A 72,089-nucleotide genomic window follows, 5' to 3' on the forward strand; every position below is an offset into this window, starting at 1 on the left:
TTTGGGTATTGGCGTGTGGCTCTTTGCCAAATTCCCAATTCCCAATATTTACAAAAACTTTTTCAAAATTCACAATTTTAATTTTTTGTCATTGCTTTGTACCTACACTTATTATATTATATAATGACATTATCGCGAGCCTAATTTTTCCTCCGTGATGGTTGGTGCAAGAAGATATGATTGTTGTTGTTTTAAATCCGCCCATTGCAAAAGTCGCCAAATAACATTTTTCTCCATTTGATATTGACACGAGCACTTTTCAAATACAATTTTATTGGTGGAGATAACAAGCAAAGAGTTATGGAGCTCCAAATATGTAGGTCTTGCCACCAAAATTGAGGATTTTGAGAGAGAAAAATGCAATTAAATTTCACTATACAAGTGGAGCGCTCTAAAAGATCTACATAAGGTAGATACAAGGATTTTTAATACATGGAAAAAAATTCCTGAACTCATATTCGAGTCCACATAATAAATGTATGTGACCAATCATTTTCAAACATGAACAATATAAATAGCATTTAGAGAAGCCAAATAAATAACCGATGAGAATTTGGAGTCGCGCCTGAAATTAAAAACAAGTTGCATACCAAACATACAGAAACTCTCCAAAGAAATGCAAGGAAGGTCATTGTTCACATTACAGTTTTAAGGAATGCGTGAAAATTGTATGTAATTCATATTCTGTAAAAATTATATTTATAATTTCAACAATAAAAACATATATTTACGTTAGTTTTATTTGGGAAATCATCTTAACTTAATAAATAAACAATTATAAAATGTAATTAATTCATTTAAATAAATCATATTTATATATATACGTATGGCTCTCGAATTTTTTTTTGACCGTTGTACCACTCATATTTGGCTCCTTTGGTCCAAGAGTTTGCCAACCCCTGCACTACGGGGAATTATATCAATTAGGTACCTACCTCTGTGGATTCTGTAATTTTTTCGATTATATGGATCGTCAGAAAAATTATATTTTCTACACCATTTTATAAGTTCTGATTCGAATCATAAAAAAATGCCAGCTATGTTCAGTGTGTGTTAATATGTCATCAAAAAGTTTTAAAACGCACAGGATGAACGAGCTATAACGTGTCCGCCAAACAATGCTCCGCAACTTTTTCTCATTACCGACACACCAAAGTCATTCCCAGAGTTCCGCGGCACTCGTTAAAAATAAAAACATGTGTAAGTATAAAAACATATACATAGGTACATAACATAAGAACTATACCAATATATTTACTTTTATGTAGGTATTAATAATTATTATAAAATAATTAATATGACACGTGAGCCTGTTTCAATGAACACAAAATTGTTATATTCGACTCGACATTTTAAAATTGTGAAATGGCACACCAAGCATCGGCTCACGGCACACGGATGTTCCATGACACATCGGTTGCAGAGTACCGCGTGAATGAAGTCGTACATCTTAGTTTGACTCCCGGTCTGACATATTCACATGTTGTTTTTCAACATGTTTTCTGACCCAGTTCGAACCTAATTGGCTAAGCAAGTCGTCAAAGAACCTCTTTGTAGGGCGGCCAAGATCCACATTGTATCGTAGACATGGCCCCCACATCCTGAAACGGGCCCCCAGGCTTGGATTTTTGGCGGCCTCCCTACCTATCGCTAAGGGTAAAGGCAGTGTGACGCGCTGCAGTAGCGTTTTCTAAATGGCGTACGCGGTAAAATTAAGGTGTATTTTTAACGATTATTTGTATTATTAATAATATGCGCATCGATTTGAATTATGGAGTTGTCGAGTATCAGTACACAGTTAAAATTGCATAATACAACCAAACGCTTTGAATTATTAATATCATTGAAGTAAAATAGCACCGCAGGCGACTTTTTTATTATTAGAGCAAATTTGTGAGCTGTGTTTATCTCACTTATCTGGTCGACTCGTCACGCCCTGTCAGCCCCAATATGATTATTCAATTCAATTAATGTTTTAAAATACCATTACAGTGAATCTAGTAAAACAAGTTTTACTGATTTTATGATTTAATCGTTTTATTTATTCATTAAACAATATTATGATGTTGTGAAAATGTTCACTTATTACAGAATCAACGACATTAGAGTAGTCATAATGAGTAACCGACTATATTGAAAAACAAAAGCTAGTAACTCTAATATAAATGATAGTAATTAATTACTGTCTAACCAAGGAGGCTGTTAAACAAGTGCGTCAAGGTCGCAGAACATTTCAGCCGTTCAGCTTATTTCAGCGATAACGCTGGAAAACAATCAGTCGGGTAGCGAAGTCTCATCGGGTAACACGTCTTATAATATAAGTGCTGCCATAACAAATCAAACACCCCTACATAAGATTAAGTGTGCAATACTTATTAATAATTAATTTTTGTTAAGATGGCAAGGAAAACATTGTCGTGTTTCGTATTGGCGGCTACGTTGATATGTGCAACGAATGCGAGGAATATACAAGGGATTCCCGGTTTCGGTAAAAATTTGATCATCAGGTCTTTGGCTCCCGTGCCCGATCTCCAGAGCAGTCTGTTCGAAGTTTATATGGAGCCGTATTTTTATGTGAGTTTTTTTTTTTGTATAAGTAGGTATTATTTTTTTAATAATTGTCAAATAATATGAACGATTGAAACTGAAAATTTTTAATCTCTTGTCAACTATAATATGATCGATTTCTGAGCCTTAATAAACTGATTGCCTATATAAGAGTCATGCATGAGTAATTAAATTTTATATTATATCTATGTACCTACTACCGATCTTAAATTTTATAAAAATTGTGTAGAAGTCATTATATGACCTTTTGCATAATGTGCTGTTTTAAAAAACGGCTTTTAATTTAGTTATTTCTTCCGGAAAATGTAGGGGAAAATAATTATTTAAATTTGTTATAGTATTAGGTACCTATAGTATGCAAATGTAACATAGTGACTATTGCAGAATTCTATGAAATTAAAGATAGGTAGTATGATATTATATACTTACCTACAATTAATTTTAAATGAATCTGCATTACATTACAAGTTTGTTCAGCCATAAGACCGTTAGCGGCATTTTGGCGAAAATTAGTTATTTAGTTATTTATGAGGTTAAATTGTTTAGAATATTATCTTTACCGTCGCAAAAGCGTCTCAGCAAGCATTATTCCGTGACAAAGTTACAACCACTTTTTTGTAGGGTGGTTCGTGAAAAATATATGATGAAACCAAATTTAGCGTGAAAGTTCTTGGTATATTTTATTGAAACTAGCTAATAGTTCCCTCCAAATCAAATCGCTCGCACCACACTCGGTCTTAATTGAGCATATTATCACGAGGCCCTACGTTTGGATGTGAAGCATCACCAGTTGTTTACACGTGGGAATGTCTTATAAGCAGATGCCCAAGACTGAGGCGAAACTACGAGTGTTAAACGTGACTTATTTTAATCCTTTTGGGGTAGTTTTATAGAGAAATAAAACATATTTAATATCGTAACGTAAATTGTAGTAATTTTAGATAATGGTTAATTTATTGAAGATGTATTGATAATTTTATTGAATGGGAAAGTTGACTCATGAGTCATGATCAAATAAATGTCTAGTTATCAATTATTACTGTTGGTGTAAGGAAGGCTTCTTAAATAATAATTTTGACTATTTTTATACCCAGTTATTTTTGCTTCTCACAAGATTCGAATCCGCATCCACTGGCGCTCTATCAACCATGCAACTGTAGATTAGATGTCTAACAATCATTTCTCATATTATGCTATGAATGACAACGTCTGACGGGATTCATTTATTAAAATTTTGCCCAATATTTATAGTGTTATTGAATTGGTAGCCATATACAAAATAATATTCAATACCTTCGCAGTACATATTTAAACATGTCGGCACAAACAATATGGCGGCTTGTTTTAACGTTTTATACAATGTACGAATTATATCGGTTATTTATGGATGTTTATTTAAATATTAAAACAATATTAGGTATCGCCTATTAAAAATACTCTTTTTTTCTCTTGGGTTTTTATATCTTAGTATAGTCTTAGAAATGATTATAGTCTTTGGTAATTAGTAATCTTATTTTCAGCATCACTCTCATATTATATTTAATGTCCGTTACTAGAAAATGGTTCATTGAAACCTCAGAACAGATTAATAAGATAGAAATGTGAAAGCCAAGCACAATGGGCAGCCAGATTCGGATTGTTACTTTATGACGGTCAGGAAAATAAAACGCAAGAGTGTCCTCAAATATTATCACCAATTTTTAATGCGCGTTTCGTTTACGTGACAAGCTATTAGGAACAAATTAGGTACATACGTAACTATTGAAAATAAAATAACACGTGTTTAAGTCTATCCCATATGTCTCCACACTCGATAATTATATATTAATATGTGTTCCCTGTTTTTGTAACTGATATTTTTATAACTTATTTTTTTTTACCTGTAAACTAATATGAGTTGCCTTTCCATTGATTCACTCGACGTGTTACTATTATTAGTCTGACCGGGTTACTATATTTTGCAAACTTCACAATGATTTATGTGCTACAAATAAAATGAATACTACCATCCCAATCATAAATAAAAAGTAAGTCTTAGTATTATTATGACGAACTCATAAATCGTGGGCAGAAGAGAATCAATTTTGAGAAATCAATTATAAAAGTCTAAACGATCCATTGTTCAAAAATTTTGCCCATTAGTTTTTTTTTGATCTCCATTAAATTTTGGGATCAGATGATATTCTGCCGAGGCGTACTTTTTGTGATGTCTAATTACTTAGCAGTCTTGAATCTTGATTATATAAAAAAAATCTATGTAATGCATACATTTGCATAATCGTTAATAATTAATATTATATATTATGATGTAATTGTTTTAGTCTTTAGAATAACATACATCTAATAATCGCTATAACAATACTAATATTTATACAACACACAAATATACAAACACTTAATTTAACGTTAGATTGAAATATAATTCAAGCATACATTGCAGTAGCAAAGAGTGGAGGTAGGCTGTTAAGATCCGCCATAAATAGTGCATATTAAACATTGTTAGTCATACGTGTTTGTTTTTATTGAACTAAGACTACAATTTAACAATCAACCCCTGCCTAAACCAAACCATAATAGTTTTGGTATGTTATGGGCGATAACACAAAATTGTGCCCACTTTTTAATTCATACTTTTTGTTTTCGTTGGTTTAATAAGAAGAACACATATTTTTGGTTCATTTTTTTTAAATTCATTAAACCCTGTCTAAGCCAAACTATAATATAAGTATACAAATATTATTCTATCTATATAATATACAAATTTTTGTATGATTTAATTACATAATTTTAGATATTTTGTAGATAGACGAGTATTTTTTGACTATTATCAAATATGACCTGGTTTTCGCAGGGCTTATAGGCCATCCATGGACTGAAACCGTATGCGGTTTAGAACCGTGTGCCATACTAAGCTTATCTTTTCTGTTTATGGAAATATATTTTCACAAACTATATTATAAGCATCTGATCGTATTCGTACACTTACACTTACAAATTTAGTGAAAATATAATTGAATACGTGTATTAAATAAGGCTCTAAGTACCAAAAAGTAGTATTGCCTGTAGTTACAAAATACCGAGTCATTGCAGTAAAATTTCATGAAGCAGACCCTTTGAAAAATGAAGTTTTACAGTGTGAAGCAATCACGGCAGCTTCTATAATTTTAGGTATTAAGAACTCGCAAGTGTCAATACACCATCGTCAGCTATTTTATATTGAATGCCGTTGACCACTGCAGTGCTACTTACACCATTATAAATAAAACACGCCAACGGACTTACAACGTCGACAGGTTTAATTATTTTGCTGTATTTTTTTGACTTGCTTGAGGCACTTAGACTATAGTTGAAGTTATTGGCATTGGTATGTAGAACATTTTTCTATAAAAATGTCAGTTTTTATTTTTTTGGTACTTAGCGCCTTAATTAATACACGTATTCATATTTTCATGAACAAAAATCATAAGTTTAGTATGGCACACGGATCTAAACCGCATACGGTATCAGTCCATGGATGACCTCTTCATTGAATTTTAAAAACTAACCAATACCGTCTGCAAATTGTATTTTTTTTTCAATGAAAACAAATATATATGACTGACAAAGTTTTTTTTCAAGATACAAATGTTACCGTTCTTTTGTTCAAACTATTTAATCTAAAACATTTAGGTTGTAAAAAAAATACCATATAAGAACTATATTTATTTACGTGTAATGTGTAATCACTATTTTCACTCCACGAAGTAGATGCTACCAGAGTTATCTCAACCGCTATCAGGATAAAATTTCTCCTGGACAAAAACCTCCCTTATAAAAATAAAGTACTTATTTGAAAATAAAAAAATTCCTTGACATAGCGAACAATGGATACAATAATATTTAACACAATAAAATATGGATACAAATTAAAAACTAAATGCACATTTTAGTGCTAGAGAGAGGGAGCAAAATTAATTACTTATTATTGTTATAAATAAATGAATGTACGGGAGGTTTTTTTTTCACCGGATGTTATTGTCCGTGAGAGGTAAAAGAGGTAAACGTTTGCGGGGGTTTTGTCCACTGGGTAATTGTCTTAGAACCATCTTAACAGTCTTTGAAATAGAGGGTTGTTAACCCAATTGAATTATTCGCCAAAAGAACACAATTATTATTCAAACTCTGAAGCAGGATTTATATATGGTGCTTAAAAAATATATATTTAACAATATACGAGGAGCTTCTACTGCCATTTATTTAGAATAATTTAGATCAATATACCTATACCTAAGTCCAGATGAATAGAAGTAGGTATATAAGACGTATACACATTATTATATAATATAGTATGTAAATATTTGCCGGTATACAACATTAATGCACATACACAATAATACATTTGGAACTGAACGCAAATCCACACCTTCAAACATTACTAAGTGTTGTTTGGACAGTCCACATCGTAGAAATTTGCACGCTATAATCAATATTCAATAGTATACAAAACTACGCATTGCTACTTCCGACGAAATAGTAAAACTGTACCAAATATGGCAACACTTGTTTGTACACTTGTACGTAATGTATTTCATCCACGGCAGAATGAAAAAAACATAGTAGTCATTTGTATAAAGATATTTCATATGAATTGTAAACATGTTTTATACAATGTTTATTTGTTTATGGACCAATGTATATTCGTCTTGACTAGGCATTTATTAGACAAATTTGTACTCTATAATCGTATGTCCAATACTCCAACCACAGAACAGTTACTTCAAAATACTCTATTGAAAGATTGTTTTAAATTTATGAGTAAAAAACAATGCATGCATAATATATGTACCTACATGGTATAACACTATAACACAACACATAAAGTTATTTTTTGTGTATTTAACTCGACATGAATATTGACAGGTTAACTTTGTGAATGTTACTAATTTTTCATGTACACAACATTCAATATTAAAATACCGTTTTAAATAAATACTGTGTCAATAGCTAACTAAAAGTATGCAATAAGTACCAACATAACAATATTAATGTTATTAGGATGACACAGGGTCAAATAAAAAAAAATGATCCCGCCTTTATTTATTTTTTGCAATGAATTTTTGAAATATGTAAGACTAATATTATAAAATATAACTGCATCGTGAACATAATAATATTGTTGTCGATTATAACCGGTACTTCTTAAACTTTTTAACGTACAGCACACATTATTTGGGGTCATATAAGTAAAACATTATCTCATTTTATAGTAAAATACATAATACATAAAACACTTGCTCTGCACAAATATTTATATTCAGTATAACCCCGATTTAACGTTTTTGAAAGGACTGACAAAAATGTAAATAGAGGGGAAATGTAAATTATTCTTGAAAAAGTTAAATATTTTTACAAACAAATTAGTTTGATGCATAGTTTCAGCTTGTTTATATAAAACTATTTCAATATTATAAGTTGATTTGAAGGTTTTGTCTTGTGCGTTATAGATAGTAAATAGCTTTGCTCTTATCTCATTGAAGTTGGAATTGGTTTTGAGTTTATCTCTTTTTCGCCGGAGAGTTCGTCTTCGGACAAGTATTCTTGGATATGATTGTTTACTATGTCATGAAGTTCGGCAATGCCCACTTCTAATTGACTAAAATACAAGATCGTCAATCAATCACGCTGTAGAACCTCGGCCTTGAACACTGCAGACGTGTCTATAAATAGAAATGTGTCTACATTAATAATATTGTCAATAGTTGCCATGACGTGTTAATATAAATATATTTTAAATTTTAATTGCATTTTGAATATTTCATACGAAAATTTTTGGGAAATATAAACACAAAATGGGATATTAAAGGTATCATAACGGTAAAACGTAAATTCCGGGCACGTAAAATCGGGTTCAAAAACAATGATTAAAAAAAATTATACTATAGATAATAATTGAGCAGGTACGTCATAACAACGTAAGCATATTTTAAAATTATTAGTATATTAGGTATATTAAACAAAATTGCGCCGCATGCGATGGTTTTTACAGTGCATTGATCAATTTTGACAGAAAGGTATAGAAAAGATTAGATTTTTATATAATTTATTAAAAATAATATTGACACGTAGGTAGGTACCTACCCGTAACTTAGGTTACTCTTTTACATTTTTAATTTTTATACTACACAAAAATGAAGAAAGAGTATGTTGTTATTTGAAATGTACAGCTATAAACTTGGTTAGCAAGAATCATAATATGTTATTGAATTGTGCGATTTTTAAAAATACTGAAATATTTCACGGATCCCTGGAAAGAGCTCTACCCCCCCCCCATTTGAGAAGCTTTGAAATAAACAACTTTAAAAAATAATATTATGTAGGTACTCGTACCAAGGATTTTTTTGGGAAGGTGGGTATAATTTTGTATAGGTACATACTCATAACATAATTAATATTTTATTACGAAGAGATACACTCTGGTATAACGCGAATTTGGCTGTCAATTAAAAAATACCAAAGAACATGAAAATTTAGGTCGTTGGTTAACGTTAAAATACATTTTTGACTCTATGGAATTTTTGGACTAACTTTCATAATGATTGTGTCAAAGTATGTTTTCAAGTAGGTATTGTTAAAAAATAGCTGAATTAACTTCTCAATGAATGCCGCTCAATCAAAATGACTAACGTCTATCAATAATGTCAATTTTTAAAGAAAATTTAACCTACTTATATTGGCACAACAGCAGTTTTCTACCTACCTAATGAAAAAAAAACAATATTATAATAGTGCTAAAAGATTATTATTGTGACGACTGACGACTCTCTTGACGATTGTATTCTCGTTTTTGCTGATTCGTCTCCAACCACTGAAGGTTTGAAGTATTTTTTTTTCTTCTTACGGTCCATAGTCATTCACAATCTACACCCAAATTCTTTCTCAGAATTTACTGTGGTATATGATACTTTTCATGGCACAAGAAATAAATACATTGAAATTATTAGATACTTACACTCAATAGCGGCCTTAAGCCTGGCAACGGGGTAGGTCAATTTGAATATATTATTTTAATTTGCCTTTTCGTTGTATACTTAAAAGACGTATTGCAAATTAGCTTTTTATACATTATAGAAGAAGTACTATAAATTTTTATATGTAGGTTACTTACCCTTAAAAAAATTCCATTTTTCACGTTGTCAACTCATCGTTAACCGAAATTGCACCCAACACGTTATAATTTTTTGTAAATTAGGTCAAAAAATAAACTTTGTGTGTCTATTTATACACCTAATAACTGTTGTACTTAATACTATTTAAGAACATAAGATTAAAACAATCAAACACATTTAATAAAAACTCCGTTATAATATCTAGTGTTATGGAATGGCGGGATCATTTATATATAAACACTTTTTATATTTCCACTGATCTCATAAGAAGGTAACTTTATGATTAATATAGCAGATTACATTTTAATCGGTAACTTGTACACAATGGTTTAATACAGAAAATGCAGTCGATGGGTTTTACTCAAAGGTTGGATTTAAACTGAACTACAAATTAATAACATAATAATATGAAACTTTCAGAGAACAATGGTCAGTTTGAAATAATAAGCGACAACAAATAAGAATAAAAAGGTTTGCCGCACAAATGAGACCTTGAAACCACAGAACAAAACTCTTGAAACATTTAAGGAAAAATTTATATCATTCTGTTTCATTTTACATATTGAAAATAGTATAGCTGTCTCGTTTTCGGCAATGACCAAAATTTAGTGTATGCAAGCGATAAAACAATATGAAAAAAAGGCGTGTTTTGTGCTTTCTTTCCGTCTCACATATGGGAAATGAGAGAGAAAGAAATATTATTAAGAAATATGAATCTTGGCGTTCATGAAATTGACCGAGAAACGCTTGTGAGAGTTGAGATACGTATGTGTGTATGGTGGTTAGATACACGTACATACAAATTAGCGTGCGTCACGTTACAATCGCTCGCCAAAACGGAAAAAGGCGTAGGATAATAATATATAGGAGATAATTGACATTGTATAATGTATATAGATTATAAGATATTTATTTTTGGGAGGTCATTGACTATTTGACCCTAGGAGCCAGCCGCCCATGCTTACACTGTTTTCTCTAATTATAAACCAGTTTGATTCTAATTTATTCTATCTATCAAATTTATTTACTTTATTTTACAAACACCTCAGAAACACCGTTATTATTTGGTATTATTCGCAAGACAAACACTTGTTTCGATATATTAATTGGCCAAGAGCACTCGCCCTGCAAAGGTCGGTTATGACCCTAATAATGTATAATAATAAAACATATATAACAATATAATAATAAAACCCTAATATGCCGGTTTAAATTCCACTTTCTTGATTTTATATATATTTTTTTAAATTCTGTGTTTTCCTGAAAACTATATATTTGAAGCTAAACTATTTGTTTTAACAATTCGGTTGTACATATCGCGAAGTCTGTCGGTTGAAAAATAATGGGTACAAGTTAACTGGAAACCAGGCGGGAAAAGAGGCAATTTTCATAGCCCATTTCGGTAAAATTCATGAATTATTCAAGAATGATAACCTAACCTAACCTAACATCGGGTATTTTCACAATTTGTTTGCCGCTGCCTTCCACTAAATAGACAAGAACCATAATGCAGTAGACCATAGACACCGAAATAGATATTCTCACCTGCTTTTTTATGTAAATATCATTAATCAATAAATTTAATATAGTTATGTACCCACTATTTATAATTAAGTATTAATTAATATGCATTAGCTAAAAATGAAACGTAGTAGGTATCTAACGATTGTATGACTCTGCTGACAGCGTATTAAAAAAAACACGCAAATAACATTTTTGCTAGTTATCTATATTTTTTTTGTTTTTGCCAAGACGCTATTTAGATTTTTAATTTTATTGTTCCAACCACGCGCACTCGGTAGGGTACCATTCCTGCAAAAAATACACATACTGATTATATTATATTTTTTTACAAATTAATAATAACAATGCGTCTCATACGTGTCCAGTCCCCGCTCTTCCGCGTGGAGAAAAAGGTTACATATTATTACAAAAATAATATCGGTGAAAAAAATAAACACACAATAATCATCGGGGTCGAGGTTAATCCACGAAAACTGACCCTCTTGTATGATACATAAAATTAGGATGATTACAAAAATGACGTAAACGAATTTTGAAAATCACGACATAAGTAAAATAACTACCAACTCTACTGTGTCTGTTAAAAGTGAAGATGTATGAAAATCTTACAATGGCGTACCGACTCAAATTATATTATTATTATAACATTAATTATTTTGTAGGACGTGGGATTGAGTCCTGAAGCGAAAAATAGTAAACCATTATGAAAAAAGGGTTAATTGGTTTTATTGAAATTAACACTATTTCGCACATATTCTTCACAGACACAGCAAATACTCAGTAACTAGGGTACTTATACGTTTTCTAACATTGCACTTTGTTGCACTTTTTGCTACATCGATACTCCTCTTTGCCTGATTACCTCGCATAAAATTAGATCAAATGATATTCACTTGTATTAATATATGTAGTAATAAAATATAAACAAATAGATAATATACGAAAAAAAACATTTTTCGAACATATTACACCATTTTCATCCTAGAACCGGAGTGCAAAGCTATGAAGCATATTATACTCTACAGATGTATGAATATTTTTTTCTGTATAAAAATCACTTGTGTACCTACCTATGTGGGAATTGATTTTTGTTACGAAATTGAGAAGTAATTTACTTACTAGAATTCCATTTTTACTAGATATCGTGTAATATTAATAGTATTAAATTCATAACTTTGAAATACCTCAGATAATATACATATTACGAAAAAAAAGATTGACCAAGTGTGATTCGTACTTTAGATCTTTTCACTGTCTTAGTTATTTCTAGGTTTTTTTGTAGTTTTTAAAAATTAAATACATTTTTTCAATAAGAAGAATTTAACTTTCTTAAATTTTATGTACCTACTTATATTCGGTATTAAAGATTTTTTAAACTGTTTTAGTAGATAATATAGCTATTTTGGTTATAATACTACCATAAAGAATAGTTTTGATAATGGTGTTACAACCGAAATAGCCACCAACTAAATTAATGGAATTTTATAAATTTTTGCTAGATTTGATATTCTTCATACTCATACTATTGTGATTTTGAAAATAAACAAATCTGCTGACAGGTAATAATATATTGTATTTTTTGTTGTTTGTTAATGTGTTTTAGTATTAGGTACAGTGTTTTTGTGTATGTAAGTTTCTACACGCAATAATAGAATTAAAACTCAAGGAGGTTAGAACACAATAGAATAAATCTATTAATATTGTCGATCTAACTGCAACAAGATAAATGCATTAAAAATAGTAAAAAAGTGTGTGATTATCCGAAGAAGCATCTAGCTCAATGTTTAAATGCCTTAATAGCCATTGTTCTCTCAATCAATAATATTTATTATTCCATACAACAACTGCCACACATTCGAAAGTATTAGTAGATATTAATAGAAAGCGTAGAATTCATTGCCCACGGTTTTCTGGTATTATAGGCAATTAAAAATATACAATATAATAAATGCTATTTTTTACCTGATTTAAAATAAAACAATGCATATTTTTGAGTCATCACTGAAAACGTTCCACGCCACTGAAATATTTTCTAAAAAATACCCATCATCAACAAATTGTTTGACTGTCTGTCACAGGGTTGATGGCCGATGAGTTAACCCCTTACACATCCTGAACACTGATTCAGTTGACTGATGACTCAGTTTTTCCATGAGCTCTCAATATAATAAATTTAATAAAGTATCTATGTAGTTTACAAAGAACATACAAACATACTGTTGATTTGCACCGTATAAATACTGCTATTGTAACTTTTATAAACGACGAGTGATTTCTAAAAGCAAATTAATAATATAATACTTAAATCATTTTTTTTTCTTTAAAACTAAAAGTATAACGAAATATATATCGAAGAATTTGGAGAAAGATAGAGAAAGTTTTCTTCAACGGATTTAGTCTAGATGCAAAATAAAAAAATATAGAAGAGCATAAAATTGTTTTCGTTTCTCAATCTTTTATTTCAAATACTTCTCGTTATATCAAATCTTTCAATCAAACTGAGTGTAATAATTTGTGAAATTATTAAACCTAGGTATCTGCTAGTTTGTAGCTATCAAAAGACAATATACGTTTATAAGATTTTGAAGTAGATATCTATAAATATTATGGAATATATTATTAACTAATGTCATATTCAACTATGCATATATCGTGGGGGTAGGTGATAAATAAAAAAAATGCTACCCTAACACATCATTTTAAAATAGGTTTCGTTTTCGCCAGTGGATATAAGATTTTTATTGAACGTATTCTTTTAAACGCATTTAAGTATTGCATTGACATAAAAATAACATAACTTGCGGAATTTATATCTTATATATATATCATTGGCTTATAGGTACTCATTTTAAATAATAAAGCAATGTTTGCTGATGGTGCGTGTACCTACGTATTATAATTATATTATCGACATTTTTATAGGGCCACCGTAAATTTTAAATGACTAATAATCTGACCTGTCAGCCTTCGGTTTAATACCACTGGCGATAGGTCATCATAATTTTAATTTATAATAATAATATTAATTTGACTTGTTAACACCTTTGAACCTGAAAAACACGCGTGAATCAGGGTTACGCGAAGCACGTTGTTATTACCTATTACAGCATCAATAATAATTATATTTGCATATTATCAATATTACAAAAAAACAGTAAACTACATCGGTGATGTACGGATATTATAATTGAATGTAATATCAATATTAAATTGATAACAGAGGCGGATTCAAAATTGTTAATTTGTTGCGATTAAAATTACAATTTCATAATAAATTCTTCGATTTGCACGTCTATCACTCTTGACTCTTGAGGATCATGACTTATTTCAAATGTTTCAGTCATAACTATCCAATGATCCCCGCATTCTACTAAACGCAAAGTTTTATGTATTGAGATACCCATTCCATTGTTCACTTGGTTAGGCCATCATATAGAGGTGACCTTTCTCTTCCTCGTCTTGCCGACGGTCTTCTCAAAGTATTGTTTTCATTTTCACAACATTTTCGTTGCAGCTTATGATATCAATGTCGTCTATCAATTAGATACTCTTACTAGATAGGTACTGCCCTTTAGCTAAAATAAATCTAGTTAATCTTACAAGCTTTGAAGGGAATCTAAACTCTTCCATTACAGTCCACAGTGCTCATCTATGTTCGATATCATATTACGCTGTCTAAATATCTATGAATAGGTGGTGGATACCAATGTCAAATGCATGTATTACTCTAGGATCTGTCGTATGTGACATAATTATTATATAGATATTCTCTTATAAGCAGATACCCATTGATGTTTGTATATTATTCTCAGAATTATCGAATACTATTTTGGTATGCTATGTTTGGCTGCGTGAATTGAATTCTTTATACCAGGAGTGGCTAAACTGACGACCTATTCCTAGTCGTCCGCCTGTCTGATATCTACACATCTCTGATGGCCATCCCACACAGCGTGCGAGACAACGCGCTTACAATCTGGTAGTTAGCGGATTATCGACGACAGTCTCTCTCTAAAACCCGACGGGTAAAACAAGAGTTGACTTGTAGGTAACTCACATGGCGACCGTAGCGCATTAAGGCTATACCTCAGTTGAGGCATAGTCTAAAAAGATCGTGGCTAGGCGATGCGCGGATTGCGGGTCGCGGGTGCAAATGACGCATGCCGAACTAAATATAATTTGTCATATAAATCCAACATGCGTCCATTTAATGTTCTGTTTATTGTTCTATTAGTAACAATAATAATATATTCATTGACATGTTTTCTTTTTCAAGTAAATGGGTGATGTTTTTAGTCATCTATACACGATTTAAGAATTAATACCCCCGTCGCCATCACGAAACAAATTGATGTCTTCCCAGCTCGACGTTCTCTCTCGAATGCCAGCGAGTCCAAAATTTCGTCGCGCCTATAGTTGAAAATTATTTGCCGTTTCACTGATGTATCGTCTTAACACAATCACTGCGTACCATTTAAATAATTTTTAATTACCACATTTAAATAACATGCTAATTGCATCTAATGGTCGTTTAACGGGGACACGGCAGCCGTGTCGTCCGCGTCGAACGAGCTTTGCTATATTTTGGCTTTAAATTACTACTTAACATGTTAGTAGACATCAGCCAAAAATTTCAAAACCAGGTCGCCCGTACTAGTGAAAAGTTTGGTCACCCTGCTTTATAGTATGATTTTAAAATCTATTTACCAATTTAACGACCGATAAACTGCCTGGTAGCATGCATATTCTTGAATGCAATGGTCGTTTTGCGATTGGCTAGACTGTGCAGTTTGATTGGCCCCAAGTGGACACATTGACGCCAGTAGATGTGTTCATAGCAAAAGTTGGGAAATGCCAAACTGCCAGCAAGTCCCATCTGCTGGCCTCCCCGTGGCGACCTCCGGGCAATGCAGCGTATGCTGTAGCTAACAGCAGGGGGCGAAGGGCGAGTGACCGGCGCCATAAAACTGGCCTTCTGGCTAAGGGAAGGAAATCCCCGACAGAAAAACCTGGTCGAGCCGACCTTCAGGGCCCTCGTGGCTCAGGCCTCGGGAGCGCTGGGCTAATCACCTTGCCTCCTTAAACGAAACAGATTAACATAACACCTACACAGCAGCCTCGGACGACAACCGGCTCTGTAAAACGACGACCTTGCATGGAAATGGACAATGAAACAGGTAGAGTAATCCTCTCTAACAACTCGAGTATGCGCATTGGGACATATAATGTTCGCACCCTGCGTACCCCCGGAAAGGACCTGCACGCCACACGCATCATGCACACCTATGGTGTGGACATCCTAGGGCTGAGCGAAGTGCGCTGGAAAGGAGCCGGGAGAAAGTTGATTGAGGGTTACTCTATTGTCTACTCAGGTCAGGAGCAATACCATCGCCAGGGAGTGGCAGTGTTGATGTCAAAGAGAGCGGCCCGTTGCCTCGTGAAATGGGAACCAATCTCGGAGAGACTGATACGTGCCTCCTTCAAGACGCCTGGTAGCTCCTTGACCGTCTTTCAGTGCTACGCCCCCACTGAGGATGCCGACGCGCAGACAAAGGATGCTTTTTACGATTCTCTCCACGCGGCAGTCTCCGCCATCCCCCGAAGAGACCGCGTGATTGTAATGGGGGATTATAATGCGAGAGTAGGAGCAGACCCGGTGCTTGGCCCCACGGTGATGGGACGACACGGCCTCGGTGACCCCAACGATAATGGTGAGCGGGTCGTAGAATTCGCCACTCTGAACGAGCTTGCAATCGGAGGCACTGTTTTTCCCCACAAAGACATTCACAAATATACGTGGACGTCTCCTGATGGACGCACGAGGACGCAGATTGACCACTTCTTATACAGCTTGAAGCACCGAAAGGAACTTCTCGACGTGCGTACTTACAGAGGCGCCGATATCCATAGCGATCATGAGTTACTTATTGGAAACATCCGAGTAAAACTCAGTCGCCAGGCGAGGCCTCCAAAGTGCGAACGAATTGACGTTGAGAAGCTCCGACGCCGAAGAATTCGGACCGACTTCGAAACTGCTGTACGAGATAGTGTAGATCGTATCTACGAGCGGCACAAATCTGAATCCGACCTCATTGAGGCGGACTGGAGCCTCATAAAGAGTGCGATTGTGTCGTCGGCTCGTACCGTCCTTGGTACCAGAAGGAGTGAGCAGCCAAAGTGGATGTCTGACGAAACGTGGGTTGAAATTGGTGAACGAGCCAGGCTGAAAGCCCTGAGAGACGAGGAGAGAGACCCCGACCGAACCGAGGACCGCCGGACTGACTACCAGACCCAAGACAGGGTAGTCAAACGATCCGTGCGGTTGGACAAGCGCAATTTTATGAACCGGCAAATTGAAGCGGCAGAGGAGGCAGCAAGCAGAAATGACACCAGGAAACTCTTCCGAATCACCCGTGAAGTCTGCGGCAGGCGACCACCGACTCCCGGAGCCATTCGTGGTCCCAGTGGAGCAATAGAGTCTGACGCAGAATGCGTCAAGAAGATTTGGAAGAATCATTTCTGCGGAGTGCTGAACCGCCCACCCCCCTTGGATCCCTTTGACATATCTGCGGAAGCTTTACTTTTGGACATACCCCGAGCGACCGACATTTCCGATTGCCCGCCCACGCACACCGAGATAAAATCGGCTGTGAAAAGGCTCAAGAACGGAAAGGCACCGGGGGGAGACGGGATTCATCCTGAATTCCTCAAGTACAGCTTGAGCGCAATCCTGCACCCTATGTTTCATCTGATGACAAAGGTGTGGGAAGAAGAGCGCTGCCCAAGGGACTGGGTGAACGGTGAAATCATCACACTTCTTAAAAAAGGTGACCCTCTAAGCTGCGACAATTACCGAGGCATTACGCTACTCAGTGTTCCGGGAAAGATTTTGGCAAACATCATTTTGATGAGAATAAGGGACCCAATAATGCACGTCCTCAGGAAAAACCAAGCCGGGTTTCTACCTGGTCGAGCGTGTGCAGACCAAATCCACAACCTTCGATGTCTTCTCCAGCAGAGCCATGAGTTGAACAGTCCGATGGCCTGCTGTTTTGTGGATTATGAGAAGGCTTTCGACAGTCCGCACCGCCCCTCCCTCTGGATGATACTGGGAGCATACGGGATCCCTCCCAAGATCATTGCCATAATCAAAAGCCTGCACGAGAATAGCGAATGCTGTGTCAGAATTGGAGACACTGTCACGGAATGGTTCGGGGTCACGACCGGAGTCAGACAGGGTTGTGTCCTTGCACCGTTTCTCTTTATCATTCTCTTTGACTTCATACTACGGAAGTCAATACCACCCGACCGAGGCATACCTGTTACCCCCACGGTGAAGCTATGCGACCTGGAATACGCCGATGATGCTGTCCTATTCGACAACTCAATCGAGGGCATTCAAGAGACAATCGACAGGTTGCATAACAACTCCTCTCGCGTTGGTTTGAAAATCAACGCGAAGAAAACCAACGTCTTGTGCAATAGCACCTGTCCTGATCCAGATTTCCCTCTGATTAGCGATGGACAGAGCATCGAGAGCGTCGACAGCTTCAAGTACCTGGGGGTACACATCACGGGAGATGGCATTTTGCAGAAAGAGCTCGCTATCCGAATGGGAATGGCTGGAGCAACATTCAACTCGATGCGAAATGTCTGGGACTCACGATTGTACTCGGTCAAAACCAAATGCCGCCTATTCGACGCTTGCATTCTGACGGTGCTGCTTTACGGTAGCGAATCATGGCACCTTACGAAGGCTCAGAGCAACCGTATACTGAGCTTCGAAAATAGATGTTTGCGACGAATACTGGGTGTGCGGTGGTATGACTTTAGGAGCAACGAGGAGATAAGAGAACGTACCAAGCAGCCTCTCATCACGCTGAAAGTGAAGAGGCGACGTTGGACCTGGCTCGGCCACGTGCTGCAGATGCCAGAAGAGAACTTTAACCTGGCTTGCCTGTTCTTCAAGCCGACCGGATTCCGGCGTCCTGGAAGGCCGCTAAATACAATCTACAGAGTGTATACGGCGGAGCTACGGGATGCTGGTTTGACCTGGAACGAAGCAAGAAGACTGGCGAGCGACAGGGATTCTTGGAGGCGCCGCGTGGTGTCCATATGCTCCAGTTAAGGGGCGGATATGGGCAAAGAAGAAGAAGATCACGATGGCAGAATAAAAATCTTGAAAACTCGAGATATTTCATCAAGCTCAAGTCGAAGAGGATAAGAAAGAGCCATATGCACAGGTCAAATGAAATTGCCACGCGGGTTGTCCTGAGGGGTAGTCTGCTGCCCAACGGCCAAATAATCCTCAGTCATGCTCAGTCATGAGATCTTGACAGAAAAGAAAAATACTGATGTTATCGAACAATAATTAGTACCTATTTAACACATAACAGAAGTCAACGTACGTACCTATATCAAATAGTAATTGTACGAGAGCGAATGTGCGCATACTGTACCCTTCAAATACCACGTAAGAAGGGCGAGGAGTGGAAACCAAAACCACTTCCGAGGTTGGCACCATGACTTGTCGTGTGTATTATCGCTTCAGGTAGACGGATCACAAAAGAAACTGCGTCCCTCATATGATGTACACCCAAGTCTTCTCTCCACCTGGAAAAGTACAATTTTAGTCAATTATTACTTGCTAATTAAAATGTCGTAATTATATCCAAATCCGATCCTGCAATAAATACCTACCTCTCGAAGTCGTGAAAGATAATTATTACCAATGACTCACATAACCCAATAAACTGACTGAAAAGGAAATAATAATTTATCCTAGTATCGTTGATGTCATTAATAAGAAAATCTGAGATAATCATAATAAAAACATTACCAGTATTAGGCTTGGCATAGAAAATCGAAAGATATACAATTTCCTGCAGTAAGCATTGCTACTTAACGATCAATAAAATTAGATTATTGCAAATATATTATGTCAATGTTGCAATTATAATGTAGACTACTTTAATAGTTACAATATGTAGACTAGCAATAATAAATTATTAAAGGTAGATTAAATGAACTTTTAACTGGCACATCCTGTGCGGATAGGCAGGTTATGCACTTATTAGGGCGGCATACTGAACACTCTTAAGAGGCGGAAAATTAAGGAATATATATATAAATATAACCTAGGAAGTTTGAGAGAAAGCTCTAATCACAAATCATAATATATAAGAGAATCAATGGATTAGCCGGCTTGTTAGTCGTTAGCAGTGTTCGAAATGGATAATTTTACGAACCGGAACGTTCGATAATATTGCTTAAATATTATATTGTGTATATTATTCAAAAATAAATTAATAGTACTCGTATATAAAAGTCAGTGAATTTATTTGCTTTATAATAGCTTCCGAACCGGAACGCGATATTTAATTTTCCACTAGACGGAGCGATAGTCGCGAGGAATTCGGACCCTGCCAATAAGTAATGGCAGTTTTAGGTACGTGGTGGTATTGGCAACCCCCCTGCGAAATGATACCAGAAATGGTGATATTTTTCACTCAGATTCTGAAAAAATATGCATATTGACGAAGTTTTCATAGTCATCCCTAGAGTTGGGTTTCGGGAATTTCCCGACGGGAATTCTCGAGAAATTCTCGAGATTTTCCATCCCGAATCTCGAGAATTGAAATTTTTAACATTTCGGGAAATCCCAGATCTTGAGAATCTTTTCTTCAGGATTCAGGATTCGGGATTTCTTTATTATCAAATATTAACTGAAAAAACGATTTTCTATAATATGAAAAAAGTGGACAGAAAATACAAAACGTTCAAAGACTGATCGGGGCATTTAACACAATTAAGTCAACGTCCACTCAAAATGAGCGCAATTTTTGCAAACGCAGCGATTGACAGTCTGTGTTTTTTGAAATCCCATTTTAATAGGTAATGTATTTAATTATTTTTGTTTTCCTACTTCTATTTTGTTTGTCTTCTTACATAAATAAAAAATAATATCATATTTTTTTGGAATTTGTCTGTTTTTACACTGATTATAGGATTTTACAGTTTTTTTTTTAAATTTCCCGATATCTCCAGAATTCCCGAAAATTCTTTTCTGGAAATCCCGAATCTCGACAACTCAAAATTTCATCTTTTCGGGAAATCGAGATAGAATCTTGAGATTGAGATTTTCTCGGGAAATACCCAACTCTAGTCAACCCTGTTTCAAAAGCAGTGAATATTATCGCAGGAACATTTTCCATATACACGTTAGCTAATATTGGTGGGGTCACTGATTGGGCTACCGCTTTATCGACCTTATAGACTTCAAGACAAGAAAAACTGCCACTGTCAACCAAAAATAATAAACTGCAGTGTGTAGAGAATTTACGTAATATTTGATACTATAAATTATAGGGGACTGTATTTTATGTCTGTTAATTCCATAGAAACGTCACGGATGCTGGACTTTTTAAGTAGTTAAGAATAACTATTGTCAATTAACTTATGTTTAAATAAGTATATTATACACAATATCTAAAAGTACTCCTACAACATTATATTACGCGAATAACATAAATATATATTACTACTTTCAGGACCATGTACGACCTCCACTCCAAGCCCTCGTAATGCTGTCAGGAGACAACGAAGGCGTAGGCGGAGACCTGATCCTCAGTCAGTGGTCTCCAGGTGGACCAGTCATGCTGCAAGGCAACATCACTGGACTGTCTCCCGGTCTTCATGGACTTCACGTCACCCAGCGTGGTGATCTTCGTCAGGGGTGCACATCTACTGGAAGACATTTCAATCCGTATCTGGTAATAGCAATTAATATATACGAATTAGAAAATATTCATCGATACTGAAATGTCAGCTGAAATAATAATACATTGTTCAAAAAGTTCAGTATTCAATTAGCATCCATTCAGTTTCTACTTATTATTTTTTTTATGATGGTAGTACCTACATATAAAATGTCTATTTAATAATAAATAATTTATGAATTTCTTAGTTAAAAAGTTTTGACGAATATAGTAAATACCTAATAAATCTATTTAACCATGTGTGTTTTATAATATAAGTAGAGCTTGTGATTTTTCAACTTTTTCATTTCTCTGGAATTTGTTTTTTTTTTTGATTTCTTGGAATTCAAAAACATCTGTTCACAATAGTTAAAGCCGAAACATTTTTTTTAGATCATTCGGCCATTATTTTAACCCAGGAATGGAAAAAAATTCTGTTCAGATTCCAAGTGTTTTTTCTCTAGTGACAGGGTGGAAAATTACTTTTTCGAGATTTGAGACTTGTCGATCACAACCCCTACTTATAGTAATTCAAGAACATTTCGTCAGCTGAATGCAGAACTAACTATTCTAACTCACATTTGAAATATTTTGCAGAAGAGTTTTTTGAAACAGCCTATTTCAGTTATTTATTACTTATATGGACAAGTATATGCACCATTTTTTTCATCAATAATCCTACTAAAATAAGATGCATCCATTTATCCATAAAGATAATAAATAATTTCAGTAAGTTGTTTCAAAAAACTCTCTCCTCAAAAATTTCAAATGTAAGTTAGAATAGTTCTGCATTCAGCTGACGATTTTAGAAATAATGTAGAATTAGTAACTATTGATTAGTGATGTAATCTAAACGGAGCTACCCGAGTACTTATCCTGTCAGTTATCGTTATTTTTATTTACTATATTACCCACAATAGTATTGAATCACGTGAATACAAAAAATATGTATACCTTACGCTATTTTGAACATGGAAAACAAATTGAGAAAGGACTTAAAATAGAATTAAGTATTCAAATTTCTCATTCAGTGATTCGGGCGTCAAAATGCGAATAGTCAGACAAATTCCGAATTGATAATAAATAGTAACAGATTGATTTTTGTCAGCTGATAATCGTTGTTATTTTAGCACTAAAGATCTACTATCGTAAGTTGGCAGCCGGTCGAATTTGAAACTAAAATTGTCTATCGAGGATAAATTTGTTACAAATGCCATTTAATTTTACAACATGTTTCTCGAATTATGGAATGCATAATATTTGTACAGAAATCTACTACCAATAAAAAATTATAAATTACCATTTTTTTGTTAGTTATGGTAATATTCTCAATGTCATACTAGCGCCCTCGCTGAAATGCCAATTTATGATGGTAGATCTATAGGAGTAAATGTTTTTTTGTGTCGTCAGCCCCTACATTATTTGTAAATAAAATGCAAACGACAACCTGCTCTTGATGGTCATGCATTGTTTACTTGCATCAGTAGGTACCTACGATTAAAGTCGAAATAATTATGGTTAATTGTATTTAAAAAAAATTATATGCGTGTCACACTAATGCCAGGCGTTTATATCTTAGTGCAACCTTGATAAATAAATCTCAGAGCAGAAATGTAAAATTTGCTATGAATTAATCTCCAATGCAGGTAACTCAATCATCAACCTTAGTAACCTAAATATCGGTTATATTTTCACAATAAAGGTTCTATGACGTCTATCCTACATATGAAAATGGTTATTTACTTTAGTGTACTATCTCAATATAAGAAAGATTTTCCTATATCATTATTTTTAGCATTGGTGTCGAAGTTTATACATGTAATATTTATCATATATCAAGAATGTATGTTTTTCTTTTTAAAACGCACGGTATAATGAACAACCTTCCTTTTAAGCACATGTGCGTGTGCACACTTATAAAAAGTTTTCCGCACAAATGTTTCTAACCTCTACATACTGATAACGGTATATGATTGGCTATTGTTTCTTTCGCGGCATAATAATTTGACGGGTTCTTTTATCTACGCAAAAAATGTTGAATATTTGCGTAAGTACATAATATTATGTTTGCACAACAGATACGTTCAGTAGAGTTTATGATCCGCAAAACTAAATGAAACGCAATTTCATTATCTGCTCTAAGCATGATTTGAGTTATCCCATCTCCACCCGTCACGTATAGGCAGCCGTGATTTGTGCACATCCGCCTTCCATGATGCTATAATCGTGTCAGAATGAAAATATTTTAGTGCCATACGTCCTTGCCCCGAAACGAAGTTGCACAGGACTGATGTAGCAACCATGCACCTCGGGGCTTAAAGACAGAGTTTAGAAAATAAAACGAGAATCTTGACTTGCTTTGCCGACGTTTTTCTCTTTAGTGTCCCTCTGTATTTTGTGTTCTGAAACTCTACCGAAACAGAGGAGTCAGGACTCAGGAGTTGAATGTAATGAATCCAACGAAAGATCGGAATTATTCCGTCTTCCATATGACGCAGCAAACTTTTCAAATGCCTCAAAGTAGGCTTTGGTTGATATCAAGACGGCGTCGCCAATAATTGGGCCCATTTGTGGACGGACCCTGGCAAACAGCTCCTCTCGGTCGGATCCCATCAGCGGGCAGTCCCAGAGGACGACGTGTTCAGAGTCTTGATGGTCGTGCTCGCATGTGTATTAACTATAAACAGGCAAAAGATTTATACGTATTGAAAGTAAACTCCGGCTTTGATATACCAATCACTTTAGTTTGAAGTGAGTTTTTATAGAACATAAGTCATAGTTAAAGCAGCGCCGAGCGAAAGAAAGCAATGCAATAAGCTTGATGTAAACATATTCATAAAATTCGCTTTGTAATTCGCGCGCACTAGGAAAAAAATCATCTGCGCATGTTGGAGGTTAAGTTATTCTACTATAAATTCAAATAAAATTTTAGTGTCAAGTACGATTAATATGTGCGTAAAATCAATAACAAAGGTATTGATGAAATCACTTATATTTTACGAAGCTCGTGCTTCATGCTTTAAGGAAGTTTAAAATTTTGAATAAACAAAGTAGCTTTTAGAATAATTCGATCACGAATAATGCGTACATATGTTTTTATAATTATGCTAATTCCGTGTCAGAAAATTATTCAAGTCAATAATTATTAAGTATTTTGAATGTAGCCATCACAAATCGTCGCAAAAACATAACTCAGTCACGATGCCATACATTAAATTCGATAACTACACGAATATAATATTATTACAAAATAGTAAACATTGGTATTGTAATTAATTACTAAATACATCACGATAAATTGCTCTTGTCGCGAAATTGGCAAAAACTGCGATTTACTAGGGGCGGCAGGATATATGAAAGTATGGTGAAGCAGGCTGGTATGGTGAAAAAGTATGGTGAGGCGGGCTGGTAATCAAGTTGCGGCAAAATTTCCACGTTAACATTATATTATATGCAGCGCTCGAAATGAAAATTTTTACGAACCGGAGCGCTCAATAATTTATCGAAAATATTGACGTAGTTATCTAAGTTTATGTCTACATATTTTATAAAAATAAATGCGTTAGATTTCTTGTTATATGGCTCAGATATCTAGCTATCTAGCTCAGATGGTCAAATTGATTTTTCCACGAAACGTAGCGATAATTTTGGGGATTTCGTGAACCGGAACGGCGCTCCGGTGCGCTCCAGTCCATTTCGAGCCCTGATTATACGGGTACGTTATAATGACCAAAGTAAATCCTCCGTGATGCCCTCATTTTTTTTTTATCAAGTCGCTATTTATCGTAAGTTGTCGGCTATTGTTGGCCTGCTTCATTCAGTTGTATGAGAAAGCTGATTCCTTGCCCCTCTTTTTATTTAATAACTCTATGGCGATTTACTATTAGTTCCACCCCCGCTCGCCTATCGACCATTACGCCGTAAGAAATGTAGAAACAAGTCGGTGCGGTATGCCTTCGTGGGGCGTATGGGGTATCATCATTCATGGCATTACAGCCGTTGGCGGGTATTGACCTCTTTCAAAAACTTCCTCAATCCTGGACGATCTACTGCCGACACTCTTCAGTTGCTTTTACAGATTACTCTTACATCTCCTCTGGCACAGTCCAGTCATATCAATATCGGTCGTCCAGATCTTCTCTTGCTCTTGGGGGTTGCGTACATAGCCCGTTTTGCTGGAATATCCTCCAGCATTCTATGCACGCGGCTGATCCTCTCTTTTGTCACGTGATCTTTACGCTCCTATAAAGTGTGTACAGCTCCTCATTATACCTTGACCTCCAAATGCGACTTTCATGAACATCCCCAAAGATTTTTCTCAAAACTCTCCTCTCAAAGACATATTTCTCTCATACTGTTTGCTGAGTGTCCAGCATTCTGATCGATACGTTAATACTGGGCGCAGGAGAGTTTTATATACACTGAACTCCCTTTTACACGGTTTTTTACACGATTTCGAAATAACACGGTGCAAGGCCATCAACTCTTAATGCATGTTGGAGACCAATTTGGCCAGAATGTGTTAAAACATAGTGAATAATTTTTGTTACCTTTGATTTTGTAAAGTATTTTAGTGTATACTTTTTTACACGTTTTTTTAACACGGTATCGCGTGGAACGTATCTATCGTGTAAATGAGGAGTTCAGTGTAATGTTGTTTTGGTTTTCCTTGAGAGTGCTTTGTTATTTATTTTATATTATGGGTTATACATACATAAAAACTCAACAACGAGGTGGCGTTATTGGACGCTGAAGCTTACTTAGAATCACGTCTATATTTTATTTATTTTAAACAGTGATTTTTGGCGGGAATCGGATATAATTATACATGATATCATAGAGGTTTAAGAAAAATTTCTTATATATTGATGGAGCCTAAACGAACGATACAAATTCTGAATAGAGATGAAGAAACTCATTGTTTTTTACATATAAAAAACAAACTGTAACTTGATTCGGCGATTTTCGTTGGGAAACTACAGAACGGTATATTTACATGCTATTTAAAATTCATTCAGCTAGCAAGTACCTGCTGAGAGCTGCTAACAATAATTAACCATCTCCTGCCGATTGACATACCACGCCACGTTCTTTCCGCAGCAGGGCCCCACATCCATTCCTCGAATCTAAACATTTCTTACACTGAACACCTACCTGCGACCTGTCGTGTGCGCCTAGTTGTGTTTGTTGTTTTTTTCTCAATTGCAACATTGAAAGTAATAATTTTTAAATTATTGTATAGCGAATTTATTTTAATCACATAAAAAATTATTACTGTTAACAGTAGGTGCAGAGTTCGTATTTGCTTCAATTAATAATATTATCAGTAGTTACACTATACATAAATTGCAGATTATTATATCTATGAATTAAACAGGTTTGAAATTAAATGATAACCATCCAACGTGACTTTGTAGTACATATATATTAATATGAAAGGAAATAACTCGTCACGAATGACTAACTTCTCGAAGAGTATGCAATTAATTTATAGATTTGTATAATAAACTATGATTTTCTCACGATTATTGCACGCGAAGTGTCATTTTATTAATTGTATTGTGGTACAAACAGTAAAGGAGTTACAACACATTGAATGGTTAATAATATTATTTAAGGTTACTAAATGAATAAAATAATAATTAATAGTATAATGCACTGATTAACAAAAGAATAACCGTTACAATTAAATGCAAAGGTAAATATTAATTTTCTAACCGATCATATAAATTAACAGTGACACCTGTGAATTAAAACTATAACTATTTTGTCGGCACAATTAGTTCACTGCAGAGAACTGTATGTTTGAAAATAAAATGTCATTTACACAAAAAAAAATGAAAAGCAACATCATGAAATTAAGAGTTTAAAAGGTAATATAACCACAGACATCTGGATATACCTGGAGTGTGGGAGGAAAATCATTTTGTATTGCAGATTTGAATAACGGGAAATATCCTATATTATTTTTGTCGTACAATCTCCTATCGGAGGTCGGTCACCATTGGGACGAATTTTGATCTATCGTCTGAAAACGGGTCAGGTGAACTGCAGTCCTACCAACCACGGAGGTTGTCTTTCTCTTCAAAATTTTTAGTGCTTAGATTTCTTGAGAATCCTGTACTGTAGGTACATTTGTCATCACATAATGTGGCCGAGGTTGAAATAGTTTTCGGGTTTCGATACTATGCAGAATTTTTCAGTCCTTTCCCATTTATTTGTGAACGTCGTGATTGGTTACCCTGTCAGTCTGAATTTTGAGACTAGGGCTATAAAACCACATTTAGAGAGCCTCAACCCTCCGTAAAATCTCCTGACATCAATAACCCATAATTAAATTAAACATATGGTTTATTTTTTCAGCACCGTCACGGCGGACCAAGAGATGCGCTCCGCCATCTCGGAGACTTGGGTAACGTGAAAGCAGGAGAGGATGGCGTCGCGCAGATAAAAGTTGTGGACCACCTCGTGTCGCTTCTAGGCCCCAGAAGTGTCGTCGGAAGATCGTTAGTCATTACGTCGTCTGAGGATGACTTAGGGCGTGCGGGAACCGAAGACAGTGCCTTGAACGGAAGCTCCGGTGAACCGGTGGCATGTGGAATTATTGCATTCTTATCATAGAAATAGAATAAAATTTTGCCATATGCAAAAAAAAACTGTCATTAAATTTATTGCTTATATTAAATTTAGTTGTCAATATGTTGGAGTGAATTGAATGCATGTCTAATTTCCAAACACGTTTTCCTTATTTTAGCCAATAAGTATTCAAATGATTCACTAAACTCTACTACACACTAGGGACTGTAATTCCGGGATTTATAGTAGTTATAGTTAAATCCATGGCCCCCACATCCTGAAGCGGCCCCTGTTCTACAGTAGTGTAAATTCATTTAAATTATTGAATTATCAGCACTAAGCATCATTTATATTATGTAGCATTGATAGCGACAATTTTGTGGTGACCACATGTGACCCTTCGCCATATTGGATAAATAGCCACTTTTATTAGACAGGAAACAACACTAAAAATAATTACAAAATAAAATTCTATGCGTGAATTATCATTTAATTACGTATATCAATCATCATATTATTATTATCACATCAAATTGCATCACACGGCTCATATTTTTATATAAATAATCATTCTTTCTTTATTTATCTCACTTATTTGGCTGACCCACCCCTCCAGGCCCCTCCTAATCCCGGGCCCCCAGGCTAGAGTCCTGTCAGCACCCCCTTGTCAGCTTGGTTAAATTAATTTACAGGGGTTTGCAGTTGTAGTGGTATAGTTTGTTATCATTGAAACAGACATTACAGCAAAAAATATTTCAAGACATCCACGAATCACCTACGGTGCCACTGTATACTGATTTAAGTACCAATATTTAATCCTAGATTGGATGATATATAAATAAATTATATAGAATTTTTACCAAAAACATATTATTTTCCTAAATTTGTTCACCAACTCGGTGTGAATTAAAATCGATCGGTTTGTCTAACTAAAGTCTCTAAAAAGAAAATACCGTTTATGAAAATTACCTAGGTATGCACATCTTTCGGCCCAGTGGTTTTCAAACTTCACTGCGCGCTCAAGTGTATGAAGATTCTTTCACGGCGCCGCCAAAATGTAATTTTGCTTTTCTGAGTTGCCAATCGATAGTGTCCCTATCTGAGTCAGATAATCGGTTTGTATTACAATAAAATGGGTTTGGCTTCCTGTGTCAATTAATGTAGGTATATGGATTTATAAATAAAGGGAAAATGTGTATTTTTGAAAGAGAAATAAGTCTAAAGGACATATTATCACTAAAGTAATGGACGAATGATCAGCATATCGATAAAGGGAGGACTGTTTACATTGGATTTTTTCATCACCTGAAAAAATGGCAACCGAAACATACGAATGTACAGTGACGTCCCGTGGGGGTAGGCAGATTGAGCGTTGCTTGGGGGCGGCAGTTACTCGAAGAGCGGCAAATCGAGGAAAATCATTTGGAATATATAGAAATAGCTATCTAAACTTAGTAATAACAAAAATATCTTTCCATTAAAAAATCAGCTCGCTGATTTTGTCGGGTTCGCGATATCTAGTTTACTTCCGTTGCTCTTAGACGCCCTTGGTGACCAGAAACGACACGTGCAGATTTGCGAATAATTAGTCTGATATTTTGTTAGTAATGTATACATACAACACATTTCTTAGATATTGGACTCATGAAAGGATGATAAAAATAATGTATAAAAAATGAAGCGGCATTTTGGCGCTGCCTAGGGGCGGCATTTTATCTAGGGATGTCACTGCGAATGTATGTGATCGTGTATCAACGCATTATATTATGATTATTTGGAGTTAAGAAAATTTTTCTTAGACATTTTTTGAAAAATGAAGTAGTTTTTATATCTATTATAATGTTAGAATATGACGTGAAAACTTGCCAATACAAAATACATAAGTAAAATCATGAACACATGAATTTCGGCATCAAGAATAATAAGTATTGATGTCGTAGTACCCATTCTGGGATTACCACCCCTAGAATATGAATTGCATAGTATGTATTTAAATTATTTTTCAATTAGTGATATCATCCAGCCGATTTACACCTTTACAATCGTGTCTCTTGCTTACAATATTATACTGTTATAAAATTCACTAGGTACATTACTGTCATTGGGAAGAATGGCCTATTGTAGTGTAAAAAAGAATATATTATACCTATATTTTTTACCTACTTAAAAAATATATCCAGCTATGCAATCATGGCGTAAAAAAGTTGATGCAAATTTATTGTATCGAGCTTTTCTCAGCCACATTTGTTGAACAACATTATTACACTGGTTCATAAAAGCCTTTTGTACAAAAATCCCACAATATAGGAGTTACACTTGAAAGATAATATTGAAATAAGAAAATATGTATTAGAATATCTTTTATTTTTGTATGTTTGTGAGTAACTATCAATTAATGGTAAATATATTATATTGTATATTTTTGATGTAAAATAAAATTTCTACAAAACTAATATAATATTATCTTTATTTTTATATTTTAACATAGTTTTTGATTTTATGTTTCTATCTTGCAGCGGAAATCGTCCTTGGGTACCTACTTATTGTAGGCGTACAGTGTTCATTGTATTTATAGCCGTTATCACCAAAAATATTTGAAGCTATTGGTTTTAAAGTCGATTACTTCTTTTTCTTATTAATATTCTGATTCGTTCGTCGTTCGACTTTATCGTATGTACATATTATATTCATCCATGACTAGGCTTACCATAATAAGTCTCGGTTTGACCGGGATTGTCCGGTTCACACATTGGTCCCGGCGTCCCGGCCGGTTTGGAATTTTGTCCCGGCTGCTGTTCCGCGTATGAATGATTGTCAATAATAATTGTCATGATTGGCCGTAGTAACGTAAATGTGATGAGATTGCGGAGAAGCATGCGATAAAAGTTCATTCAAGCGAGAAGTACGACTGGTACAATAAATAAATAAAATAATTTTAATTTCTGTTGCAGCAGACTTTCTGCATTCTTATTTTGTACATACTTTTAATAGGTAATAAAACAATTTTCGGTGGTTAAATTGGTTTCTTTGCCTTATATCCCGTTCCTGTCCCGGTTTAGAGTTTCATAATAAAATTATGGTAAGCCTCTCCTAGGTATGAGGATGGTAGAGCTACTAGAAACATTTGAAAGACAAATAAATAATTCAAGAATAAAACAAAATATAATATTATTGAATATGTAGGTACCTAGTTATTTTTGGCAGACTTTGATTTCCTTCATTTACAATAAGCATTATTATAAAATCTACAAAAAGCACACGTTTTCACAAAAATCGAAAGAAATCGTAGGTTAGTTATGTTCAGTTTGTAAAGATTTCAGTAATTCTCCAAAAGATGGCAGTATTTCCGTTAAAGTATAAAAAATTCGATCGCATAATATTACAAAATAAATTAAAATAATAAAATTAATTATTAACAATACATAATAATTATATTATTATTTGATCTTATTTCATGATGATTCATCGTCATAAGTGCACACTCGATAGTAATTTATTTTCCACGGCAGCAAAATATATTGCGAAAGCTGCATTGCATTGATGATTATTATTTTACCTGTGATTCACTTCAGACCGAATAAATCAGTATGCGTCAGGACTATCTTCCCTACCTACCTGTTGAATAATATAAATTCCATTCGTTGAACGCCATCTATTGGTGTGGCATTAGCACGGTTGTTATCTTCATCTTTTTGTTTACATTGTAGCCGTGTGCGGTCGTCGCGCTTATTCTGTATTAGCTTTTTCAAATTTAATAATACCTATTTTACTATATATCAATTGTTTTGTAATTTGTCGTGTCGAATAAATATTTTCAGTTTGTGTTGCCGATTTCATCTGGAATCCAGAGCCTCGCAGTAAATCATCGTAAAGGTGACATAAAGGTAAGTTTTACGTTACAGTTACTTGATGTTACTCCCATCGTAATTATTAAAAAATAGTGGTATGTTTGTAAACAGACTTAAGTGAAAAAAAAACTATATTGATGTAGATACTTATCTATTATTCACCTAAAATACCATCACATTAAAAATACTGTCTATTTCTATTAGGTAAGTACCTACTTTTGTACAATATTGTAAAAAGCCGGGTTCGAGAATCACACAATTTCTAACCTTTCTTTTTTTGACAGAACGTATCGGTCAATTTTATTCGATATTCGATTTTTGAATCGATCTTACTATTACGTGTATGAACTGACCATTATAATCTAAAATAAGCCGTTATAAATAGGATTGTTTAAAAAATATTTTTAGCATAATGGTAATGCAATGGAAACGTCTTATTATATCAATTAGGTACGCGTCGAAAAGGCGTCCGCAAACTTTGATAACACAATATAGAAATAATTAGGAATCAGAATTTAGAATTTAGATTGTATTTTCTCTATAATATAAATATAAAAAAATAGTCTAAAATCTGCAACGTTTTTCTGTCCTGCAAAAACTCTTTTTTCGATTTCACGATTTCCCGTAGGTACAACATCCAGAAACTTTAAAATTAATATGGCAATGCGTCGATAATATTATATTCTAATAATATTTACGTTCTGGTACTCCAAACATGGGATCTCTAAATACAATGTTATTAAAAAACAAAAAGGATTTGTTAATGATGTTATCGATAAAAACGGTTTCCAGACACAAAAGTAAAAAAATTGATGTCGTTGATTTACTTTTCAAGATAACGAGGAGCTATAGACGGACTATTATCTCTTTACTAAATACCTAATATGTTATTTGATATAAAAAGTGCGTGACGTGAATAATACAACAACGCCAAAGTAAGGATTTTATTTCGTCTCTAGAAAACACTGAGAATGTGTATGAGGTTCTCCAACATTCTTGATCCAGTCCATTATTCCTCAGCCTCAGCAGTGTTCATACGTTGAATGGTCATCCACATTTACGTATCTAATTTTATGTATGTATAATATTTCCGGCATATTATATTAAGAAGAGCTGCGAACTTTTCAGTTCGTATATCCCGGTATGAAATTTCCATGTTCAAACTGCTCCTGAATTTAACAACTTAGGTACTGGCGTGAACTTCTTACGACCAGGGTCACATGTAAATCAATTTTATTATTTTGTTTGTGGAACAGGTAGATAATAATTGAGTATATTGAAACTTTTCATTTGTGGGATTGTTGCTGGGGGACCAGTGAAACTCTTTTAATTTCCGTTTATTTGAGTTGATTATAATGTAAAGATGTTAATTTAGATTTGTGCGTTGCAACGCGGGACAACTTGTGACTGTGTTGTTGACAATCCCGAGGCCGGTCACGGACTCGCTATGCAGGGCCGCTACACACCTATCGTTTTGTATTGCAAGACAACAATACTGAACCAAAAAAAAATCTTAAGGATTTTTTAAAAAAGGAACAAAGGTTTCCAGATAATATAAACTGATTGCTGCAGTATTGGAAAATATAATAAGTTGTTATTTCACTGATAAATATTGTATTCGATACATTTGTTGATAATAAAAAAAATATGGATTTAGTCATATTACTAATATAAAAAATAAACATGGTGTTTTAGTACTTATTGCATAGAACTAAACGATCGATAATAGATAATATACAATATAATTATTTCAAAATTACTTCAGCACTGACTTTACTATAGAAAACATTGATAAGAATACAAAATATTATTGGTCTGGCACCATTTTTTCATGAATAATTTATTAAAAGCACTAATGACTATTCTCCAGGTGTTACGTTTAAAATGCGCGACACAAAATTCCGATATTTACATGTAAAATATTTAAAAAAAAAATAAGGTCTTTTAGAATATTTACATAGTGTACTATGTATCGTGTACGAACATTTATTTATGTTTGTGACAATTGCGTATGATTACCTATATTATAATTTATTGGTGAAACAAACCTCTGTACCGTAAGCCTTGTAACTTGTAACACCATATCGACTATTGTAAATTAAAGTTTGAAATCACCTCTTCCAATATTTTCAATTTAAATTATTTCATTATCTTCATTATTTAGAGCTGTTTCACATGAGACACTGGTGGACACTGCATACACACATAAACGAACGCGACACACGTGTGTCTCCGTTTGAACGGGACAATAATTTATCTATGTGTAAAAGCAGCGTCTCGAGACACTACTGCTGGATGAAGACATATTCTTGCTATCCCTACGCTTTTTGCGCTTTATGTTTTCACTGCCAAATAGGTACCTCCCCGCCATTGGTCACTATTTAGGTAAGTACATATTTTAATATCTCTGCCATTGAATGATGGGATTGCTCTAGAAATGATTTGTTTTTTAAGCGATTGTGACCTGCCCATCTCCAATTCTGGGTCTTGACACATTGTCTTTCCCATTTTTTTGATCCCTGCAATTGAATATCACATTGGCAACACTCAGGGATAGTAGGGTGGTCATTCGTGAATATTTTTATTCAGACGTTCAAGCACACTCCATCCCAGCTTTTATCTCTGGCTAATTTAGTCAGAAATTCTGACATATATATAATAATATGTACATACATTTTTTTGCTTTCCAAGATGTACGTAATTGCATTTGACTCAGTAGAATATTTTTTTATCATAACCGTTGTTTCGAAGAAGGAATTTAGCATATAACCTACTTGACTCGCTTCTATAAGTTCTTGATCTCTTGGTGGTGATTCCACATTTAGATGGTATGCCTTTATCATCCTAACGACATATTTTCTTGAATGGCTTCGAATATTAAACGTGCCTAGTTCGTTTTAAATTATCGTTCTAAATTATAATCCTAACATTTTTGTGTACTGTTTGTTATTTAAATAAAATGATTCAGCTTATGTTCATAGGTAATTTATATTTTTTCCTAGTGGTTTTAAAATTAATTTTATTGAACGCGGTATCATAATATCTATGTTTGAGACCACTGTGTGCTACACATCAACAAATAGATGGGTGTGTCTAGAAATGTTTGAATAGCATCATGTTTTGTTTTTGAGAGCATTGTTTATTTTATCACGAAATTTCGTAATTAGACAATAATAGACATTAGCTGCGAATTTTTTATCATCATATTATATTACGAGTATGTTGCGGTAGTACCTGCGTCGATAATATGTAGATTATGTAGGTAAAACAAACCAACCACACTATATAGTAGTAGGTATATAGAAACACCCCGGAAATGATCTATTAAATGTCACAGCAAAACACTATTAATTGTCACCATACTTTTTTTAAAATATTGCAAAGTCATGTATGTAAATGTGTCAATATTATATTATAATTATATTACGTAAGCGTGGTAGATAATGGTTTTGATGATTTAACAAACATTTCAGAATTCTGCATATGTCCAAAAATAGCGTCTTCATAAAAACCAAACAGCGAAACATTTTTATTTAAATTGTTTGATGTCATCCAATTTTTTTTATTATCGCAAATAGTATTGCGTCATATTATAAGTTTCGTCTTGAATTGAAATAATATTTTATACTTGCTTAATTGTTGCCAGGGTCACCTTAACAATTATTAGTATTACATACTGGTAGTTTGCCGTTAGTAAAGCGTCGGGCAATATATGCAGTAGGTACCTACATATAACTAAATAATCATTAACCAATAAAATTGTTGGTATTAATAGAACAAAAGCATTTTATGTAATATTACTAGCTGCACGGAACAACTCCATGAGGGAGCAATGTGGTGTGGTGTGAGATTTGCCATTTGCTAACAAAAAATAAAATTGGTATAGTACTGTAGTGGAACTATCAAGTTTGGTATAATATTACTATTACATAACAGTGAAATAATAGGCATATATCTACTATATACTTACATAATTTGTAAATGATGTCTAGCTTCCCATTTTCCATGAATTTTTGATCACAGGGAAAGTAAAAAAAATCTCTATCTGATAAAATTAATACTTTGGTAATAATTATACAAATAATATACTTTCACAATATAAGTATTGACTATTAATAAAATGTGATAATTTAAGTATTTGGCCATAATGTCTACTTACAAATAATATTTATAAAATACAATAAATGTTGATACTTATAGGATAATATAGGATCATTACTTAAAGTATACGAAATGCACACAACAATGTGGTTTAGTAAATACGTAATCCAATATCTAACAATTAAAATAATATTTATAATATATAATGACATAGATATAACTATATCTATATAATCGATTGCGCGATGCACATTTGAAATTTTCATTCGAAGAGTTTTAAAATATCAAGTAGGTATCAGAACGTTGTACCCGTCTTCAATATGATTTTTTGACAGACGCGTAAAATTTTGGGGAATATGTGAATAAATCCAAGTGAAAGTGTCGGTCAATCAATAAAAGTTACTACTCCGCACGTTTTTTAAAATATCACTGATTCACTGACTTTTACAATGCTGGCAAATTGTATTTTCTTATCTTGCCGGAATATGACGGGCGACCCTGCTAAATATATAAGATTCTTTTTATCACTCATCAAGTCATCAGTCATCACTTATCACTCATCAGATCACACTCATCAGTTTATTGCTGGGTACAATTAAAAATCATCTCAAGTGTACTAGTCATTGAATCAATTAAAAAACTTCTGTTATATGAGAAAAAAATCATTATTTTGGACATAATCTTTTTGCAGTATACTTTGACTAAAGAAGGAATGCGAACATTATTTGATATAACGTTACTTCTATAACGTTTTTAGTATGGTTGATTTGGTAAGCATTGAAAAATTTGTTTTCTCTTCATTTCTAACATTGATAATACAAAAAAAAATGACGGCCTGCTTTTCACAGTTTGCTTTCGATACTTACTTAACGTAACTGCTGTTATTTTGCCATTTTACGCGATTCCTCATCTAAATAATGACGGTTAACTGTAAATACACATAAGTACTTTGAACGACAAATAAATCTAAGCGTGACGATTGATACATTTTCTTTCAATACGACGTCGCTGCCTATCATTCAAAAATACTTATAGGTACTCAGATCATTTAATTAATAATTTTAGTAATGTAATTAAGTAGCTAGCTGATATTTTTATTAATACTTACGATAGGTATATGGAAATGTGATGTCAGATATTGTTAATGCAGCATTGGCCAGGTAATCGGAATGAAGTCATTGCAATGGGTAGGTGCCTGAAAGGTTAATAGATTGCATTGTTTATTGCTTATTGCCAATATGGAGGTGTATTATAGTAGTTATTGCAGTAGATTTCAACCTTTTTAACTCACGAAGCTATATTTCCAAATTGTTTCATGTATGTACAGTAAAAAAGTCGCATATTTTTAACGGCAATTAAAAAAAAGTAGGTACTTGAGCGATATTACAAACATTAAATTAATATCTTTTAAAAATAAAATATTGCGCACCCCATGGAGAAAGCTCGATCTTTGTTATTGGTTTTTTGTTAAATGATCCGTCTGTTCTAGATAAAAGCTTTTAAATTAATATAATCGATAGCAAATAGATGTTACATCAAAATTGGTTCTGCATCGATTTCGGTAGCATAAATAATATTATAATGGTGGTAGGACTTTTACACTTAGTACTTTTACAGTAGTTAAGTGAATGATATTTTTAATAAACTTTCTTTTATTCAACGAATAATTCACAAGATCTGAGAATGTGACATTCTATATTATTATGTTGAATACTGTTGAATATAATATTATGTAAATGTACTTACTTATATTGAATGATATTTTCTCTTTCAATGCAAGACACAATAAAATTGTTAATCTCGTATACAGTTCGAAGTTACAATGCTGTTGAAATTATGTCACCTATATTTTGTTACGATTATTTTTTCAGTGTACAAATTGATATCGGTTTTGTTTTCAAAAAACCTTTTTCTTTTTGTTACCATGTGGGTTTTGGCATCTTCTTGGATCTGTCTTCAGTCTAGTCTGTCTACAACCAATCTCACCAAACCAACCTAGTCTACAAGTCTACACGGTTTATACCATTGATTTTTAAGTAGAGTTACTTTTTCAATTACACACAAATGCATTTTATGCGTATGTGGCAATATGTAGGCGTGCACCAATTTGCATGCATTAAGACATCGTCGCGAATTTACATTATGCACCCATATTTGCTAAATAGATACTACTTAGGGTTGTTTTTACAATAATATTCACCTATTCATGATCAGGTACATTTATGTCTGTGTGCAAAGTCGTTCACTTATTCTTGACAGACACCAATTGACGACAAAATTTTCACCGGTTAAAAGATCCCGTACTATTATTATTATTATTATATGATATTTGTTTGTTACAATTTACAATACATTAAGGTCCTTTTAGAGTTTTAGACGATCAGTGTTGTCCGTTCAGTCTTAGTTTCAATTCGGAAGCGGCGGTATTTTCAAATGACAGTATAATTTATTCGTGCATACTGCTATACTATTCTACGAGAGCTTACCATGGATAATGAATGTCTCATTGCATTAGGTGTATTGCCGAAGGCACCGAGGAAGAAAAGAAGCAAATGGAGCAAAGATTGGTACTTAAGTAAGAATAAAATTGACTTAAGAATAAACTTAATTTTGAAACCTGTGATTGGGTAAGATATTTACGGATGAATGAGCATGTGTACCGAGAATTGCTGCAATTGGTGACACTAACTATAAAAAAAACATACTATCACGGAATCTGCGAATTGAACGAACTTGTCTGTCAGAACAAATCATTGATAGCATCATGCTAATGGATACATTAACTTTTAATTTGGCAAGCCCAAAGAGCCAAGATAACTCCGCACCAATGTCAGCTAGCCTCCTAAGTTTTATTCTCTTTTATTATTTATTTTTACACACAAGTTTATTTAAATGACGACTTAACTGAAACTGAACGGACAACTGCACTGACCGTCTAAAAGAACCCTTAGGCACTGAACTTTCCTTATCGACAATCGATACTCCGCCCAGAACAGTCGTAGAAAATATTTAGTTAATCTGTCATTTTCTGAAAAATAATTAAATTTACTTAGCTGACATGGGTAAACAACCGATACATTTGAAATGCTGTTAGCAAAAGCTCATTAACAATTCACTTTCACATTAATCTTGTACAATGATTATAATTGATGGCTATGTCGTCCTTCGCTTTTACATCAAGATTACTGGGTTTGTTAATACCATTACTATTTATTACAAGAATCGTTTTGTTTTAACATTGTATGTAGGTATCTGGAAATTGGGGCAATGTCAGCTACATAATATAACCGCAGGAGTACGTAAAAATTCACGGTCGCGCTGTTACTCAGTGACATCATATAAATCGTATAATATGTTTTATCGTAGATATACGAATCGAATACGAAATAAAATCAGTCTTAGTTCGTACGATACGACAAGCACATCTAGTACCAATTTTTGTGTGATTAATTCACTTAAAAAACTCGCGTCTCTATTCTTATAGTCAAGTTGACAATATAGTGTCAACCAATTATCGCGTTTTCTTTTAAAATATCACCGGTAAAACACATTAATTTAATTATCGGTGTCATATTCTTTGAGAAGTCTTACAAATCGAATCAATTTTGCCGCGTAATCTTGTCGTTGACTGTTAATATTGTACATTTTTTGAATTTATAAATTGTAATTCCTGACACGTTCTTTCGCGGAATTATTATTGGTAGTCATCTTATCGACCTTTTTTTAATATTTCGTGCACAGAATTACAGGTAAATTAATTTATTTAGCATATTATAATATATTATTGTGAGTTGGAACGTTTTTGCTGTTGGCTGTTATTGAATTTTCCGGACCACCAAAAAAGGTTAGTCATTCTTTATGATTATTGATTAGGTATATGCCTATGTACCTTCCTAACTTCCTACTTATCTATTTGGAAACTAGGATTTGGCCTAACCACATACATTTTGTCAACCACATAAATTTATTATCATTGGATGTGGTTATAATTTTATTGTCTATGCAGATATTATAAAAAATACATATTAATTAAATTAGTAACCTTAGGAGCATGGCCCCCACATTCTGAAGCGGGCCCCCAGGCTATGATCTTTGGCGGGCCCCCTGCCTACCACTAAGGATAAAGGCAGTGTGACGCTCCACAGTAACATTTTGCAAATGGTGTAGGTACGCGGTAAAATTAATGTGTATATTTAATGTTTTTTGTGTATTTTTTAAATATAGGTACATCCATTTGAATTATGGGGTTGTTGAGTATTGATATAATACAATTAAAATTTGTATCGTATAACCACATAATTTAAAAAAAATAATATTATTGAAGGAAAATACAGGTGACTTTTTTTTTTACTGGTAAAGCAAATTTGTGATATGTGTTTATCTCACTTATCTGGTTGACTTGCCTCACCGGGCCCTTCCTGAGCACGGGCCCCCAGGCTAGGGCTCTGTCAACCCCCCACTTGTGGGGGCAATGCTTAAGAGTCATTAATTACTCTTGCAGTATAGAGATGAAGTGACGCCCCGTGGGGGTAGTCAGGCCATGCGTTGCATATTATAAAAGGTGGTGAATGAAGAAACCATGGCTCCCACAAGGGGGGTGACAGGGCTCTAGCCTAGGAGCCCGGGCTCAGAAGGGGCCCGGCGTGGCGGTTCGATAATATATGTGAGATAAACACACATCAAACATTTTCTCGTGTAGTAAAAAAAGTCGCCTGGAAGTCGCGTACTTCCACATAATTGAATACATATCAGGACCGGTTTACTATATTTTGTGCTTAGGAGGTATAATAACGATCGTTCATCGCGACTCCGGCGACTGCGAATTTTTTATATCGCGATAGATTTTTAATAATATTTTTTCCCTCACTTGTTTTAACACGTGCCACGTGTCAAAAGTTTGTCATGTCATTTTTTTGAAATGTTATTTGTTTTATGAATAAAATTTATTTTGTTATTCAGTTAATTCCTCACTGGTTTGAAATCACCGACAGACACTTAATTTTTATTATAAATTATTCCAGACGATTTTAATAAAAAAAATATTTAAACTTGAAAATTATGAGTATTTACAATATTTTATTTTGACCATGTCTGATCCTAAAAAGATCATATTAGACCTTCACAGAGTACATGTTTGTATTAACAGATATTTAGTATGCCATATATTATCGAAGTAGGTACATACTTAAGTATGAAATATGTGAAAATTGGTGCGTACCATTTTTAAACCATGGACCACTTTTCCAATATTTATTATTGAAAATGCCACATAATAGAACATATTTTTGGACTATTAGACATAATAATAATATTATAATCACAAAAAAACATATTGTTCATCGCCCACAACATCATGAAAGCAATTATTGGTATAGTTCAAACTGCATGATGCAACAACACAGGTACGTCCTGAGGAGACCAATACAAAACAGTAACAGTGAACCCAAGGGTTTTTTTGTTATATTTTCATAAATACATAACGTGCTTTAAATATTTTCACTTAAAAAAATACATATTATTAGAAAGTACTGGACTTCGATTTTAGACGGATAATTTTTTTCTTAAGTCACCAAACAAAAAGTATTACCTAACGTAATCTGGGCAGTGACGTAGCTAAAAATATCGTGCACATCTATAGTCACAGTCTACTCGTACAGCAGGGGGGGGCAAACTTTTTGGATGGAGGGCCAAATTCAAGAATTCAAAATGAGCGGCGGGCCGCAAGTAAAATACCATTTTTAGATTTATGCACTATTTATTATCACGAAAAATAAACATTACAAAAAAATTAATGAGAAGAATGAAACTGTTGTACATTTTATAACATTTTTTTGAATTCAGGTGCTAATTTTGTAGTTGATATTCTCAAAACTACTTGTAAATGGGCATCGGAGATATTTGATTGTAAAGAATTTTTATTGAGGTTCATGATCGAAAATGTTTGTTCACATATATAGGTTGATCTAAAAATAACGAACATTTTTCTTACATAATCTTTAAGTTGGTCAAATTTGTCTGAATTAAGAGCATTGTAAAATTTGAAGATTTCTTCACGACGATGCAATTCTTTTAAATCAGTGTCACACTGCAGATCAATAATCTCAAGTTGTAGCTCTGTCGGTACACTATCAATATCTATTGAAAATGGATCGCGTACTATTGCTAAACTTGTCTCAATTTTTCGAAAGTCACCAAATCTTTGTGAAAAATCGTCATTCAGAGCTTTAATAATTTTACCATAATCTTCAAATTTATATTCTGGTATATTCAGCAACTTCAAAGTTGGAAAGTGGTCCATGTTGTTATTCGATATATGTCAAAGGAATAACTTGAGTTTTAATTGAAATCCATTCAAACTTTTTACCATATCATGGGCATATATTTTTTTTCCTTGCAACGCGGAGTTAAAAGTATTTAAATGTGTCACGATGTTCAACGTAGAAAATAGTGGTTACATAGTGTGAGACGAGACGCAAAGAAGACGTACCTACTGAGATAATACATTTACGAAACAACGAATTATTCAAATTTTAATTTAATGTCAATATTTTTTAAAAATATATAAAAAAGTTATTCGTAATCAGAAGCACAATTAATGAAGGCGGGCCGCAAAAAAATACCCGGCGGGCCACATGCGGCCCGCGGGCCGCAGTTTGCCCCCCCCCTGGTCTACAGTCTATTTTTCCCTCTGATCCTAACGTCTATTCCGCCCATTTTTTCGACTACAATCATTTTTAAAGCCAGTTTGAAACCGGTTTGAGGCAGGCAATGCGCAGGCTATACGCATGCACTGCTATGCGTTCATCTAGCGAGCGAAAAAAATGCCCAAATGTAGACAGGAGTAATCAAATTTCCGTGAGATTAATTTTATCGGGCTAAGATTTAGAACCACTTGTCCAGATTGGCACCAATGCTGTAATTTAGGTTGAGCTTAGCGTCAGAGGGAATGGGACGACTGGCCTCCGGACAATTGGACTCCGCACTGTCGTAGGCACGTGTAGACGAGGTATTTTAATCAGTTTCTATCTACTACTTAGTAGTTTGAATTCATTATACTCTTAACAAAATATATTCTTTATCGCGGATTGAGAATTACCATGCCTAAGGCTTTATATAAAATAAAAAATTCTTTTTTCGTTGGAACTTAAACATATTATGCACGATTAAATCATTGTTTACGTCTGCATATTTACATTCTTACCGACTATTAAATCATAATAATAAAATCATTGAAGTATAAATAATAATATTGAATATTTTTTTTTAAAGTACCTGTAAGTACCTAACGTCTATTTATTTTCGAATTCCGTGGCGTCCAGTAGTCCGGTGCCAAATCGTCCTAGACCCGCGTCAGATAGCCAAGTATACCACAAGTGGATTGATTTTTTGGGCCCCGCATCAGTTGAAATACGACCTTATGGTGGAGCGAGGTCCAAAGAAGTTTTTGAGACTCCTTTACTTGAGGTTGTATGGATACTATCCATGGCTTTATCCAACTGGCTTCCTCTTAGGTATGCTTATGTACTGTAGCTTAAACAATAGACGATATTTATATTTAGCCAGGTATTTTTTCCGACTTATATGCGGTGAAAATGAGAACTCTGCCATTCTTGGTAAATATTGTGTGTAATCTGTGTGTCCCTTAGTAATCGAAAGCATCAGTTGTTTGCAGTGGCGCACCCAGGATCTATTATTGGGGGGGGGGGGGGGGGCGAAGGATGATAATGGAAATTAGTCCCATAGGCTCTTTTTCTTCTTCATATAAATATGTTTACATAATTTCACAATACACGGCGATATATTTGTACAGTTTCTCCTAGTTTTTATTAAATTAGAGGCATAGTGGCGGTAACCGTTGAGCGTGTCATCAGCGACGGGCGGATTGGAAGTGAACAGCGACCATGCTGGACATGTGTACCTAGTATGCTTAAACATTACGTAAATAATATCGGCTGTGCTACCCGCTTGGTCTAGATCAGTGTTTCCCAAAGTGTGGTACGCATACCCCCTGGGGTACGGGAAGAGTTTGGTGGGGGTACGCGCTGCACCGGGTTATGGCTACGCCTGGTGCAACAAGCATTAATACAACATCCATGCTAGAAGGTTTATCGCATGCGGAAGATGAGCAATTGTTGGAATTATTAGCTTCAGACGGATTCTTGCAAAATAAATATAAGGAGTGTACTTAACGGTCCACGTGCTCGTCGTAGGTCAAAATTGAGTTTTTATTGTATTTTCAAACCATGATCCTGGAAACTCCTTAAACGTTGTAGATAATCTATTTATATAATTTTGAAGCCTTTTATCCTTTATAGTTATTTTAAACATTTGAGGACTGCATAAAGTATTTTTGTTACATAAAATAGTATTCTTTTAAACCTCTCGCTCTAATGTTTTAGAATATAGTCATATTTCGGTACATAACTGTGCAGTGGTGTTAAGATTTTTTACATTTATTAATTTTTAAACGCATTTATGAAACCATTAGTATAATTTATTACGAGATAATTTTTGTAAAATATTCACGATAAAAAATTATATTGATAATCTCTGTGATCCCAAATTTGACAAGAATTAGGCATTTTATTATTCAAAAAATCGGCAAGATTAACACATTTGATGATGATTCTAAAGATACTTATTATAAGCTATGTCTTTGACCATTCAAGTGTGATAAACATCTTATGAATAATGATTGCTTTATAATAATTATTGACCTAAGAATAAGGTAGTGTTTTTTTTAAATATGCCATTTATTTTGTCATTCCCCAGTGGTTAAGCTACAACATACGGCCGTAGCCATAAATTGACAAACTATAATTGAATTAGGGAGTAAAATGATATTGACGCGCGTGTTTGAACATGTACCGTTTAAAAAAAATAAAAAAAAATCGGTTAGGTACATGTTCAAACACGCGCGTTAACATAATTTTACTCCCTACTTTATTGCTTTTAAATTATACACAACTTACTCAATATAACACAGCCTAATATCTCGTTTATCGGTATTTTGTCTATTGCACTCGGTGTACCTACACCGTGGCCCCCACATCCTGAAACGGGCCCTCAGGCTAGGGCAGTGGTCGGCAAACTGCAGCTCCTTGGCCCCTTGAGTGCGGCTCTGCCACAGATCCTCTCTGCCATATTTGACATGGCTACAAAGAAGAAGCAAAGAAAATGGAAGAGGATAACCGTAAATGTAATGTTGAATAGACCGAGACTTCGCGTTTATTCAAAACTTAAATGGCTTACCGACATTTATTTATGTGTCGGGAAAAATTAGCGCATTCCAATTTAGAGAGATACTACAACTAAAAACTCGTAATTTTGCGCTATATTCTGTCGATGATGCAAGGAAGAAAGCAGCTGAGGAGAAGAGTCAAGAAAAATAAAGTTCTGTATTTAATTAGCTACTGAATAAAATCTTTCAACAATGTTAATATTGCAAGTTTTGTGGTTAGTAAAAAGATTTCCAAGAGAGGAAATCAAGAGTAAATTGAGAAATTGATTTATTTATGAGAACCTGGAATCGTGCTTAAAATTAAATCAACAACATACGAACCTGACTTGCCCAAACTTTACAAGGAGATGCAAGGCCATTATTCACATTGAGTTTGTCAGTCATTGTCATGATTCAATTTTATGGATACCTGACTTACAATTTAATTTTTATTAATAAATAAGATCATTATTACGTATGATATTCAGTTTTATTCAGTGTACCTACCTATAATTTAATTAGGACTTAAAACTTTAACTAAAGTTTATTTAGTAAATTAGCAGTGTACCTACTTACTGCCTACGCATATAATTTCAGTTTAAGAAATTTGGCTCTCAAAAGAAGTCTCAATCGTTGTACTGTTGATATTTGGCTATACTGACTAATGAGTTTGCCGACCACTCGGCTAGGGTATTTGACGGGCCCCCTATCCACCGCTTAGATTAAAGACAGTGTGAAACACTACATTAACGTTTTTCAAATTGTGTTTTAGTTAAAATTGAGGGTACTCATACAGTGAATTATTAGCGATTTTCAATACATCTACTTTAATAATGGAGCTGTCGAGTATCGACACATAATAATCTGAAAATATATTGGACAATTATATAATTTAAAATGTTCATAGTCATGAAGTGTAATAGCGCCGCAGGCGACTTTTTTTACTATTAGAGATAATTTATGTGTGTTTATCTCACTTATCTGGTCAACCAGACACGCCGGCCCCCCACAGCCCGGGCCCCCAGGCTAGAGCCTTGTCAACCCTCCCCAGCCATCACCTATATCACTTAAGAATTCGGGTGGACACCGAGAATTTCATTAGGGAACGGGTTTCTAAAAAAACCTGACATCAGTGTTTCGACATTTTTGTGTTAGAAATTAAAATCTAAGAAATTTTATTAAAAAGGGTGCTGGAGAATTACAAATCATTTTTGCCGTGTTGTTTGTCTAAGCCCAAGGTATAGTTTATTGGCTTTCGATTTCAATGTGTAAAATCATTCTGATGATTTTCATATTTTGGGGGGGGCAAGGCCCCCTGCCCCCCCCCCCCCTGGGTGCGCTACTGGTTGTTTGTTCTCCTGTTAATCTTGCCATTGGTAATGCCAATTGGGAGGGCAATAACTTTGTCCAACCAAATCACTTCGGATATTGACATATTGCACCTGCGCGAAGATGAGTATAGGTGGGTATTGTTTTATAAATTTTTAAAATAGGGTCTGCTTAGCTCATTTGGTGTAGGTACTTCCTTGTATCCGATTTATATTTTTTTGTATTTACACTTTTCTACAGTTTAACCTAATACTGTTTTAATAATATTTCTTTGTTTCTAAATGTCATGTCGTGAAAGCGTTAAATTAATAATTTGTAACTATATTATGTAAAAATAAATAAAATTTGAATTTGAAGTGATCCGTCGGTCACCTCTTACGCACCACTGGTGGAGTGTAGTAGAGGATCGTTTTTGTATAAATATATCGTATATAATTTAGAATAAAAAAACAATAGTAGCTACTAGGTACAGATAGATTTATGAAAATATTGGCAAAAATATTTGAGTTGAGTCACAAAACTTGCTCTGCAGAATTATTCTACTTAAGAAAAAATCACAGGAAATCGTTTTCACTTCACATTACGCAATATATATATACATATATATTATACTTTTATTTACTGACATCAATGACATTGATGATGATAAATACCCCAAATTCGCAAGGAAGGAAATAGCATCTAATTTATAAAAAAACGATTTTAAGTGTCTAGATCGGGTTTTGAAAATTTTCCATAGCGGATTTTGCTACTCAATGACTTATCCCAAAGAATATGAACCAGTTAGTTTCCAATCCCAACACGTGATTGTGTTGTCCTCCAATAAAGATTCGTGCGCTATGAATTTGTCACGACTGTAACATTGTGTAAAACGCAGGATTCCCTTTTGAGTAAAATGACAATAGATGTACATACATACACAAAGAGTGTTTATTTTATATACCAAACATTACACACCATTCGATATGTACCTATCTACTATTCACTATTATTGTAGATACATAATTATAAGGTATAATATAGCAACCATTTCCTGCAACGCACCTAGAAAAGCGATAATGGAATATTATTCATAATATGAACACTAAGCTAGAGGTAATGACTAATAAAATTATTTTTCTATTTTACCGTTGGTATGCCCGGTACCTACCTAGGTACTATAATATTATAGATTGCTGAACATATTGTAAACCATTTATTCGTTCTGGTATAATGTGAATTTAAACTGTTTACTGTTCCGTAAAAGTAGTTTTAAATTATTTTTAATGAACCGGGTTCAACTTACTATACATTACTTCTCTTGGATGTATTGGTGATAATAATTATTTATTATAGTTTTATTTTAATTAAAAAGAAAACCGATGTATATAGAATATAAAAATATGCGTAGGTACCTACTTTTATTCATTTTATTTAGATTTTGTATTGTGGCCAGTGACGTAACTAGAAATATTGGGCCCATATGCAAACATCATGCAAGGATGCTGTTTCTAAAAGAAAAGTCCAAAATTATATTCGAGAACTTTTTTAACTCGTCCTGTTCCAGTTTTTAGATGTCCGTGTGATTTATTTTTAATATATTGTGTATGGTAACCTTATAAAATAAAAATAAAAACAATCGGCCTACATTTAGGGGTCCTTGTCCGTTTGGGCCCCATTGCTTTGTATACTCTCGCGAATAGGTATCTATACCACTTCTTTGTTTTTAAAGCTAAAATCCCAAATATTATAATTATTCCGTTGATATTATGGTGACGGTAACTGGGAAGTATATATTACAATGACCCGATTTAATAAAATTCGTAATCGTATTGTTTCAAGCCTAAGTAGGTAGGTATAATATCGTTTCAATTTACTTTACTAGTGACACGCCGTTATCAAGTTGTGCAATGGTACCTATACTGTTTTGCAAAAAAAAATAAAGCTTAAAAATTTCAGTCATGTTATACATTTTGTAATAGATCTTGTTCAATACATTTTGTTTTCACTTTCAATACCGAATAATCCGATGTTGTCTGATATTGATATTGTCTGATGAAAGACTTTTCCTCATCCATTTTCCTAAGTGCCACAATCTTTCTTAGCCGGTTTTCCACAAATAACTAATATTAATTATGTCACCGACTTTTCTATTTCTTATTCGTCGCTTTTATGTTCGCAAAATACCCATATTAAGTTCTTTATGCTATATAAATAGATATATATTATAAATATCATAAAGAGATTGCATGGTTCGTCCAATTGCATTTTATTTCTGATCTTTTTATGCTAATTTAAATGTTTAAACGCTACCACTTAATTCCTAATCTAATCTTTGTAACAAAATAATCGACTGAGTGTCCAGATGGGCCCCAATGTGTTGCAGACTTTGCGAATTTTATTACACATAATGAAATAACTACGCCACTGATATACCTAATTAAAGTTTCTAAAATTCTTTTCGCAAAATTGTAATAGTAAGTACAAGCGTATTGATTACTAAACGCATGTGTAATTCGTGAAAACAAAAACAAAAAATGACCACGATATTTACAGGGGTCGATCAAGGCTGCTTGAAATTATTTTAATGTTATAAAATGGCCTAGTTATGTGAAGTTACCTGCCTTGAACTAGCTGCAAACTAAAAATATTTGGAGCAGAAATTAACATCATAATCTAAGATGAATGAAAGATATACCAACAGATTACAGATTAACTGGGGCGTGGTTAGGATTTTTTTTTAAATAAGTGGTGCAAAATGATACAATATTATTCATATCAATATCATTCAAAACACTAAACTTTTTGTGTACCAATTTTATTTTTTTATTCGCAGAGTATAATAATTTTTATCGTTATTATAATGTTGTTATTGTACTAGTTATATAGATGGCAGTGTTTGCAAGTTTTGTACGTTTTCTACTAAAATTCGTTTGATCACATTTAAATATAATGAAACATCCATAGGTGGCAGTAATAATAAAAATATCCATTTTTTACGAAAGAATTAAAATAAATAAATAAATTATTAATGTATTATCATAATTCATAATGTATCGTTATTGTAATAAATTAATTATCGGTATACCTAACTGAAAGCTGTAAGACGTACGTATTATGAATAATGCACTCAATATTACAATTGTTTTATTATAATTAGATTACTGTGAAGTACGCACATATCAATGAATAAGATATATTGTCATTTATATCTAATATACCAGAGAATATAATAATAGAAAATAACGCTTTTTTGTCGAATAAAATAATATTATGTACTATTGAGGTATTTTTTTTAAATTAATTTACTAGAGGCATCTAGCGACATAATGAGAAAGATTACTGATGATGAGAATTTTATTACTGTTATAAAATAATTCCACCAGTAGTTTTATCAGTAGATCCTATTAGTTTATTAAGGTACCTATAGGTATTATTTTATGGTGCATATTATTAATTTTATTCGCCTATTCGTTTATGTGATTAAATAAATATTGTCTCATGTTTCACAACCTACAGACCTACTCATTTAATATTTTATTTTACAGAAATATATTTTAATGTATCTTTAAAACTTTCAAGATGTCAATTTCTGTGCCTTCAAAAATGTGGTTAATTTTATGTTCCAACTATATATTACATAGGTACTTATCTACTTTCTTAGACAGCGTCGATTTTCTTTGATGCAAATGACGCAATCGATTCATCAAAAAATTTGAAAGGGGTCTCCAAATAGTTCAAACCAGTCATAAAATTATACCAAATTATAAAAAAGGTGCGTGTTTCAGATACAAATTTAATGGAAAGTAGGTAATGTACCTATGTATTTATTGTAATTTGTAAAAAATGAGTCTGTTTACGCGAATACCTTTAATTAGATGTGATTAAACCAGAGCGTTGGAGCGGATCCTTTTTTGAGTTGATCCGCTCCAGCTCCGCTCCAGGGTCTGCTCCGCTCCGGGTAAAAAGTTTTAATAAGTATTATATGTACTTATACAAATGTTAAAAAAATAAAAAATAAGTAGTTTTAAAATAATCGTCGTTTTCATTAATTTCGGGCAGCAAATCGTCTCTCATTATTTGCCTCTTTTGTCAAAAAAGTAAGGTTATTTATCACTCGGCAGTGTTGCCATATTTCAAATAATTGCAGTGTTGCAAAGCGACAAAATATAGGTACTATTTTCATTGGATTTTATGACGAAAATTTAATAATAAAGAAACATCCGGAGCAGTTGTGCACTACAAATTTTAGGTGCTCCGGATAAAATCCCATTGCTCCAGTGGTCCTTGCTCCTGCTTCGAGCTCCGCTTCAACGCTCTGGATTAAACCGTGTTTGTATTATTTATACTAAATTTTAATTCGATTTTTTTTTTGTCGTAGGGGGGCTAAAAACTACTCAGTGCATCGGGGGGCATCTGCTTCACTAAACGCGTCACTGTTCTTAGATCGTACAATTAATGTGCAAAGTTATGCTTCACCCAATAACAAGACCAAAAAAGATAACTACGTACTGTTGTATTTTAGTATTTTATTACATGCCACTCCAGTGCAGAGAGATTGTATAATTGCACCAGAATGTATTTTTGTGAATAACTCCACGATAGATTTTATATGTAACATTTGGACTGTTTCATAGAGGATTAAATATTGATGAAGGATGTACCCACCTATAATCAGGGCTCGAAATGGACCGGAGCGCAGTTCCGGTTCATAAAATCTCCAAAATTTTCGCTCCGTCTCGTGGAAAAAATAGTTCGACAGTCTGAGCTAGATTAGATAGGCCATAAAAATCTAACACACTTATTTTTATAAAATACAAATAAAATTAGATACCTACTCAACTACCCATGTTAATATTTCGTACAATTATCGAGCGTTCCAGTTCGTAAAATTGTCCATTTCGAGCGCTGCCTATAATATGACAAAACTCATTATTTTTTACAATTTGGTATTTTAAACATGGCCCCCACAAAGGGGGGGGGGCTGACAGGGCTTAATCCGGGGGCCCGGGCTCAGGAGGGGCTCTCTTAAGTGAGATGAATACACATCACAGATTCTCTCTAATAGGTAGTAAAAAAAGGTCTTTTAAAAATATCTTTCTTCAATAACGTTATTATTTAAATTTATGCGGTTGTACGATAGGTACCGACAATTTTTAATTGTGCATCGATACTCGACTACTCCATAATTCAAATGGATGTATTAAAATATACAAACAACACTAAATATAATATAATATTACGCACCGCATTTTACCGTATACGGTTTGGAATAAGCTACTGTAGAGTGTCACACTACCTTAATCCTAAACGATAGGTAGGGACGCCCGTCAAAGATCCTAGCCTGGGGGCCATGATTTTTAATTATTACTTTACGTTTATTTTGTATATTCTAATTGCTAATAATACCATTTATATTCATGGCAATACAAATGTGTATGAAACATTTTACCGCCAAATAACGCATAAATTACAAAAAACAAAATGGACGAAAAATTCCATCGGCATCAATTAATCTAGTTTAATCGTTTGTTGTCTCACCGTAATAAAATTACAAATAAATTTATAATCAACTTTAGAAAACTGGTCTCCATTATAATATATAGGTGCTAACGCCTTGACGACCAGGTGATGACCTTTAAAATGTTTTTATCAATGATGTTATTTATATACAGAGTAAAGTAAATTCATCTCATTAAGTATGATACTGACGTGAACAGCTATTATACTAGCTTATTAATATTATTACAGTAAGTATGTATCTAATAATATGTTTTAATTGTATGTAAATTAATATATAATGGTATGTACATATTATGTTATAATTATATCGACTGTGGAAAGGAAAAATAGCGTAATCCACATAAATCAAATTTTACACGAGGCACAAAAACGTTTTTGTTACGGTTTTCGGTCAAAGTTAAAATATAAAATAGACATAACTTTAAAGTGCATGATAATTAATAATTTGGTTTTTATATGCCTAATTTGATACTAATTATTGAGTTAGATTAAAAAAACCAACATAAATGATGGTTAAGTCGTTTTTCCCATGTTACTTTTTTTGTTAATTGCTAGCTAAATTTAGATACTCGTAATAATTGCGTATTAGGCGGCCACAGACGTACAGTTTTCGTAGCAGGTTGAACATGGCACAGACAATAACTGTTCAATAACTGTACGTTAGTGGCCACACCACAGATCAGTTTAACTGGCTGTCGAACTGTCAACAGACGTGCCCATATACGTACAGTTATTGTCTGTGGCAGAGCAAGTGTCAAAAACTATGGAGGTTAGGTTCGCGGAGATATTACACAGGGGTATTGTTTAAATTAGTTTTAGGTAAGGTATACTTGAACGATATTGATACACGAATAATTTTACTTTGAATTTATTATGGTTATAATTGTTTTTATTAGAAACAAATTGACATAAAATACACACCTATGACGTTGGTAAAATAAATCATGATTTCGCTAGTGGATTGTGTATTTTATCGATTCACTGAAACAATATTATACACATTCGTGTAAATATAAAATATAATCTTTTATTTTGAATAAATAGTATTAATTAAGTAAGAAAACGGTAATATTTATAAAGGTATTGATTTTATATAAGTACAATAAATTTAAACATGCCGCAAAATTATATTTACATCAATCATCAGTATAATAATTAATTACTATGATATTATTAAAATATATACTTAAATTTTATTTAGATTTACCGACATTGTCATTCACAATTAGGTATATTAATTTATGTTGTGAACGTCTTAAATTAATAATTTGTAATATTCACTACATACAATAAATAAAATTTGAGTACTGAGTTATTAGTCTATATTTTCACAATAACTTTATATTTATAATGCTCTCTAAAATTTTAACATTTATATTATATTGTATAAAATAATATGTTTACATAAATAACTATAACTTTGTTTTACTCTCGTAAAAATAAATAAAATATAATATTTGCGATCTCCGCGTACATAATATTATTACATTTTTAATAATAAATGAATTTGTATTTTATAACAAGCAACACCAGCCGCAGTTGTATCGCGCGGTATATTCTACTTTACGTTACCAACATCTAACGTCACCCGAGAACTTTCGGCTAGTTGAAATTCCAACAGTTTTACAAAAACGCGGGAGTGGGGGGTCGTTGGCAGTTTGAACCTGACACACATCTGGCAGGTCGAAAACTGTCCGTCTATGGGCGCAGCAGATTATCTACCAAAGATAACTGTATGGCCGCCATTACGTATTAACTGGCATGTTCAACCTGTTACGAAAACTGTACGTCTGTGGCCAGCAATTTGCAGCTTACATCCTTTGGACACAACGTGTATTTTAGTCGTGTACAGTGTTAGTATGCAATAAATCTATTATGACAAAACTGAAACCTTTCTACAGTCGATATAGTATCTAACTATGTTATTGTTTTAATAAGGGAGTATTATTGAGATTGTATTAAATTAAAAAAATCGAATCGTAACGTAAGAATGCTCGACGATCTTGGCAAACTTATCGGGCTGCATGTCATCTAGTTTAGAACACGTATTTCAAAGTCAATCAAACATGATACAATTAAAATAAAATGCGATGGATGTTTGTATACAAGCAGAACAATATCGTAACTTACGTTAAAACGTGTGTATGATATTCGATATACTCCATGTGCAAGCAGAAGGTTTAAATAACACTGAGATTTAAGTACGATATTAGTTATTTTCACGAGTCCTTATGAATCTAAAACTGATAAAATAGTGAGAGTTATAGATTTGCATTATTTGCACCTTTTGATCTTCCTAGCGCCCACTTTTGCAAAATTGTACGAGGTGGAACAGTGTAACAGGATTATGGGCAAGGTTTGAACAAAAACGAACCATAAATGCGATTGAGTAAGCATTCGGCACGCTTATATCTCAGCACTATACGTCAGAGTAAGATAGAATTTCTACAGCTGAATTAAATGTTTTTTCAAAACGTCGACGGTAAAAATGGATTAGACTGAATCAGGGCTCGAAAAGGACCAGAACGCACCGGAGCGCCGTTCCGTTTCGTGAAATCGGTAAAATTATCGCTCTGTCTCGTGGAAAAAATATGTTGATCGATCGCTGAACTAGATAAGCCTTTTAACACACTTATTTTTTATAAAATACACATAAATTTAGATAACTTTCTAAATATCTTCAGAAAGTTGTCGAGCGCTCCGGTTCGTAAACTTTTCCATTTCGAACGCTGGAATGATTACATTCATTTAAAAACTGCGAGCACGTATTGCTGAAATTTATTGTTTTTGTGTTAAGTAAATATAAAGTTAGTGGTAATTATTTTTAGTTATTTTAGTAGTGTTTAAATTTGGTAGCCGTACCTACTGAGAAGCAACACGATGGTATAACGTTTCATAGTTAAGTTGATACTGTGCGTTATACGCAAGAAACACGGTTTCATTTTGCCGAAATATAGGCGCTCTCTATATATCATTACTCTGGGGTTATGGGCGTTCCCGTGGTTTAAGGGAATATTTTCGAAGCAATCAAGACATTTTTTGCTTTGCACTAAAATGCGTTTAATAAAAGTATGAGTGAAGTGAGGACAGTGAATAATTAAATTTGAAAGCTTTATATTAGTCACTCTTTGTAATATAACAAAGATTAAAAAAACTGCATTAACTATGGTAGTCATCAAGTAATCATTGATTGTTTTGGCGGATTTGAATTTAAAAAAAAATCATATTATTTACTGCCGCACAATATTCCTATACGATTCGATCGCCGTTCCTTGTAAAATTTTGATAAACATTGTATAGCCTTCATTTTGTGTATCTAAATAAAACAATAATTAATATCTATGTTAGGTTTTATACCTTGGAACAGTAGAGTAAATCCAATAAAATGTTTTTATATCGGCAGTCGGCAGAAAAACATAGGGTGGGAAAATCTTCCACTGGAAATGTACGAACGATTTGCGATATTCCGGAACATTGGAATGAAACTATTGACACAATAGGATCTCTGTGTTTGTGGTAATTGGATTATTTTACCGTTTTATAAATATAGTTAGAACTATTCACAGATCTTTTACAAAACAAATAAAAAGCGGCTGAATCTATCAAGCGAGTTTTTCAAATGAGACTTTGCGTGGTTGACCTTACCTAGTGTACAAGAGTAGGTAACTAGTTTTCCAGGGTCTTTGTCTCTTCTAGTTTTCGTTATTGACATTAAATTTGCCCGTCAGGCAATCGTTTCGTAGAATTCTCACGTGATGCTGTTTTCTGTACATATAAAGTTGTTCTTGTAACAATAACAAAACTGTATATTAAGAAAAAAAAATCGTACAATGTAATTATGACAATAATATTGTTGGTGGTGTAGTCTACCACTATGGTCAGTGACGTCCCGTGAGGTTACGGAGGCCATGCGTTGCTTATTAGCGGCAAATCGTAAAAGACGATATACGAAAAAACGAATACGATAATTACAATTTTTAGGAGAAGTGGCGGTTTACCTAGAAGCGAATGATGCAGTCGCTTCGTTAGAAAGTACTGACATCACAACGGGGTCTCCAAATTTGTCAACATACCAGATCTCAGCGTACCTAAACCCTGCTGTCCTCAATGGATGATTCTTGTATGTGATTTCGCATACAATTTGAGACTACAATAATGAAGGGGGTGGCATTATTCTACGTCTGCCTAAGTGCGGCACTTTTACTTAGGGACGTCGCCGACTATGATATTGATACTTGTTGGGTATTTATAATGCCTATTGAGTATAACAATGTGCATCCAAGAGTTCGGAAGATTTCTGGCTTACATCGTTTTTTCTTATACATATACTTATACCTATAAAAGTTCGGCTGCGAAGCTAATACATGTCCATGTCCTCAAAAATAAATCGATATAATATTACATAGTAACATCTATCAAAATAAAATAGAACTAACGATCTCAGGCGATAATTAAGTATTCATCACTCGAACTTATCATATTACATTGTATTAAATAAACCTACTGATTAGTCGATATCAAACCTTTCAATTAAGCAGTTCATAATTGAATAATCGTTCCCCGCAATAGATTAAACTATCAAAAAATAATAAATCCATACTGTCATGTAATATTAATATATACTAGCTGAGCCAGCTGGCTCTCGCCAGTCTGTCTCGCTAGGTCTTGCAGACAGCTTTTCATCATAGTGACTTGGTGTTAGATTTTAATATAATAATTGTAAAGTGTGTATAGACGGCGCCATAGTTTTCCCTTCGGGATGGATTTTCATTCACGTCAGACAATTGAAAATTTATCTGATTTGTCAGTTTTACGATATGCATGTCGTCACTGCAAATACAAATTTGGAGTCATGTGCGTAGTCTATTCCGGAGTCTGGCCTTCTCAATATCATCTGACACCATTTCAGGCTGCTAAGCCTAGCAAAACAGCTGGCAATCGCCGATTGCTACCACTGTCATTTTAATTTTAATACAATATATGTGTAGGTATGTGCATTTAAATATGATAAATAGTTATACATCTCAATCGTGATTATCATAAATAGCGATCCAATATAACGCGAATATTAATCTCTTTCGGGTCCCATTTACATAATAGAAAAAGGTTAGCAGCATAAAAAATAAATTTAAACATTATTTTGTTTCATCGTCTATAAAAAATAAATGCTTGGAGCCACAGAATAATATTTTAAAAATCATATTTTGTTTTAAAAATTAACCTTAAACAATATAGTTTCCCGGTGCGGGACATTCATATCGAGACAAATGTTGATAAATAATGAAGTAATACATATTATATCTGATAAGAATAGGAATTTATAAGACCTAAAGATGTGGAATCAGCTTAAAAAGGCCTTCATCCAGCAGTGGATTGATACAGGTTGATGACGATAATGAAGATATAAATGGGTAGGTATATAAAATCACAAATTTAAAAAAATATTGCAGTTTATATGACCAAGAAGAGTAGAATTAGGTTGGGATAACCTTCATCCAGCAGTGGATTAATCTTGGTTGATGATGATAATGACGATATTCTGAATGGGAAAATATAATATCAGCAATTTTGATAAATATAGTAATTCATATGACCGACAGAAATTCAAACAACTTAGAGAGGCCTTCATCCACCGGTGGATTGATTCAGGTTCATAATAATAATGGAAATATAAATAGATATAATATACGAGGGTGGGTCAATAAGTCCTAAGAAAAGCCGACAGGTGGCGCGACTAGTACTGTAAGCGGCTTGTTTTCATGCAGCGGCACTACCGATTCAGTATGCTGCGAAGTTTCAATCAGATTGGTCGGGTTGTTGTGTGTTTCTCGTATATTTAAAAAAAAAAATTGCTTGTTTACAAAAAATGGAGAAAATTGAGTTTAGAGCTGTTATTAAACATTTTAATATAAACGAGTTAACTGCAAAGGAAATAAAAAATGAGTTGGATTTAGTTCACGGCATATCTGCTCCTTCACTTGCAACTATTTATAACTGGTTAAATGAATTTAAACGTGGTCGTACATCAACAAAGGATGAACCACGCTCAAGACGTCCTGTAGAGGTGACTACACCAGAAATGATCAATAAAATCCACGATATGGTGTTAAGTGACCAAAGATTAAAGTTGAGTGAGATAATTGAGGTTACAGGGATCTCAAAAGGTAGCGTCATTTCTATTTTACATGACAAATTGGGCATGAAAAAAGTTTCTGCAAGATGGGTGCCGCGTTTGCTCACAGTCGACAATAAACGCAATAGGGTGGTGGCCTCTAAAGCCCTGTTGTCGCTCATGCAACGCAATCCGGATGAATTTTTTCGTCGCTTTGTGACTGTAGATGAAACATGGATACACCATTATACTCCCGAGACGAAAGAACAGTCAAAGCAGTGGATTGCGAAAGGCGAACCATGTCCAAAGAAGGCGAAAACCGTAAAATCAGCTGGTAAGGTTATGGCTACTGTATTTTGGGATGCACGTGAAATTATTTTCGTTGACTATTTGGAAAAAGGAAAAACAATAACAGGGGATTATTATGCATCTTTATTGGACCAGCTAAAAAACAAAATTGAAGAAAAACGGCCTCATTTAAACAGGAAAAAAATCCTCTTTCATCAGGACAATGCCCGTGTTCACACATGTTTACGATCAATGGCTAAAATTGAAGAATTGAAGTTCGAATTGGTCGACCACCCACCGTATTCGCCAGATTTAGCCCCCAGTGACTTTTTCCTTTTCCCAAACTTAAAAAAATGGCTAAGTGGACAACGTTTTTTTTCAAATGAAGAAGTCATCGATCGGACAAATGCTTATTTTGAGGACCTTCCGAAAACTTATTTTTCTGACGGTTTAAAAAAAATTGAGAAACGTCTAACCAAGTGTATTGAGCTCCAAGGAGATTATGTTGAGAAATAAAAAAAAAATACAAAAATAAAAACTGTTTTAATGCTTTTTTCTAAGGAATTATTGACCCACCCTCGTATTATCACCGATTTTGATAAATACAGCAATTCAAATGACAGAAAGGAGTAGAATCAGGCATGGGAGGCCTTTATCCAGCAATAGATGGGTTCAGGTCAATGATGATAAGGACGATAGAAATAGGTATAATATAGTAGTAGAATCAGGTTGCGGAACTCTTCATCCAGCAGTGAATTGATCCTGGTTGATGATGATGACGATATGAATATGTAGATAAATGTAATATCACCGATTTTGATAAATACAGAAATTCATATCACAGAAAGGAGTAGAATCAGGCTAAGGAGGTTTTTAAGTAGTGGATTGGTTTAGGTCGATGATGATGATGATGACGATATGAATATGTAAATAAATATAATATCACCGATTTTGATAAATACAGAAATTCATATGACAGAAAAGAGTAGAATCAGGCTAGCGAGGTCTTTATTAAGCAGTGGATTGTTTCAGGTCGATGATGATGATGATGATAATGATGATAATGACGATATTAATATGTAAATAAATATAATATCACCGATTTTGATAAATACAGCAATTCATATGACAGAAAAGAGTAGAATCAAGCTAGGGAGGTCTTTATTAAGCAGTGGATTGGTTTAGGTCGATGATGATGATGATGACGATATGAATATGTAGATAAATATAATATCACCGATTTTGATAAATACAGCAATTCATATGACAGAAAGGAGTAGAATCTGGCTAGGGAGGTCTTTATTAAGCAGTGGATTGGTTCAGGTCAATGATGATGATAATGATAATGACCATATGAATATGTAGATAAATATAATATCACCGATTTTGATAAATACAGCAATGCATATGACAGAAAGGAGTAGAATCAGGCTAAGGAGGTCTTTAAGTAGTGGATTGGTTCAGGTCAATGATGATGATGATGACGATATGAATATGTAAATAAATATAATATCACCGATTTTGATAAATACAGAAATTCATATGACAGAAAGGAGTAGAATCTGGCTAGGGAGGTCTTTATTAAGCAGTGGATTGGTTCAGGTCGATGATGATGATGATGACGATATGAATATGTAGATAAGTATAATATCACCGATTTTGATAAATACAGAAATTCATATGACAGAAAGGAGGAGAATTAGGCTAAGGGGGTCTTTATTAAGCAGTGGATTGGTTCAGGTATATGATAATGATGATGATGATGATGATGATGATGATGATGATGATGATGATGATGATGATGATGACGATATGAATGTGTAGATACATATAATATCACAGATTTTGATAAATACATACATTCATATGACAAAAGGAGTAGAATCAGGCTAGGGAGGTCTTTATTAAGCAGTGGATGGATCCTGGTTGATGATGATGATGACGATATGAATATGTTTTTAAATATAATATCACCGATTTTGATAAATACAGCAATTCATATGACAGAAAGGAGTAGAACCGGGCTAGGGAGGCCATTATCTAGCAGTGGATTGGTTCAGGTCGATGATATAAGAATGATAGAAATAGGTATAATATCACAAATTCGTTAAAGCGATAGTAGTAGAATCAGGTTGCGGAACCCTTCATCCAGTAGTGGATTGATCCTAGTTGATGATGATGATTATGATGACGATATGAATATGTAGATAAATAACATTAGAAATTCAATACTGTCAAGAATACAATCAACGTAGAGAGGCCTTCATCCAGCAGTGGATTTATTGAGGCTCGTGATAATAATGGCATTATATATAGATAGGTAGATAATAATATTATATCACTGATTTTGATAAATATAACAATTCATGTGTAAGTAAGGAGTAGAATAAGGCTGAGGAGGCCTTCATACAGCAGTGTATAGGTCAAGATTGATGATGATAGGGACGAAAAAAATAGGTAGATATTATACAATATCACACATTTTGATAACTATAACAATTCGTATTAATTTCTTTCATTGTTTGCAATGGCAACTTTTTTAGTATGGAAATTAGTAGCCTAGGTAATTATTTAATAAAAAAGGATTGAGTGAACAGCCACAAAGTATTTAAAAAAAATCAAATTTCGAATATCACGTTATCTATGAAATGGCCGTCAGTGGCGTACCCCGCTGTCATAAGATTATTATACGTAGTAAATTGTATCAGGATTATGGTTTTTTCACTGGAAAAAAGTGCGCCAATGCCTACATTACGATATTTGAATAAAAATAATCGAATCCGTTTGTCAAATAAAGGATTAGAAGGTCTTAAGCGACGAAGACGTCATTCTGACAGGCGTGGACAGTAAATATGGCGATCGTATACGGTGTGTAAGAAAATATCGGATATAAACGTCACGTACCTGTAAAATCATGGAAAATTTCTGAAATGTGTTCAATTCAATCGGTAGATGAATCGGTAGCGCACATTTCGAAGTGAAGATGTAAAAATAACAATAAAATGTCGCTTAAATGAGCCGTTAGTGAATTTTCCAAAATCTCTTAGGATAATAATATATAGGAGATTATGAAACAATAAACAGCCATTAAAACAGAACTGTGTTTATTTATCAAATATGTACCTATATACAATTAAAGTTAGTAGTTGGACATCATACCTACCAAATTAAAATACCAAACAACCACAAATGGTGATCCCGACGTAAAGACAACTACAATAATTATGACTATGTGGAAATGTGATTTTATTTGCGAAATTTCCTATATTAAATTATATATCAGAATATGTAATAAAATAATTTTGTAGTATCTGTATATAAGTACAATATATATCGGAAGCTTTGATGTTTTTTTCTATCGTCTGAAATGTTTACTTAGGCACATGAAAGATATCACGGCATTTTATAAAAATACTGCGTTGTTATTTAGTTGGTTAAAATAAGTATATCCGCTCTCTCTACATAATAATATATGAATAATAGTATATAAATATGAGTAATAATAATACGAATAATACCTACTTAACTGTTGAATCGATCTGAGCAATTTCCTTCCCTTTCTTTGTTAATTTCAGAATATTCCCAATGATAATCAATGTCCTGCGCAATATTAACATATTATCAATTTAGTTTATCTACTAACTGACAAAGTTACGTATAGAAAGTAATAACAATTTATTTTTATTATGTTTTATAAATCTTACAGTTTACACACTGTGTCAATGGTTAAATTATTTTATGTACATCCTGCCATCGAAAAACGTTAGCCAACACAGGTTACACAATTAATATTTCCGCCGACATGTGAAATTTATTAATTCCTTACTACTGCATACGATAGTATTATGCGTTTTAGTCGGTTATTATACCTAATATTAATATATATTGCATCTTCGAATCTATTTCAAATGTCTATACAATGTTCTTTATAAGGAGAATATATTCCAAACGACTGGCCCGCACCGGTCACATGCGCATGGTGTGCATTGCACGAGGGCGGCCGAGTTTTGGGGGCTATCGTCATTTTTTTTCATTTCAAGTTAATTACCCAAGGCCCACTGTAGTCAGGCCGTGACACGAAACTGCAAAATTCGACGGTAGTGCTAGTTAAGTACTTACCGATTAAAAATTTCACAAGTCGCCACCTTTCGCAAAGATAATATCATCACAGCTGACCGTTTGTACGTAATATGGACAAATTTTATACTGCCTTAAAACTATAATAATGAAAATGCACTGAATTTAAGAATCAAGTTATTTTTTTTAAATATGGTAGTTGTTTGTTTTAGGGATTTTGCCCGAGGTTGGCCGTTTCCCTTCGGACGGGCCTGTCAAATGGTGATTAACTAAGCACTAGGTATACATACAATTTGTGGAAGAGATACGTTTATGTTCCGCAGCAGTTTCTTATACAATACGTTTTTTTTTATTAAATAGTACCGTGTGGTTTTGGAATATTATTATTATGTAATATTAGGTATTTCATCTTATTTGGCACTTCACTGGTTTGTATACTTACTAAACACATGCAAAATAATAAATATTCATGATACGTAATCTCCAGACATTATGAATTTGGCCTCCGTCACACAATGTTTTGTCGGAATACATAAAATGTTATTTCTCGGAACCGAAACGGGTAAATATCTTTGTTTTGGTGTTGTAAGTTGTAAGTTATATAGTACCTTGTGAAAATTTTTGAAATAATGCAATAATATTATGGTGAAGATTTAAGATTTATAATATTTTGTCATACTTGTGAATGTACATAATTTACCCTGTCATTCTTGCTAATCTTTATGATGACTGATTGTACGTCTTCCCAACAGTAAAACCAACATGCCTTTGATGATGCCAATTTTGAGAGTAATGTCTGTGTTTAACTAAATTGCATCGCATATCAATATATTACACTAACGGAGGGTGAATTCAGCAGTGGCGAAGGATGTGGGTAGGGTGTTGTAGGGTGCATAAATAATGCACGTTAAAATTTTTCAATCAAACTTATTTGTTTTCATTGAGATAAGATTACAATGTGTAGATAGTATTTGTTGGTGTATGTGCAACGAAAACAAATAAATACGAAAGAAAAAGTGTGCACTATTTTTGTCGGATCGCCCATAGCATCTAATTTTCTACCTTTTACTTTACTTTTCATACTGTTTTTGTGATACTTACTGCATAATATTTATTTCTTCTTTACACTGTTTCTTTGTTTTAAAATGTCATGTTATGAACGTCTTAAATTTGTAATTTATAATGTTCACGGTATGTAATTTAAACTGTTATGGTTTGGTTGAAGCAGGGTTTAATTGAATTTAAAAAAAACTAACCAGCACCATCTGAAAATTCTATTCTTAGTTCAGTGAAAACAAATATGTATGACTGACAGAGTGTAGTGTGCACTATTTATGTCGAATCTTAATCGCATACCTACCTACCTTCACCCCTCGCCACTGGTGAATTGTGATTTAAGTTGTTTTATAATTTCTTAAAATAGGGTTTTTTTAATACATCAACTAAGGGTCTCCACCATTATCGGTTTTCTCAGGGTTATAAGGAAATTAAAAAAAATATGGATTCAATATTTAATTTGGTCGTTCATTTTTTTAACATTTATTTTGTTAAATGAACTTTTGTAGCCATTAGTTGTTATTTATTAAAATTATTAGTTATCATTTTTATACGGTAAGCAGGTTAATGTCCAAAACACCAAACCACTATCATCACTGTAGTGTATTTTACTTGTATAACACGTTTTGCTTTCAACATAAATATAAAATTCTTGTTAAAAGTTGACGTCTTAAATTACTATTTAATATGTCTGTGATGTGAAGTTATAATAAACGAAATAATTTTTTTTCGTTCACAACATATGGGCTGATATTATGTGCTTGAAGGTTTGAGAAGTGACTCGTCACTCAGACAAGCGTTATTATTCCTCAAATTAAGCCCATCGTTAGAACTCATGGTTCCTCGGCCTCCAATATAAGAGAGGTAAAATGCTCACTAATTTAATAGCATTTAAAATTATGGATCAGCTAACGAATAAACAAATGCATGCACTATATTAAATTATAATGTAGTTGCTCTTGTAATATTCAAAATGTCGAAGTCGTGCACTCTGCATAACCCATTGAGATTATCTATTTTTTTCGCGTGCAATGATTCCATTTAAAGAATGATTTATGTGACGATATTGTCAAAATCAACACTTATTTATGAAAGTAAATTCTCTTTGTCTCAAACTGGAAATCATTTGTACACCAAGAAATACTAAATGGATTCATATTATACCTATTACTAAAACTTTTGTAAGTGTTCAAATGCCATAGTTGACTAGAAAGTGTTGGTGCCTAAACGTATATTACATACTATTTAATAATAATTAACCTTCCGATCGTGGAACTATATAACATCGAATGGATTGTATTACGTAGGTACATCCGCTAGCTAACAACCATTTCAAATAATCATTTATACTTTTTTTATTTATAGCGTAAATGTGTACCAATGTATAATACATTATATACAATTTAAATTCATTATGTGGGTACCCAAATTTTCACAAGTTTCTTGTCATTTGGTGGAGTGTATTCATTTTTAGTTTCCAATATTATGCAAATTTGTTAGGTACCTACATACTTACTTATTATATTATTTATTTATTAATACACCAAGAATCTTGTATTGTTATACACACCATTATATAATTAAAATTATAACATGTTACTAGATAACAATAGTTATGTTGTCACAATTTTTGTGCTTCTTTAAACTGAGATATCGATACTTTCGAAGCGAGCTGCTTCATTGAAAACAGGCAATGCTTTTAAAAGTTGTAGTAAGTATTTGTATTTCTTCTACTTATTGTTGCTTCACTGACTATTACTTAATTACATTTGCTACTCGATTAAATAGGCAGTATTCGCCAATGTTGTCTACAAAAACATCTTGACAGGTAGACTCTGTAGTTCAGTTACACGTATATCGTTAATATTTATATGCTGCCGCCATACGAGTGAATGAATTGTAAATTAAGTGTTCATTAGGATGAGAATTTTTTAAATGGTTTAACTGTGGCATTGACTTTTACTATTGCTTCATGGTGATGGTAGTCTCTATGTCGGATTATAATATCCTGCTTCCAATATTCCATACGATAGAATCAATGACAGTAAATCCATTACCATTGATAGGTACTTTTATTAATCTATGAAAAAAAAACTAAAACATCGTGACAGTAAATTTATTGTTGTAACTAAATCGCTCCACAATAATAAAATTAAATGCCATAGGAATGGTTAATTTTTTTTGATAATATCATCCATCAAAAAACCGGTTGCTTTAATTTAAATTAAAAATAAACTATGAATGTATTTAATGCCTAGTGAATAATATACCATCATGACGCACAGATTTAAAAAGATCGTGAAGACAAAAAAAAAAATGAAATTTCAACAGATTTGGTTTTGTCGATATTATGTAAATGTTTTCTTGATAATATTTATTATTACCTATGTACGTATAGTAATAAGTTCATAAATATGCAGAGTGACTGGCATTTAGATATACCTAACTACATTTACACGTGATAATACAGGTAATTTGTTTTAAAAAGTACTAGATAATATTAAAAAAAATGTAATTCGTAATTATTTTTACTTGCCGTTGTACCTAATAGTAGAGAGATATATTATACATTAACATTACACTATATTTTTAAAGATGTAAGTAAACTATCAATAATTCGTGGTGGAAAGACACTTTTCTACTTATTTAAATAGGCGAATACTCATCCATGGCAGACTGCAAAACCACCGCCCAGAATCTTTATCCTGAGTCGGTCACATAGCCTCTTCAATATATTATATTACATGTTATATGTATTATACGTGAACATACATTGTAATACTTCATATGACGAAGGGACGAAGGCTTCCCCATGCTCTCTCCGCTCTTCTTGGTCTCTAATTCTTCGCAAGCCACGTACATTCACCAATCTTTTTATTTTAGGGCGTTCTTGTGGTCGTTTAGTACTTCACAGTGGTACTGTATTGCAGTATTGTCCAGCTTTTGCCCATTCGCCGAGTGACATGTGCAGCCCCCATATCTAGGTACATGATATTGGTTTTTTTGTGGTCTTTCCGCGTTATGCCCAACATGCATATTTCCATGCCACGTTGTGCTACTCATAATTTTCTCTTACATTAAGAGTCCATGTTTCACATGCATATGTGAGCACTAGATAATATTATATATTAGATGTATCTATAGTCTAAGATATATTACATATAATTCATAACGATCATGACAAACGGTAGTAAGTGTCATATTCAAACAAACGTAATAAGATATTGTTTTCTATAAAATATATAAACCACAAAAAATTTAAAAAATATAAGTAGGTACCTATTCCAATTATGAGATTGCAATGGGTACATTTGCTTCAGTATTTTATAAAATTTTGTGTGTTTTCTTTGAAAAAAAAATACAATACTTACATAAAAATCCGGCTAGCTAAAAAGCTTATATTTTGTTATAGGTACTGTATAATAATATGGAATATACAATGCCAAACTGGTTTTCTAATGCACATATTATCACATGCATCTGATGGACTTATATAAAAGACTTTAGGCCCCGTGACTTTCAAAAAACATAGGGAAATAAAATTTATTTTCATGTTCATTTTATCGTTTATTGAAGCCGTAAAACATTAAGTAAAATATTTCGTCTGTCGGTTATACTAGTAACAACTAATAATCTTTAAGAGACCAGTTATTATTAGCTAATTCGATGTTTTTTAATTAATCATGCATCATCATTCATCACAATACGACATAAGACTTTTTAAAAATCGAGTTTGTGAGTATTTATAACATACTAGCAAATCTTACCAGGTGGGAGTGCCACCTCTCAACATTCCCATACGTATTCTCCATGTGTCCCTCCCTCTTATACGTTTACGTATATGTTCTCTCTGATTGTCTTTGTTCTGGTGATTCAGACTCATTTGTCTGTTGCTACTGCATCAACCAGGCGAAATCTTTGTAGAGTCTCCTTGTATATGTTGCCTAAGGTGACAGTAGGTTACAGCATCCTTCTTTCACCTGTCACGACCCAGCATTGGCGCATAGGGCAAGCATAAGTTTGCGGCACTTCAATCGATCCATCGCCAACTTTTGCGCGTAGATCGCTTGTGTAGCACCGCTGCAGGGTGAGGGAGGGCCGACCATGACGACGGAACCCATGAGGCTGTGCCACAATGGTACGAAGTGTCGCACTATTTGGCAGCATCCGGAACACATGTCCCAGGCGCGTAAAACGTCTCTTCGTGATTACCTCAATCACCGAAGGCTGCTGTGTCTGCTCACGAACTCGTGTGTATGTAACGCGGTCGTACCAAAGTACACCTAAGGTTCAGCAGAGACATCGATTCTCAAAGCTCAAAAGCCGAGACCCTTGAAGCTTAGTAAGATGCCATGTCTCACAGCCATACAGGAACACAGGTAGCACGCACGTGTTGAGCAAACGACATTTGGTCCTCTTTGGACTTTTGGAATGCAGATCCGCCATACCTATGCGGATTCCAGCATCTTATCCCTATTATAATTATTACCATTAAATCTCTTGGACAATACACTAATTTCTTGATATTATAATCATTCGATATGCAATTACTGCACTGTATGGATCTGTAAAAGTACGAGTATTGTGAGAGTATATTCACGACCCGATTAGAAGAAACGATTCCTCTGATTTTTCAAATTTATAATTTGCGTTTATACATGTATAATACGTCTTTTCCCTGACACGCTTTCTCTTAAACATTTTCACATGTTTTCTTTCATGCGTTACAGATAATTCTACATAATACATGCATACTGTCGCGGCCATAATGAATAAATAACATATTATTTATGCATCTGTGAGTGTTCTGAAAGAATTATTTTGTTGGATTTGTAAATGTCTTTAGGTACCGTGAGACACTTGTTCGAATTACGACACCGGACACACTATTATACTAAAGAATTTTGTAAATTGAAAACAGTTGTGATTGTGATATTTATTTGGTAAAAATACATAAATTGTGTATTCAATTTTATATTGTAAAAAAAATAGTAGTACCTACCGTTTGTATTGTATTTTCAAAAGAAAGTGACTACTACCTATGAGTTAGTTTTAAGGCTATACTTCAGCTGGGGCACGGTCTAAAACGATTGTGACTACGCGACGCGAAGATTGTGCAAACGACGCGTGCAGAACAAAACATAATTTGTCATAAAAATTCAACATGCGTCCATTTAATGTTATGTTTATTGTTCTATTAGTAATAATAATAATATATTCATTGTCAATTTTTTTCTTTTTCAACTAAATGGGTAATGTTTTTTAGTCATCTTTACACGATTTAAGAATTAATTCCTCCGACGCCATCACAAAACAAATTGACGTGTTCACAGCTCGACTATCGCTCTCCGATTGGCAGTGAGTCCGAAATTTCGTCGCACCTATAGTTGAAAATTATTTGCTGTTTCACTGAAGTTTGCTCGTAAGATAGCTAAGCTTTCTCCAAGGCAGCGAAAAAAAATAGTGCTTTTCTGAAATATCGTTGTTCAAACGTGTTTTTCTTACAATGTTTAATTATAAATGGTATTTTTCTAATGACATTAAAATCTATTGAGAAGCTAATATAACAGTGATTTTATGAAAAATAAACGAATTATTCATTAAAGCCCCCCTATTCAGTTTTTTGGTACTTAGTGCCTATTTTATTTCGTGTATTCAATTATTGTCTCGTTGAAGTTGAAATAACACAAAAACGCACTTTTCTTCAAGTACTTATCAGAATGTGAATACAATTTAGATTTAAGATTATCCTTATATAAATCAATTCGTATCTAATTAAGTAGAACATTTTCACTTTATTTCGAGATAATTATTCAAAAACAAATAATTTTCAAACAGACGGCTTGTATTAAACTCACCGTTTTAAATGGTGTAAATTGGTTTTCGCGTGAAGTGGAAAATACCTCGAATTCGTTGACAAGATATCCACAGAAGCGAATTCTCGTCGAAGTCGGGGGAGCCTTACTGGCAGCACTGATGTGAAAATCCCATCCAGTAGAAAAAAATATTTTAAACAAAATTTACCTACCTATTTAAAATAGTCAATGACACGAAACATAACATTTCACAATTATTATTAGGTGATTATTATTTTGTGAAAAAAACTTTATTGATAGCTACCTACGTTAAATATTATTGATACAATTGCTCTACTGCCCTATTGTGATACTGTTGCCCATGTTCATTGTTCGCGAAAGAAAGATTTACAAGCTACATGGAACTGTTCTGGCGTAAGTGATTTAAATAATTTGTCAAAGCTGCGGCGAACCATGCGACTACCTAAAAAACATTTATATTCACCGTTGACATATTTTTGGGCATATGTTACGTGTGTTGGTTTAGGAAAATACATAGTTTAAATTTATCACTTAATTTTATACAAAATATATCGATCAGTGTGTACCTATCCATCAGTAGTAATGTCGTATTATCTTCTTATTTCCTGTAAGTTTGACTGACAAATAGTGTGCATTTTTTTCTGATCACAGCCTAACTCTTTCCAAAAGTCACCCTTTGCCACTGATATATTAATATTAATCAACTACTACGTACACTCAGAGTACCTACCTAACTATATTTGAAACTACAATAAAATAATCATGATTCTGCCTATACTTAAATGAATATGGTAAGAATATTATTTTGTGTTATGACTTATGCATATATCTACATTGATCAGAATAATAATACTTACTTTAAAATTATTTTTCTTGGTAAAGATTGTCTACGCAAAAACGGGCACTCCCCTCACGTATATTATTATGTGTAAAATCGAGAGCAAGTTTTGTAAGAGTTCGCGTCTTGAATATTTTAAACGCTCATACATGAGCAAATTTTATAAATATTTTCCTTGTTGCAGTGTACTCTAGCCTTTTTTCCTAATGTTTATTTTTATTTTGTTCTTCAGTATGTATGTTTCACAATACGTTAGCTAGAACATTATGATGTAACATTAATCATATTTTTTTAATACGTAGTATATATCGGGCATATCTAATTACTACACTCTTACATTGTCATTCTACAACTTGAAGAAACTTGACGGGGGACAATCTATTTTAACTTAATTATCTTCTTTGGGTACTCATTGTTTAAGTATTATCGTACTGTGAAATGAGGATACTGCGAGACGGTGTGGAGAAACTGCGTCTCATTCTAAAGGGCGGGGATTCAAATCTTCTCTTTCGCTCACTTCGGCGACGGTTCTTGAATGATGCAATATCATCATCTTAATATCCAATTGTTTTGTTCTAGTATGCCAAACTTCAAGTAGGCTATGATCTAGTATAAAACAAGCAGTAATCTACCACACTATTCAATTCAAACAAACGTATATTTGGCCAAGGACAATTAAACCATACCATTATGCCTTTCATCATTACAAGGAAATACTAAATTTTTCATTAGTCGTGATAATGATACGTTTTGGTGTTTAGGTACTCATTGTCAAACTATTCACCTATTCTGCAAAGAGCCTACTGCGCGACGGTTTAAAGCGTGGTGATTCGCATCTTCTCGTTCTCTCACTTCTCATGCAGATTGTGGTTGATGCAATGTGAATCAAGTGACACAACGAAGTCATGAACGCTTCTTCCTGATTATTTTGAAAACGAATTTCACGTAAGCTGATATCTACATAAAAATAGGAATGGTTTATATTTCCCCTTCAAAATTACAATGAAATCATATAATAATATTACAACTGAATACACATTTTTTTTACATTTACACGACTCAGTTCTTATGAGTCTATGGTATGATAGACCAAAATCCAACCCTTTTTGACATTTAAAAAACCTTTTTGTATAAATAGTTGTTGGCAATGTCCTTCTAAGTAAACAAAGTCGGGCCTGGTCATTATTAAATTATGTGAATTGAATACCATAATAATATTATGTTATCGACCGTGTTTAGGAAAAAGGGCGTAACCCTCACAGAATTTTTTTTACAGGAGAGGCAAAAAACATTTTTTGAGTGATTTTAGTT

At 33.6% G+C, this 72,089-nt stretch overlaps 2 protein-coding genes across 8 annotated transcripts in view; both read left to right on the top strand.

Moving 5' to 3' along the window:
• Window positions 1-2,313: 2,313 nt before the first annotated feature.
• On the top strand, window positions 2,314-28,760 carry LOC147064814 (superoxide dismutase [Cu-Zn]-like). Its single transcript, XM_085958104.1, has 3 exons — window positions 2,314-2,574; window positions 21,788-22,009; window positions 28,358-28,760. Exons 1-3 carry the CDS (start codon window positions 2,398-2,400, stop codon window positions 28,613-28,615), a joined length of 657 nt encoding a protein of 218 aa, XP_085814230.1. The 5' UTR covers window positions 2,314-2,397; the 3' UTR covers window positions 28,616-28,760.
• Window positions 28,761-32,256: 3,496 nt separating this feature from the next.
• Window positions 32,257-72,089, top strand: part of LOC147064815 (superoxide dismutase [Cu-Zn]-like) — a 71,180-nt gene continuing 31,347 nt past the window's right edge. For 3 of the 7 annotated variants that reach the window (XM_085958096.1, XM_085958093.1, XM_085958099.1), the window contains exon 1: window positions 32,257-32,454. The gene's annotated coding sequence lies outside the window, so the exon portion shown is untranslated. Of the gene's footprint in view, window positions 32,455-39,913; window positions 40,364-72,089 lie in introns of those variants that run through there. The other 4 variants (XM_085958094.1, XM_085958102.1, XM_085958100.1 and 1 more) reach the window with 3 other exon arrangements.

This window comes from Rhyacophila brunnea, unplaced genomic scaffold (genome assembly GCF_057557595.1).
Source record: "Rhyacophila brunnea isolate RB1 unplaced genomic scaffold, BYU_Rbru_1.0 scaffold_7, whole genome shotgun sequence".
In the NCBI taxonomy this organism is placed as follows: domain Eukaryota; kingdom Metazoa; phylum Arthropoda; class Insecta; order Trichoptera; family Rhyacophilidae; genus Rhyacophila; species Rhyacophila brunnea.

Coding starts and splice junctions, on each gene's coding strand:
- LOC147064814 (XM_085958104.1), top strand. CDS start 2,398: ATGGCAAGGAAAACATTGTCGTGTTTCGTATTGGCGGCTACGTTGATA. Junction 2,575..21,787: donor ATATGGAGCCGTATTTTTAT/GTGAGTTTTTTT, acceptor TACTACTTTCAG/GACCATGTACGACCTCCACT. Junction 22,010..28,357: donor GACATTTCAATCCGTATCTG/GTAATAGCAATT, acceptor TTATTTTTTCAG/CACCGTCACGGCGGACCAAG.